Source organism: Apodemus sylvaticus, chromosome 1 (assembly GCF_947179515.1).
Source record: "Apodemus sylvaticus chromosome 1, mApoSyl1.1, whole genome shotgun sequence".
NCBI lineage: Eukaryota > Metazoa > Chordata > Mammalia > Rodentia > Muridae > Apodemus > Apodemus sylvaticus.
In genome coordinates, this window is record NC_067472.1 from 138,029,613 (window position 1) to 138,101,701 (window position 72,089).

Sequence of the window (72,089 nt, forward strand, 5' to 3'; positions counted from 1 at the left end):
TGATAAATGCGGCTCAGTAAACATAATAACGAATGAATGGAATCCAAAGCAGAGACAAGTTTTATCCCCTGAGTTACCAGAAGGCCTCTCTTTGAAGTTCCTTAAATTTTCCCAGAGTGAAAATAAAGAGTCCGGATTCTTCCTAAACCCAGAGGAATGAGGGAAAGAGTAAACTACCAGACATCTTCCTTTCCTAAAGCAGTGCTGGGGAGTGAGTCTGGGCCTCCCAAATGCTGGGCAGGTGTTCTCCAGCTGGGATCCTCTCCAGGCCCTTCGAAGGCTACAGGACCCAAATTTCAAGAACAAGTCCTTGTATTAGTTCACAGTGCTTCACTCTAGCCAACAGCATAAAAGTAAAACAGATGAAATAAAGACGGGAGGTCTCTGTGAAGTAATCGCTTATTATTTTTCTTAAACAAAAATTCACACAAGAATTGCCCACACAATGAACTACCCTCTGACAGAGACCAAAATCTTTCATAACAATCTCATAGCATTAATCTATAACTTCCCTTTAAAATACTTAATCAGGGCTGGAGAGATGGCTCAGAGGTGTGTTAAGAGTGAGGAGCAGAGTTCAGATCCCCCAAACACAAGTTGCTGGGGTGATCTACCTGTGACCCTCGATTTGAAAAATGAAGCCTGAGGCAAAACCACAGCAAGCTGGCTTGGGAGATAATCCATATTGGCAAACTTTTAGTTTGATGGACTGTGCCTCAGTGAGTCATGCGAGTAAAGAAACAGAAACCAAGCCACTTTCTGGGTAAGGACCAAATATCTGACTTCAAAGTTCTCTCCCCTTCCGTGGGTGGCTCGTGGAAATGAGTTGTTAGTAAACCCCTGCTTAAACTGCTGGTTTCAAGGCCTCTCCATATAATCCTAGGTCTTTGACCAGGTTCCAGGAACTTGTGTGTATGTTACTGACTCTTTGACTCTTTAGGGTTATTTGTCATACCAATGTCCAGATGACTCTCTCAGCCCCTCCACATCAAATCACATGAGTCTATGTCTCTTTTTCTTCTAAATGGTCCGTCTAGTTCTGACAGTTTGCCATTACCCTAACCCAGGACCAAGGAACCTCTACAGTCACCCAAGACTACCCATAGTACAAATATTTAAAAGCTGAAGTCATAGCTCAGAACCTTGAATTCACAGGAAAGGGATGCATGTAAGACAAACACTGGGCTGGGGAGGTGGAGCTAGCTTCTCTCAAAAGATATTCCTCAAAGCAATGTTCTCTCCCTTAATGCAATGCCAATGAAGATAAAGTTGCTTTAAAAAAAAAAAAGTGTGCTTCTGGGGGGGTTGGGGTAGGGGTGGAGCGTGGAGATGCTGGTCATGGCTGACATGTAGAGGTCCAAGGACAATCTTATGGAATTATTTCTCTCCTTCCACCTTTAAGTGGGTTCTTGGAATGAAACTCAGGTTGTCAGGTCCACAGAGAAAGCTGCTTTATCTGCTGAGCTTTCTTAAGGGCCCAGGCTGAAGTTTCTTAAAAATAAACATGACTTTTCAGAGAAAAATGTATTGAAATATTTTATTTTAAAATGTACTTGTAGCTGGGTGTGATGCTGTAGCTTTTAATCCCAGCTCTAAACAGGCAGAAGACAGCAGAGCTGTGTAAATTGAGAGGACAACCTGGGTCTACTTAGTGAGCCCCAGGCCAGGAGGCTGCATTCATAGTGAAACCCTGTGTCAAAAGACAAAACAAAGAAAACAGCAACGATAAATACAGAATATTCTCAACATTTGTTATACCATTTATATAAGATATGGATTTATATTCAAGGTGCATCTATGTGTGTCTGTATGTGTATCTTATAAATATATATATTCCTTATAAACATTTTGCAAGAGTAAAGTCTTTCAAACGGTGACTTGTCTGATGAATACAATTATTCTAGAACAAAGTTTTAAAAGAAATAATATTTTAAAATCAGATATTTTAGACTAACTTAATTACAAACAAAACAGTAGCCTGGTCACTCATGGGAAAAGTCTAAGAAAAAACCCTGACCATAAACATAATATGTCTACCATCGTACACAGACTTGCTAAAAGTTCCTAGCAAGTTTTGTGATCATTGAATTTATGATGAAAGAAAGAACAATTCGATATTCTTTAATCAAAAGTTCCGTTTTCTATGAAATCAAAAGTGAATCCACATCATCTTGTAAGTACTGAGTTATAGAATCTGTTCTTTCTTTCTTTCTTTCTTTCTTTCTTTCTTTCTTTCTTTCTTTCTTTCTTTCTTTCTTTCTTTCTTTCTTTCTCTCTCTCTTAATCAAGAAGATTAGTGGCCAAGAAAAATTAACTAATGAGGAATTTTGTTCATACGGAAGATTTTCTCCCTCCCTTCCTTCCATCTGAGTATGTGGCTCAGAGCAAAGTCCTCTCTTCTTCAGCTGGAGTCATAGCGGTTTCTGTTTCTAACCTGGGAAGAATGCGGTGGGGACTGAAAAGCCCCTGCCCCATTGTCCCACTCCCCCGCACTGATCCTTGCTTTTAACATCATAATGAAGGATGCTCTTTAGTGGATTATCTTGAGAAGGGATTAACTCCTTCAAGTCTTCTTAGGGGGAAAGGTGTTTTGAGCCTTAAATACACACCAATTGCCTGCTTAACTTTTCATCTTATTTTGAAAACTGCCCAGCTGGAATTCAAATTCTTTTCCATAGAGCTGAATTTTATTAGTAGCAAAGTTGGAGTTGGGCGCAGCAGATGCTAAATATAAGCGCTGTTCTTTTAATCTCGTGGGGCCAAATGTTTCAGATATTTCACCGAGACGGGGCCGTCAGGATAAGACTCAATCTAAACTCTGCAAGTGCTGAAATCCTCACCCATCTCCCAGGCACAGAATTTAAGCCTGCTGGAAGACCGTGCTTTTTACCCCAACTCTGCCTTTAAACTCCACTTGTCCAGATCGGCCCTGTGCTGGGGCTTTTAACATTATCAGCCCTGTTTTAAGTCACACTCAAAGTAGATCCCGATGTCTAATAAACACACACACTCGCTTGAAAGGTGAATAGTTGGCCTATAATTTATAATCAAGCACTTTCCTCCACCCCTGCCTCTTTCTTTATCTTAATAACAATTTATTTCTGTCTGCCTGTGTCACTAATAGCAAAATTTTGCCTTTGTTCCAGATTCACCAAACCCTTCCTCCAACATGATTTCTATTAACTACAGTGTTGTATTGGGTAACTTTTACAAGGGAACTAGATAGTTCTCGATTTGTACAAGCTCCACCTTTTCTTTTAACTCGAATTTCTTTTCCTGGTAGATTATAAATTTTGTTCAACAAAAAAAGCATTTTGGGGGGGGGGCAGAGGAAACAAGCCTGTTTAATGTAGAAAATTATACCTCCCTTACACAAACAAATACACACACACACACACACACACACACACACATACACCGAGAGAGAGAGAGAGAGAGAGAGAGAGAGAGAGAGAGAGAGAGAGAGAGAGAGAGAGAGAAATTTCTTAGACCTCTTTCAGGGTCATTCGTTTTAATCAAATAATAACACACATCATCTGCAGCTTTTTAATAGGAATAAAAATGTTATATGCTGAACACATGACTTAAAATCCAGATTCAAAAAAACTTCGATTAAAAAGATGTTCAAGACAATGAATTTTGGTGATCCTCTTGCACACTGAAAGTTTGCAGGTGCACTTTTCTTCTGAGCAACATGAAATAAAGGCTGGCTCTTTTGATATCTACACATCCCTGCACACACTAACTATCCTACAGTCTCCGCTTTAGTGCTAATAACCCTCCACATTCTTTCAGGGTAAACTCTTTAAGGAGTCATGAATTTTATTTATACTCTCTCTCTCTCTTTGAGAGTCTTTTGTTTATTTGCTGTTTCTTTCTTTGTGAAATAACACTCCCAGAGGAAAATCCCCCTCTCTGCTTAAGGAATTAGGCCAGAGACAAAAGCAGTGAATTCTTTAAGCCTTGTTTTGTGCTAAGAGAAATGTTTGACATTTCTGTGGAGAGGTGTTTAGTTTGGACTCATTAGGTCTTAGGGACACTCTTTTCTCTTTCTTGGCCTTTCAGTTTCTGCCACTGTTCCCCCACCCCACCCCACCCCAACCCACCCTATGTTTGGAAGACTGAAGAGAATTTACCAGAGTGTAGAGTGTAATTAGGATTCCTACGTGCCAAATGCAAAAATCCAGTTGTTTTAAATGAGGTAGACCTTGAATCCCCCTTGCACAGCAGGTCCAAAGCTGAGTCACACTTCCTGGTACCCATCTGGGCTGAAGAAGCAGAAGCTGAAACACAGAAGGCCGCTTGCTCTGATGGAGTTAAATAGTGTCCGTGGAAATCTTTTAAACAAAGTTGCTTGTCCAGTGCTCTAGCGAACTCACTGCCTAGCCAACACTTTCAGTTCCCCTACGCTTCCTCTAAGAACAAAATAAACTCGGATTTTACTTAAATTTTTATCACAAAGAAAGAATTTTAATTATTTTTGTTTTAGATGCATTGTCTAGCCACAATTTCTTCCCACAATCATTTAAAAGATATTTATGGCCTTGCCTGATTATCACAGCTCGAACATTTGGCTTCCACTAGTAATAAAGATGTCTCACTGACTTGTTAATTTCTTGCCTGGATTTTGACAAGTACAAATCTTTTGTAATTTCCCATGATCTCATTGGATGTGGTTAAATAAAACAAACAAACAAACAAACAAACAAACAAAAACCCGGAAAGAAGTAAGGTCGGAAAGAGGAGTCCTATTTTGACACCACGCCTCACAGAGTGAGGACATCAATAGGCTAGCAGGAGAGACTTATGGACCAGAGTGTTCCCAGACGACATCCTTACTGGGACACAAGCATGCAGCACATCTTTGTCCAGCCTGCAAGCCTTTCACAGATCTGGTTCTGAAAGGAACAATGAAAGGAGGTATAGAAGATGAGAAGGAGTAGAAAGAAAAAGGAGAGAAGAAAGAAGGGGGAATGGGAAGAAGTAAAACAGAAGGGGAAGCAGAAGGGGGAAAGGAGGGAGAAGACAAGGAAAGAGAAAGAAGAGAAGACAAACAATGAAGAGAGGCTGAGTGTCTGGAATTACAGGGAACACTCACAAACAGATCCTTCCACTCTTGGACTGTGCCGTGGTAAAGTATGCCCCCAGCTCTCCAAAGCACTCACTTGCCTTTTTTGAAATTGCAGAGAAGCCATGACCTTGTCCATCCAGTCAGATCACCAAAGATGAGAATGAAGACCTGGCTTCCTTGGGACTGCTGACTTTAGGAAGAAGTTTTGTTGTATACGCACAGGGAACTTCCTTCAGTCAGTGTTACAGTGCAATCTGCCAAACAGCCAAGTGGATGTTCCCTAAAGTTCCTTCTAAAGCCAGCAGACCTCAGTAGAGAAAAGTTGAGCTACTGTTTTCTCTCCTTCATTTACTCATTTATGTATTTACTTACTTGTTTAATACAGGGTCTTCCTAGGCAGGGTCTCACTATGGAGACCAGGATGGCCTTGTCCTCCTGGAGATCTGACCGCCTCTGCCTCCTGAATGCTGGAATTAAAGGCCTTCACAACTTTTCTGAGTTTCCTCCTCTTTCTAAAACCCTCAGCAGTAATTGTACTGTTGAGTTCTGTGAGAATCTGGGGGTGTACGTCACCAGGCACTCTTGGGCTCCATATTATTTAGAGGCCTTTAAAAGAAAGTATAAGAGTAAGGGGAGAGGAAAAAAATGGTTGAAACCACTGGTTTCTTAAGAACAGTAAAAGATAAATCCACCTGACTTTTTCACCGTAAATAGAAAAGGATAGTAGGCAAACCTCTGTGGAAATGTATGACTACTAAAACATATAATTACTTAAGTCACAAGAAAGATTGCTAACCTAATATTAATTTAATAAGCCCTAGGGTTGAATTTTTAGCTTTTAAAAAATTATTATTGAGAATTCCATACATAAATACCATGTTTACATCTTTTTTGCCTTTTTGAAATTTCAAAGTCATATTTTCTTTAATTATTTATTTATGCATATGAGTATTTTTCCCTGTGTATACCTATGCTCTCACCATGTGTATGCAATTCCTGCACAGGCCAAAAGAGGGTGTCATCAAAATCTCTGGAACTAGAGCTACAGTTGCTGTGAGCTACCACATGGGTGCAGAGAATCAAGCAAGTGTCCTATGGAAGGGAAGCAAGCAGCCAAGTGCCGAGTCATCTCTCCAGCCATACATTCTTCTCTTTAAAAAAAAAAAAGTCTCTAGTAGAAAAGGAGAACAGAAAGACAGATGGAACGGGAGAAATGTCATGAACTACGTACCAAGGTCAGCCAGATGAATCAATAATGGAACTGAGTTCTGATCAACTTATCAGGCCTGAGTTCCCAAGCGGGAGACCAAGGCCCCGAAGTAAAGGCAGTATCACGATGTTGAATCAGTTATGGAGACTCAGTTAGGTGCCTGTGTTTCTGTCTTTGCTCCCTGCACTGCTCCCAAAAGGATTCCAAAAGGACTATTAAAGGGTTTTCACGGCCTCTGCTAGGGCAGGGCCACTGGACGACAGAGCCACTGTCCGTCCTCACAGAAGTGCTACTCTGGGCAAGAGTGCCAATGAAGGAACTTTTGTGAGAAATCAATCTGGGATTCCATTATACAGAATATGTTTGGGTGGATTACAAAGATTTTTAAATAATATTTCTCTTTTTTTAAAAAAAATGGTTTTCTTTCATAATGAAACTCCAAGATAACAGAAGGAAACTCTTCTTAAAGACTCTGCCCCCCACCCCTCAAGAACACAGTTTACTTAAAATATGATTTGATGTGTTAATAATTCAGTGCCTGGTAGACTGGGCTGTTTGTCACTGGAGCACTGTTAAACAGAAGACCAACAGTAAGGACGTAACCATGATGGAGCTGGCTTTGCAACCATGCATCTATTCATACCATATAAAATCAATTACTGTAAGTCCCACAGGGCTGTTTTCTGTCAATCTACCAGACAGAATGGGTCCTAATGTGTGTAGACTGCTACAGAGAATGCTTTGCCTCTTAAGCCTGGAGCCCTTGACCCCACTCCTCAGTGTGAAGATTCGGGTCTTCATAAATTGCAATTATTTAGAACCAAGTGTGTTTCTGTGTTTTAAATCTTTGTGTAAACACACTTCCCGTATCCTAAACAAACAAAAAAAAAAGCACTCCCTTCCCTACGTAACATTTCTACAATTTGTTCATTACTATGCAGATTATAACTTTAAATAAACATGATCCCTAAACTTCTTAATAAAGACAAATTGCCTTCTTTGCTCATTATGGAGACATATTTTGAGATTACGCCGAGAAGACACGCAGTTCTGAGTCGCTATTTCTTCCCATCAGTGGTTCATGTGCATCTCACCCTCCCTTACCTCCTTGCAGAATGACTTGAAGTATTAAGGATGTGATTTGGTCCCTTATTCTCAGAAGATGCGCCTCTTGTGTTTTTGGGTGAGGTCTCAGTTGCTCGGGTCTGTATTAGAAGATAATGTGGTTGATTTCCAAAGGGAATCGTTTAGCAAGAGGAGATGGATGCATTTGTGGAGTCTTTGCTGGAAATAAGCAGGCATCCTCAGAAAATTGCTCGGAGGGCATTATTGTTCTTTGCTGGATGAATTTCATTTAGATCCCTCAGCATCTTGTGTTGTAGTTTAACGGGATTAGCATGAAGCTAACAGTGCCTTTCTAACAACTGCAAACAGGAAAGGGCTTTATCTGTAAAATTTTGCAAAGGTTTAAAAAATTTTTCTCCACAATTTCAGCAAAATATTTTAAAATGAATGCTTCTTTATCGGCCCTAACAGAAGGTTTTGGTGCAATACTAATGAAGCGGAACCTAATTCCGGACAATTTTCCATACATGACGTGGTTATTAAGAGTTCCGGGGCAGATGCCATTTCAAATGTGACGATCATGCTTCCTATACTTATTTTTATTTTTTTTTTATTTTTTCATTCATTTCCTCAAAATAAAGACTTTTCCAATAGATTCCCTGTCACTTTCAAAATGAAGTATGACGAATGATAACACATTTGCCTCGCTGTGCTTTCTGAAGCTCATGACAGATGATGCAGGAGTTGGACTTCAGAGAAGGTAAAAGAAAATATATATGGGGCCCCCTCTTCCTTAGCTCCTCTGTTTACCTCTGACGTCATCCTGAATTACTTGTTGCACAGACTGACCACTCTTTGAGGAAGAATTCCTGTATGCAGAATGCAAGGCATCTCTAGACTTCGGTGGTCAATTCTCAGAGCCTTTCCACACACTCAGCTCTGACTGCTTCTGCCTTGCATTGCTAAACTAGCCAAATAACCGCATGCTTCTATACTCACAGAGCTATGACGGGAGCCGTTAGTTTTAATTTTTCAGTGAGATAGAATTACAATAAAAGCTCCCAGTGAGAAAGCTCCGGTGTCATAAAACTAGTTCTCATACATACATTTAAAGAAATCTTACAGTGCTGTAGAACTGTGATATCTCGGAACCTTATTATTTTAAAGGAAAACTTCAAAGTTTGAAACTCATTTACACCAAATAAGTTTCCATTTAGGCTTAAAGTGTAAAAATGAAACATTGTTGAGAGCTTTGGACTCCAAATGACAGCCAACAAAAGTGTCACCTAACGTTCATTTTTGCTAATAAACCTTTCATTTCAGGCACTTGTGACTGATGAGGATTCACAGCATAGAACATGAAAGCACTCATATTAAAAAGACAACCAAATCTCGACATTAAGGAGACCACCACATTAACATGATTCTTAAAAACATTTTCTAGGTGACCAAGGAGTGAATCTGCACTCGTCTCCATGCTACCTTAAGTGGTGTCTGCACTCTTGCTCCTGTGATCCATTCACACACAGGAAAAAAAACTGTGCAAGAGAATAGTCTGTGTGTGTGTGTGTGTGTGTGTGTGTGTGTGTGTGTTCGCATGTGTTCAAGCTCACGGTGCACCCATGTGTGTGTAGAGCGATGCTTTCTGTATTTTCATCACAGATCTGTGACTTCCATTCCTGATGTATGGAGTCCAATGCCATTGCAATCCTTTCCTTTTTCTTTAGTTAAATCCAAGGTAAAGATGTTAGCTTAAGAGGGTGTATGCTAGAACATACGAGAAAGCAAGCAAGCTTTCAGATGCTTCCATGCCTGCCTCTTGGCTACCTAAGGACTTACTGATTATCATCATCATCACCACCACCACCACCATCATTATCATCATCATTACCATCATTTGGGTTTTTGTCATTATTGGTTTTTTGTTTGTTTTCGTTTTGTTTTTTGTTTTTTGTTTTTATTTTTGCAAAACTTTGCAGGTCTTTGACTCAAAGACCAGAATGGCATAAAATAACAGTAATGTTACCCATTCTAAAGCAGATTTTAACATTTATTACAAACACATCATATTGCTCATATAAAGTAACTTCTTCCTACTTGCTAGATGATTATTCCTGGAAGGTTATCTAACTCGATGACGTTTAAACAAACATGAGATTTGAAGAGAAATGTGGCTTACAACATTCTGTTCGGTTTTGACAAGCAACCAAACCCCATTCCACAAGAAATGCTACCACACTTAACCCTAAAACGGACCAGAGGTTCGGCAGCTTTTCTTGGGCTCCGGCCACTGCAGGCCCACATTGTAGGTATGAAATCGCCATTGGGCATTCTTTCCTCCGGTCTTGGCTCCACTTCCGGGAGCTAAGGGAAACATTGAACCTCACCTTTGACCTTCCTAAAATGGAAGGGTGAGGACAACACAGCAGGGACATCTCTCCTTTCTAGTCGGGATTACTGAAAAGAAGGACTGTATATTGACCTCTGTGTGGATTGCAGCACAGCTGGCGTTTTCTATCTTGAATGCAGGCGTAGTCAACAATGCTGTAGCTAAATCAACCATCTCCGGAGATACCAGCTGCAGATGGAAGCCGCGATTCCTCCAGTCGCATTTGTAAACTAGCTGCCCTGAGTATTCAAAAGCTGGATTACCCCGGAAGTGTGTTAGGCTCAGTGTATCTCACAACAGCAGAGGAAAAGATGAAAGATTCACCACCTGTGGGAGTCCCCATGGCTTCTTAGGTTTTAAGATGCAATTGTTGAATAAAAGAACAAAGAGACCAAGAGAACGGATACCAGAAGACTATTTAGAATTAGAAGCCAGCCAAGGGGTCACCAAGGGGGAGATAGCTCCAGATCAAAGCCGAGTCCCTGGAAAGCAAGCACGTGTGCCCATCCAGTCTCTGTCCACTTCACCTATGCAGATATTATGTCAACTCTTTACACAGACTTACCTTGCAACTAGATTACAAAGTCTCTGACATCAAGAGTATAACTTAATGTGCTTATGCCCAGAGATCCTTCCAAAATAAAAAAGACAAGCAGGAAGGAGCCGTTTACCCCAACCAATCAGTACTGGAGTGTTCCATTACACAGATCTGGTCCACTCTTTGGTTTTGCTGCCTATGGGACCAGTGTCTTTCTCCATGCAGACGAAGTTCATCTTGCCTCGTGGTGGTGGGGTGAAAGGGCAAACAAGGGACAATAAGAGATCCATTCGAATGTTCTGGAATCCAGGTCTCCCTACATAATACAGCAGTGGGGTAAAAACTGCTTCCCAAGACACAAACACCAGTCACCACACGTCTGGAAAAAAAAAAATCACAGAGCAGGGTAACTTTCTCCAATGGATGGAAAGGTGCTTTCAGCTGAGCCTTTCGTTCTGTAAAAGATTATTAGGAGTCCACATCTAAATCCTGATTGTCTTGTGGGTGTTTTTTTGTTTTTGGGTTTTTTTTTTTTTTGAGTCTCCAATAACTTCCTTCTTTTAGAAATATTGTAATCTGTGTGCCTAGGAGCAGACAAAGAAAAACAAAAATCCTCTCCAAAACTTAAAAAAAAAATTCTGTCTCAAGATATATAGCAAGAGAAGTTGTGTTTGATCATTTGGAATGATCTGGTAACATCACCTATTTTTGAAGGCATTATTCTTTAACTTAATTGAGGAAAATTTGTTTCTGAAATAAATACATAGCTTCCTTTGATTTCACCAAATACTGGGAAAGAATTAAAAAATTTCACGCCAATAGCATCATATGGTATTATACCCTCTCTGTTAAAAAAAAAAAGTAATAAATGTTTCCAATTTGGAAGGAGAACTTGTAAATTTTGTAAAGTTGAACACTGGTTGTACATCCAGATTCTCGCTGGGCACCTGGTACGCTTCCTTCGAGTGTGTCTCCCTTGGTGTATTGATTCAACTGTTTCTTAAAAAAAAAAATCCTCACTGAAACACAGAAGATGCATGCTGCTTCAAAGCTGGTGAAAGGTGATTCGCGGCTTGAAATAAAAAAAGCCGAGTTTCATTTTATACAACAAGGCCCTTCTCAGTCTGATGGAAGTACGTTGAGCCGGACAGAGAGACGATCTCCCATAATTGTCAGCAGATTGGCAATCCGACATGTCATTCTGGCAAACTTGAACTTAATTGCTAAAATATGACTTCATAGCGAGTACAAGTGTGCTCTGGCAATGTCAAGTTATCCCAAACCACATGACTTGACTTCTGCCTGAGAATTCAAATTGAAGATTTATCCCAGGTCGAAGCTGCGTCTTGCGCATTCTGTGAGAACTCAATAGACAGGGAAACGGGATATCGTTAAAGCATTGCTGTGCCCCAGGGGTCAATGTCAGATACAATCTAATTTAACATCTTTATTAAGGATCTCGAAGAGGGAGTAAGCCACATATTAATGAAATGTGCAAATGATATTAAGCTGGGAGCTGGTGTAACCACCAGTAAGGACAAAGAAATAATAGAAAAGCGCCAAAAGAGGTTAAAACTCCTTGCAGAAAATTATTGCATGAAAATCACCTTCCTGGGATGGATCATTGGGAAGATGAGCACTGGGAGTCTGAAATCTCAAAGTTTGCTGTGTTGCAGCCACCTGGGAACCTAGAGGAAGGAAAAGAGGGCAGCCCAGAGTCAGGATCTAATTTAGACACCAACACAAACATCGCACATTATGTAAATGCATTTAGCCTTTAAAAAAAAATAGAAAGAATGAAAATTTACATATGACCCAGCTCAGAATAGCAGCTTAGCCAGCCCAATCCAGGAAACTATTAAGAAGGACAGCTCCGTGGCTCCATCTCACTGTGGACCCACTAATACACACACTGCGAGGAAGTGAAATAAAAGGAAAGACAGACAGACAGACAGACAGATGTCTCACCTTAGAACCCTCTTCTCACTTGTATCCTAGTTCACGAAAGCAAATGGTGTGTTTAATAAGCAAACATGGAGAAATGATTTCGAGGCCCTGACTGTTTAACCTTTTCTGGTTTTCAACATCTCTTTTTCCTCCTCCCCTGCCCCCCTAGTCCCTCTCCCCCAACACCCAACCCCCAACTGTGACATCTATTCTGAAAACTGACTTTGCCAAAGCTGTTGGTAAAATTAAGGTGGTCAAAGGCCGCTCTTGGAGGCTGTAGACTCGAGGAGACTGTGGCTGCTTTTGAGAGCTTGAGATCCCACTCTATCACCTTTATTCCTGCTCCAAGGGCAACAACTGTGGCTGCCTTTGGATAACCTATAGTTTTAAGGAAATTTTCTAAAAAGATTTATTTATTTATTATATGTAAGTACACTGTAGCTGTCTTCAGACACTCAGAAGAGGGCATCAGATCTTGTTACAGATGATTGTGAGTCACCATGTGGTTGCTGGGATTTGAACTCAGGACCTTCAGAAGAGTAGTCAGTGCTCTTAATTACCAAGCCATCTCTCCAGCCCAGTTTTAAGGAATTTATTTGTTTATTTATTTGTTTGTTTGTTTGTTTTGGTTTTTTGGACTTTTTTTTTTTTGAGACAGGGTTTCTCTGTATACCCCTGGCTGTCCTGGAGCTCACTCTATAGACCAGGCTGGCCTCGAACTCAGAAATCCACCTGCCTCTACCTCTCAGAGTGCTGGGATTACAGGCATGAACCACCACCGCTGCCCAGCAGTTTTAAGGAATTTTAAGCGGGCTCTCTTGTATTTTAAGGCTTCTGACTTTGCCCCTTAGAGTTGCTTAGGAACTGCTGACAGGTAAACTATAGGAAGTGTTTCATACAAAGCCTATGCTTTGAGGCCAACCTAAGGGCTATATCTTTTCTATAATGACTGATGACTGACTAATAAAAAGTAACATCTATAAAGCTGGAGGGACTGATCAGCCATTAAGTACACTTGCTGTTCTTGCAGAGGAAATGGTTCTGGTCCCAGCCCCCATGTGGCAGTTTACAACCCTGTATAACTCCATTCCAGGGTTTCCAACACCCTCTTTTGACTTTTGTGGATACCAGGCAAATACATGGTGCACATACAGACATGTAGGCAAAACACTCATACACACAAAGAAAAAGAAAAAATAGAGTAGTTTTGAGTTGTATGTATGTTGTCTACTGATTCTTCTTGTAATCCTTTGCTTGTTTCCGATTGCAAGAGAGAAAGGAAACAAAGAACAATTCTCTGGTGCCTAGATGTGCCAAGAGAGAACACACTGACCTCTCACAGAGTCTATACAGCAAGACTTTAGCTGGGAACCATCTCAAATTCATATATATATATATATATGTATATATATATATATATACATATATATATATATATATATGAATTTTATATAGAAATATATTTAATTGTCATATATGTATATATATTAAAAATCTAATAACCTCAATTGACTATCACATATCTTGAGAATAACATTGACTATGTATCAAAAACATTTATATCATTGATGACATATAAGTTATGTGAGTGTGCAAGACTGGCCAGAAATGGAACAATGACCCTAGAGGGACTATTGTAGACACAAAAGTAAGGCATCTAACTGGTGCATATGCTGAACACTCTCAGACACACTTGCCAAAAAAGAAAAAGAGCTGCTTGAAATATACTAAAAGGAATGACTAGATATGTGGAGTTGAATTTAAAGAAAAAAAAAGGGCTAAATCTTAAAGGTTTGTTTTTAAAACCCATCAAGAGTTTCATAGGTTTAATACATCTAACTATGATTCAAATAATAATTCATTGGTGATTCTCAAGAAACACTGAGTTAGAACATGTTCTTCACAGAAAGATAGGGCTTCTGATAGTTGGTTAGCTGAACTCATTTGCAAAATGGAAACTCAATGTAGATCACCCACAACATCAAACAGAAGGAACTTCACTCCACCCTGACCAAGTTCTTGCCAAAATTTTTCTAAAAAGCTTTCCAAAGTGACACTTAATATTTTGCTTTTTCTTAATATACAATTTGGAAAATATACTGGAAGTCCAACTATGGAAAAATTTTAAAGAATTTTCTAAAGGATTAAAAATGGGATTTCCCCACTTCTCTTTGGAGAAGACTAAATTCAGATTTTCTAGCTCCTTTTATGAATGTGCATGATGTTAAAATTATTGAAGAAAGCAGGATGGCTTAGTAGGAAAAGGCACTGGACACCAAGGCTTATGATCTGAGTTTTAAACCCAGATTGTACATGATGGCAGGAGAGAACTGACCCCTTCACGTTGTCTTCTGATGTCCACACACATGCATACATGTGCACAATAACTAAAGATGGATGCCATAGAATGTGAAGATTTTAGAAGCATCTGTGTTATCCCTTCCATGTGAGAAAGGAGAAAGAAGAAAATCCAATCCTAGCTTTAAAAAATTTACAATTAGACAAAGGAAAACTAACCAACTAATAATTTCATATCACGGAGCATATCATATTAACAACACCAGTTTGACCTCCAACAACACTGCAGATAATAATTACTTGACTTTCAATATTAAGAGGCATCTTTTAGAAGTGGTAACAGTGTGAGTTTTTCTTAACGAAGAAAAAATATTAACTGTCTATGAGTACTATACTTTAAAGTCTCTGCTGATTGCCAACTTGTGGTCATGCACAAGGAGTGCAATTCCCACCTCCTTAAAACTGGAAATGAATATGTGACCTGCTTTGGTCAATGAAACGTTAAGAGATAGGAAGAGTCAGAATTTGGGAAAGCTTTCAGTCACCACCACTTGAATTTTCTTTCTCCATTTCAGCAAAGCAATTGCCGATGTGTATTACAATGCTGGAAAGGGAAACCTCATCTCTGTGCCCTCAACAATGCACTCTGCAAGGTCTCTCAGACGTGCCATGAGCTATGTGGGAGTTAGAATAAAACCGCTCCTACTAAAGATGCTGCTACCTAGAGATGTTCCACACTGCAGCATAACCTGACCTATCCTAGCTGACACACTTCACCATATGTAAGGACAAGCTTGGTATAGCTAGTGTTGCTCAGAAAGCATTCACTTTAAATAAGCTAATAGATGAATGGTCAAGCAGCTTTTCTCAAATACCAAAAGGTACAGAATGGTCTTGGGAGACTGTTAACTGTTAAAGTCCCCTGTTGTCTAGCCTGACAATCTGAGTTTACTCTCTGAGACTTATACAGGAGAGGGAGAGAACTAACTCATACAAGTTGCCCTCTGGCTAACACATACACATACATGCACACGCACATACACATACACATACACATACACATGCAGATACACATGCACATGCAGATGCACATACACAAACACACTCATAAATAAATAGATTGATTGATTGACTGACTGACTGATTGACTAAAACACAACCTTGTTTAAATGGTCACATGACAGGATTTCAATTTTGTAGACTAATTTGAATTAGTGCCTTTTCTAGCTCATTGCCTTCTCTGAATGGTGAAAGTCAATACAGGTCCAGAACAGCTATGGTTCCAGCTCCAACTGTGCCTTCTTCTTTTATTCCACAAGTAGGCTGGAGCTCTACACCCATTCATACCCCCCCCCAAAAAAAAGATTTTAGAGCCTCTAACACAGCAAAATGACTTTTCCAATTTTTCCTCACAGACATTTAAAAGATTTTGACAAGGAAAAAAGGAAAAGAAAAGAAAGAAAAGAGAAAAAGAAATACAAATACTCAGGAACCCATTCTTAAAACAGACTTCATGGTTGTAAGCATGAGTAAAAAAAAAAATAAATATGTCTAATCACAGAGTGTTTAATCATAGGAAATAAAAAAAAAACACTCATTTTCATTGACGATCATTCTCTTGCATCTAATTTGAAGAGATAAGAAACAAACCGCATGACAAAGGCATACTTTCTATTATAGTGAGTCATTTATGGAGGCCCAACCACTTTGCATGATGGATTTCAAAGTAGAAGAGTGGCAGTCACAGCACCATCACTGAAAAGCTGTGTTATAGATCATTTGATTTTAACAAGACAGTTCTGTGCTTCTTAAAATGAAGAAACACCGTAGCCATGAAAGAGCATTATTACAGCTGTTTTCTTGACATTCTCCTGTAGAATTTCAAAACAACACTGCGGCTCTGAGTCTTAAAACTACTTAGGACCTTCTGGCACAGGCCTATAATTCCAGCTCCATGGGAGGCAGAGGCAGGAGGATTGCATGTTCAAGACCTGTCTGGGCTACAGATTGAACTCAAGGCCAGACTACAAAATTTAGTGAGACTCTGTCTTAAAATAGGAAGCAGAAAAGAGAGGTGGGGTGAAGCTCACTGGAAGAACACTTGTCTAGCATGTTGAAGACCCTAGGATCTAATCACCACCACCACCACCACTAACAACAACAACAACAACAACAATAACACACACACACACATACAGAATAAATAATATGGAGGAGAATGGTCCAATGACTGGTTAGAATCTGTCAGGGATCTGTTTTTCTGACTTCTGGGTAGGTCCTTCTATATATAGACTTGTAATAATCAACTACCAGAAAACTGTATTTATAGGGAATATGCTATAAGGCCTATCCTCCGTTTGATGTCTGAAGCTAAGGAGAGTCATGGACTCTGTGCACTGTGTATGCTGTGGCAAATGTTTTTTTCTGAAGCAGGCATGACAAGAGATGAACAATAACAGCTACGATACTATAGTGAAGGTATACAATTCTGTCAACACACTTCACTGGATTTACCCTTCTAGTAATGATACTTGAAGGAAACATTGTATGGTTCTGTTTGATGATGAAAATGGCCAAGGCCACTACTCTGTGTTCAGGTAGTATATTAAATAAAATTAAATAAATAAAATACTTCAACACAAGTGTGATAATATCCTGATAGCTAATCTGATAATCAATATGGCCTCTAAGTGACAAATGGGCTGGTAGATTCTCTAGGCAAAGAAACAACATGAGTCCTTTGTGATACAACAGAAAGGTGCAAGATTGCCTCACACTCTTCAGAAAGCATGCAGCTTACCATTTACAAATTGCTTCTGTGTCCGGATCTTTCACTTGCTGTTTTCAGGATGCATTTGGCTCCAGGGAAGTTGCAACTGTTAACAGTCCAACTTCCGATAAGAGAACACTCCTTGTAAAGGTGACCGCATTCCTTCTCCTTGAGCAACCTCTGAGGCTGCTCAGTTACCTGGTGCATAAACTCATGTTGCTTAGGCTGCTTATCTACTCAAAAGCTCGCTCACTCGCTCTGCTCCCACAATGCCAGGTGCATCTCCAGCTCCAGATTCTTCTTCTTCGGCATGCTTTTTTTCCTGCTGGTGAGCTGGTAAACTCTTTCAAATAGTTGCTCATTCATTCATATGACGTCCTTTGCCAACCTGAGTTATTTATTTGATGGGATTTTTGTTTGTTTGTGTTTCCTTTTTTTGGACTATATTGGACTTATACTGGCTCTTATCATTGTCCTTTGTGATTGGATGTCTGTTATATTATTTATCTACTAACTCAAGGACTTGAGCTCCATCTCTTCAGTGATTGAGAATGCACGTTACTTAATTTCCCAAAATATTCTGTCTGCTCAATAGTTCCAGTGTCTGGCTTATAATTGTGGACAAATATTTGACCAATGAGTGAATCAATGGAGGCATGGACAGGGGCTGAATCCCACTGTTGATTTTACCAGTGACCTGCTAGGTCACTTTAGCCATGACACTTGGCTTCCAGTGCTGTGTTCCAGATTTCTGATATGAGAACAGGGGATAATAATCGCTCAAGGGATGCTGTGAGGATTAATGAAATGGTTTTTATCAAGCAGTCTGAGCTCCCTGGAAGAAAAGCACCAGGGAAGAACAATGGGTGAGTGTGATCGTCGTGGAGCACCTTTCATCTGAGAATCTCAAAGCCCTTCACCAAACATTAACTCGGTAATCTTCTCAACACGCCTGCGGAAGCACTCCGCTATCACCTTTTCAGAAAAAGGAAAACGACAGACAGCAAAAGGTTAAAGAAGCAGCCCAGGATGCCCTCCACTCTGAACGCCAAATCCAGCACACCCACCTCGAAGCACTTTGAACCTGGAGATACTTGCTACTTCTCTGACACTGCCTCACAGAGGAAGCCATTGAACCGCTCCAGCTAGCTGGCATAGAGCCCGTTGGAAGGAGGGCCGACATTAATACCTTGCACAGAAGAAGGGGTGGGATGGCTCAGCAAGGGGATGACCACAATCCTCCCCGCACTGTAACAGTAAGTCGAAAATGTAGGCAAACTTTGCCACCCATCACTCACCTTCCTCCCAAGGCTTTGGCTCAAATCAGGCTTAGATCTTTTCAGGGTCTCCTTTGAACTTGACACCTCACTGCGACAACTCTGTTCCTAGCCAGAAAAATGTCTCATCACCTTTGAATACAAAGGTAGCGGTTTCGCAACCAAAGAAATAATCCTAAAATACCACGTTCAGGGAGGTTTCCCTCCCTAATACTAGTTTTCCTGCTGAACCCCGTGAATGTTAGCCAAGACAGGTGGTGCTAATCTGCCCTCTAAGAGGGAAGGAAGAATGTCAGCTATTCTGCATAGAGTTGGGGGGTGGGGCAGTGTTCGGATCAAGCCAGGGAACCTAGTAAAAGAGAGACAATTCTATTTATACCTAACCCAGAAAAGCAACATTTGTGCATTTTTCACAAGTGTTAAGGTTATGATTCCTATCGGTTGTGGCCAAGAGGAAGGCCCTAACGATGGGGAAAAATTAGCAACAAACATCCAACATGTGTAGAAATAGCAAGGTTCTGTCCAGATCCCACAAGGAAGCAGCAAGAGTCACTTTAGCTCCTTCCTTCCCCAAAGGCCACAAACGTTCCAGTCTATCTTGGTTAAGCCTAGTAGAGCAGTGTGTGTTCACTGAGATCAGAGTCTTGATGCTAAAAACCTCTGGCTTTAAGTGGTTTGTCTGGTCCACAACTTCCTGCCTCTGTGACCTTTTGTCCACTTTGTCATTAGCCCTTTAGTCACTCAGGTGAAGCTCTTAAGCACCTGGCCAGCTCTTCCAGACCCCAGTCCTCACCGCCTTCCTAACTTCCTCATACCGCAGAAGCCACCTGGAATTAGGGGAAAGAGTGTGATTTCACACCAAACCTATGTGACAGTTGACCCTAACACCTGCCACCTTTTGTTCTGCGGCTCTAGAAATGTTCCCAGAGTCCACTAAGCCTCCTCCTGAGGCCTGTAAAATAAGAATTACAAGTCTACAGTAAAACTTTTTGAAAGGTTGTGCCTTCACACTGTGGTTTCCTGCAAAGATTGGGGTCCTTGACCCTCCGAGAAGAGGGTAGGCACACTTACTCTTCAAGTATGAGTAGAGACTTTAACTGTGTGAAGTGTGTGTGTGTGTGTGTGTGTGTGTGTGTGTGTATTTGTACATCCATACTAAAGAAAACCTTAGGTGTTGCCCCAGAAGTTCTGACCACCTCATTTGTTGATACAGGGTCTCTCGATGACCTGAAACTTGCCAAGTAGGTCTGGCTACCCAGGCAACAAGCTCCAGGGATCATCTTGTTGTTGCTTCCCAGAGCTTACAAGTGTACCATGAGGCCTCACTATTTTTCATGGATGCTGGCATCGAACTCAGATCCACAGGCTTGTGAGTAAAGTACTTCCGACGAAACTCTCCTTATAGCCCTAGACCACAGCTTTTAAAGCCATTGCTGGCTGTATTGCCCACTGGATCCAGTACACATTAAATAGTCAAATATGTGCCTCTTTCGTTTTAGATCTAGCCTCTCTTCCTCTCAGGGATTTACTTTACTTGTGAAGTCTTGCTTTTTAGTGAATTTTACCTAATGATCCAGGCCTGTGAACCAGTAAGAACTGTGTAAGCACATACGAAATGTATGGGTCTTCATGGGGCCGCCTCTTCTCAACACAGAAATTAGAATAAGCCCAGGTGAATCGGACCAAATCTATCCCTGGTCAGTTTGCCTACTGATAATAACCATCACTTTGGCACTAATCTTTATATAAGGCAATGGGGGGGGGGGGGAGCAGGCAATATAGTATGCTCCTGCCTCATCCTGCCCCAGGCAGTGGAGAGGTTAATCATATAGTGAAAGAGAGGCAGAGCTTGGCCCTCAGGATCAGTCTACCAGCTTCCCACATGGAGTTACCTCCATCCCACACATTACAAACCATCTCCAACAAGGGAATATTCAGTTCTTTCTGCCTCTTTTTGGCATATTTCCAAGGAGGGAAAGAAGTTAACCTCCTTACCTGGCCAGAAGAACCCCATGGAATGAAAACCACTTTGAATTTTCAAATCAGTACCTCAAACACTAAATTTTCCTCACTAGAATGAATGTGTCACAGTAGAAAAGTCTCTACCAGCCCAGATCTGCAGACTCAAAATGTCACTGAAAATTAAGCCGTTGCTCACCGAGGTGACTCTTATGTTAAGCTATGCCTGAACATGACCGCTGGAATTTCATAGCTGAGTGTAGGGAGATAAAAATGTAAATGAGTTTTGCCTGGAGGATGGTGGACTGCAGAGTTTTCTGGGGAGTGTGATAGGAAGTCGAACCAGCTATGGTTCTTCCCAAGGAAATTAACCTTATAGTAAGGGCCAAGCTTCTCATCAGTACACACACACACACACACACACACACACACACACACACCACATACACCACACAAGAAGAAGAAGGAGAAAAGGAAGAAGAGAAAGAAAAGAAAGAAAGCTTCCAGATGTTCCTGTGACTCAGCTCTTTTCCACAGAGCACTGCTGTGCCTTTGCATAAAGAGGGGAAAAGCCCTCTGGCCTCTGTAACATTCCCCTTTCACCAAACATCACTGGATAAATTATCATGTTTGCAATATTCTTTATAGAATAACAAATTTCACTTGAAAATTTGAGGAGAAAAAAACAATTATTTGATCATCCAGAGACTTTAGCGTTTTTGTACGCAACTCCTAATTGGCCTTTGAAATTCTCACCAGCACTTAAGATAACTTTAATCCTCTCCATCCCCCTGTCCTGCTTTTCAGAAAAAGGGGCAGGGGTCCAAATCCAAGGGTCCTTGAGAGCATGACCAGTAAGAAATGGAAGCTCAGCCACCCACCACATCGACATGTCAAAGTTTGGCGTTAAAGCATTAGGGGCTGGAGGAGGGTCTTAGTAGGTAAAGTGCTTGCCTAGCATGCGCAGTGAGTTTGAGCCTCACTACCACATAAAAGCAGACATGCTGGTGTATATCAGTGATCTAACACCAGTAATGTAGAGTCAGAAGAAAACAAAGTTCAATGTCACCTTCAGTAAGTTTGGGGGTAGCCTGTGTAGACTGCTACCATAGCCTTCTGTCATGGCTGACCTTGCTCTACAAGACTGGAATTATACAAAGGGGCAAGGGGACATGCCCCCCTCCCTTGAACAAATAAGGCATGAGCGCTCGAGTGCATGCTCAAGAGAGAGAAGGAGAGAGGGAGCAAGAGAGATGTCATCTGGGTGAGACCCTCAGCAGACATTGATTATGCACAAGACAGAGCCTAGAGATTCTGACCTTTGTATCTAAGACCATCAGGTATATGGTAATTACTTGTCTGTCTATATTTCCTGCAGAAATACAGCAAAGACAGAATGACAGAATGCATCAAGTCAGTCTTCCATCTGCAATACATAGCATAGTTGGTAGGACAAATTGAGTGTCATTATTATATGTTTTTAAACTGTTTGTGTATTTGTGTGTGTGTGTGTGTGTGTGTGTGTGTGTGTGTAAAGATCAGAGAACATATTTTTGAGAGTCCAGTGTAGCAATCCAGTGCTTGGATACACTATGCAAAGACAAAGCAGAGAATTGGCATGCCGTTCTCTTCACCACTCCTTCACAATGGGGGTCACTGATCCTCTCTAGTTCTTCATGAAACATGCAGCACAACTGTTGGGAGCCATAGACATCTGACTGCAGTGGAGTACAGGATCTCACTGCTATTGTCTCACTGTAGTTTGGCATCCTTTATCCAGAGCCTTGGCTTCCTTCCACCCATTCTACAAAGCAGTAACCTCTTTTAGAAGAAAACAGGTAAGACTTTCAGGTAAAGACACTATATCCTTATGTGATGCTTTTTAATGAGATCTGTTTCTTGGGCTAGAAAATAGCTCTAAGGGTAGTCACTAACAAGATCTCTTGTTTCTTGGGAAGTGGGATTCTGGTGTGTCTGGCAGTTTGCTGAGCTGTGCCCAAACAGTATTCATGGTTTCTTTGTCCTGGTGTCCTGGTGTCCTGGTGTCCTGGTGTTAAGATTGTTGCTGTTCCCAAGATATCCTCCTTATCCCTTCTCACACTTCTTCCAGGAATAGAAGCATTTCTGCCTATGACATTTTGAGAACCTCTATGGGAAAGACCACCTTTAATATCCAAGTAGGCCTAAGCCTTAAATATGTAGCATGAATTTGATGCTTCTACACTCATAAAATATATACCCACAAAAATCATTACCTACATTATTGGGTTCTAAGAGTGATTAACCATACATGTTTGGTGACACTCATTGCCTTACACCTGGCATGGGTGCACAGAGAGTTAGTTGGCTTGTGCAATCTGAAATGAAGACTTTTATGCCTGCCCTTTCCTTGTTCTACTTCTTATCTGTTTCTAATACATACTGGGAAGAGTGGTGTTCTGGTTCTTTGCAGGACAAATAGTGCATAGTAGCAGTTGCTGGTTTATGCAGGAAGGTGCTGGATGGAAAGGAAGTGGTTTAATGGAAGGTGACATTATAGGACTCAGAGAGTGGAGAATGGCTTGATACTCAGAGATTGACTGCAGGGTACAGTTTTATGCTGGACCAAAGCCCAGAACATTGGTTACCAGCTTAGTCCTCAGAAGCTGAGTGACTGTATCCTTCAGAATTTCAACCAGAGAGTACCTACAGTCATCCACTGGCCATCTCAGGTCTCCCAGCATAAGCAGCACACAAGTCTCTTCATTTCCTTAAGCTTACTGCTCATAAAACAAGAATGATGAAAGCAGCAATGTTGTGTACATCTCTGAAGATGCTAAAGTGTTTTAATTCCTTGGAGAACTTAGAAATGACACACCATGGGTGCATAAAATATCTTTTTTTTTTTTAAAAAAATAGATTTATTTATTTTATGAGTACACTGTAGCTGTCTCAGACACACCAGAAGAAGGCATCAGATTCCATTACAGATGGTTGTGAACCATCATGCAGTTGCTGGGAATTGAACTCAAGACTTTTGGAAGAGCAGTCAGTGCTCTTAACCTCTGAGCCATCTCTCCAGCCTGTAATATTTCATTTTACTGAAGTTCTCTGGGTCTGACAGTCCATTCTCACAGAAGCCTGTTTCAGACTTGTTCCATGGTATTGTATCCAAAGATATTTTGCATAATAGACAGGTACAAGGGACACAAAAAAAGAGAGAGTGATGAGACTGCATAGATAGAGAGATGGGTAGAATCTGGGAGGTCTTAGGGAAAGGGAAATATGATCAAAATATATTGTATGAAAGAAATTTAATAACAATGAAAAATTAAACAAAATCTGTGAAGGCAAAAAGCATCCAAAATCTACAGAAAGTATCCTAGACCAACATCTCAAGTTAGAATTAGAATGCTTTCTGGGACTAGTTAGCAATCCTTGAGCTATATCTCTAACTTTCTGAGTCAGAATATGCTGGGGTGGGAATTCAAACTCCAAATTCCCAACAAACACTCCAAATAAACTTGAAATGCACCAAAAAATCTTAAAGAGACACCCTGCCCTCAAAAGGAACACCCTACCCTCTGCAGAGACACCTCATCCTTAGGAGAGACACTCTGGCTTCAACAAAGAGTGCAACCTTCGTTGGCAGTATCCTGTTCTCAGTCCAAACATCCATCCTCCAGGTGTTCATCTTGTTCATATGAAGTATGAAATTTGAATGAAGTGTTCCACAAATTATCATCACTTACTGCTTTTGCCTTTTCTTTTAATCCACATCTTGAAAAGACATGTTTGTTTGAAGTAGCTAAAGTAGTATCCTTATTCTTTATATTCTAATTATAACTAAATACTTCTGTGCAGGTAAAATTGAAATGTAAAATGTTTGTGAATATGAATGCCCTTAGCATTATGCAATGGGTACTTAGCATTTAAGAGGTACCAATATAATGTGTCCATAACTAAGCACAGTCTTTTACGATGTATTAAGAGACCACCGACTTAGACATATCTATCTCTATCTCTATCTATTTATCTATTTAGATAGATAGAGATAGATAGATAGATAGATAGATAGATAGATAGATAGATAGATAAGTGAAATTATATTGTGTGAGTCATGGAATGGTGTTCAGTCCATGCTAGGGGTTGCTGGTTTGTGGAGGAAAGCTTATTATTTATGACAACATAGACAAACACTGTGGATATTGTGCTAAGAGAAATAAGCCAGCCACAGAAAGACAAATACTAAATGTCTAATCTGCAGAATCTACAAAAGTTGGGCTCATAGAAAAGGAGAATGGAAAAGTCCGTTTACCAGGAGCTTCTGGATAAGGAAATGGGGAGATGATGTCAGTCTAAGAGTCAAGAGGTTCATTCTTTTTTTTTTTTAAGTATATGCTATACTTTTTTATGTGTATTATCCAATTTAAACAATAAATAGAATGATTTAGCACAGGAATGAAATTTTCATATTGCTAAGTCCTCCCCTATCATATTTTCAAAATAAAGTTTTCTAAGTGGATTAATATGACAAACGCAGATAGTGATGAGTCATACTTAATTGATATTGCGTTGATTCTAAGACGATTCCCGAAAAAAAAAAAAAAAAAAAAAAAAAAAACAGCACAGAGAGCCTAAGAAGGTGGATAATAGTATTGCATCATCTCCTTGGACTTTGCTAAGAGAATCAATCAGAAGTGTCCTTACTACATATCAAGTGGGGAACTATTTGAACTGATAGATATGTTAATTAATTTGATGGCAGTAATCATTTTAACACATATATGCATATAAAGACGTCATGTTCTGGGCCTGGAGAGACAGCTCAGTGTTAAGAGGGCTTGTTTCACTTGCAGGGGACCAGGGCTCAGTGCGCAACCATCTGTACATCCAGTTCTGGGGAATCTGATATCCTCCTCTGTGCTCCATGGGTACCAGTCATACATGTGGTCCACATGTATAAATGTAGGCATACCACACACACACACACACACACACACACACACACACACACACACACGCACACACTCAGATACATACACTAAATATCTAAAATCACCACATTTTTACCTCTTAAACATATACAACCTTTGAAAATTTGTTTTGCTTCAATGTACCTAGGCCAAAGAAATTGAGATGAATATAAGGAAACATTATATATTTTCTAACTGTGAATGAAAAAAGAGAAGATACTTGGGCAGGAAGAAAAAGGAGAAAGACTTATCCTTAGCAAGTTCAGAGATGCTAAACACCTATTAGAGCCACCCAAACCTCTTAACTTCCCAAAGGTTCCTGTGGCACATTCTCTCTTGAGCTCATGAAAACATGGCTTCAGTCTGTCACTTCCAGACAGTTGCAAACTTAGCACCTGGAATACTCTGCTGTTTTCTCCCATTCTTCCTGAAGATGGAGCTCCCAAAACTTGACTTTAAAAAGTGACCCCAATAATAAGGCAGGATTCAAAGCAGGCTTGGGACCTCTACAGTGATCTCTAAGAGCCACGGCCAGGGAATGCCTTTCCTCACTGGCACCCTAGCCATCAACTGGGTTTACAATCAGGAAGGAAGGAAGGTGAGTTGTTGCCCTTGACCAACAGTTAACAGGAGGTATGACCTTGCCCGATGAAATGTTTTGAAGGCATGGGTCTCCGTCCAGGATGCTAGAATGTTAAAGCCAGATTCTAGGTGAAAGAAAACTGCTACTCACAAATATGACCAACATCTGACTTGCGGAAGAGTATTTCTTGACGTACTTCCTGAACGCTTGCTTCACACCAGGCCCTGATGTATTCTTTATAAACACTATTATTAGAAAATCTTACCATCCTCTGGTTAGTCAGACTCTAGCTTGCCAACCTTAGAGACCATGGAAGCAGGCCTCTGGTCTGGGTGACCACACTTGTGTTTGCAAAACCAGGAAGGGGAGAGTCTGGCACTGAGGCCTAACTTCCATTGTGTGCTTGAGTTCTTTGGTCGACGTAACTGCCCATTCACTGTGATCTTTCCGTTGCACCTTCTTTTTTATTCTTCTTTTTTTCCATTATTTTTCCATCATAATCTTATTAACAACCTTTCATGTGCTACCTCATCCTGCACTGTCTATCAATTTTAGTCCTTAAGGTGGTTCTTAACCTACTCAGTCCACCAGGACACATGAGCTACACTCATAAAAATCCATTGGAGGGGACTTTGGCTAGGGAGATGACTCAGTGTGTGAAATATTTTCTGTGTAAGGTAAAAGACCTGACTTTGGATCACTGTTAATATCTAATCATGGTGGCATGTGTTTGAACTCCCAGTGCTGGCTGGTGGGCATGGGGTGGAGGTGAGGTTGATGGGTGACAGGCAGATCCAAGGATTGCTACAGCCGCATAAAGTGAGTTTGCACCTCTAATTCTGAGAGGAAGTCCATTGCCCATTGCTTGTTGATTCTGGATACCAGCTTTGAGAATTGTAAATGATGTTCTGGCATTCTTAATGTGATTGTCTATTCCCCCATTTATCAATGCATTATCGGACAGTAGGCTGCCTGGATAGAGTAATTCAGTGACTTTTTGTAAAGGGAAAAAAATCGTTCATTAGTAATGCACTCATTTATTCCCTTCCAAAACACTTTTCATCATGTGGACATGGTCTCGGCACCTTGAATGTTAATTATCCACTTCAATGGTACTGGGTATTCCTGTGGGGAAAATATATTTGATGGGTAAGTCTGGGGAAAGAAATCTAGAAACATACCTTTCCAGTAGGATGTATGCAAGGTCAGTCTTGGAAGGTCATGTAAGATAGAAGTTCCCACTGAAATCCCAGACTTGGGATTCTAGTTCATTTTACAGGTTATGTGAGCTTACACTTCTCACTGGTTAAATGCTTTGTGGAATTAACTCTATGAGTCATGCCAATTAATATGATGACCTAAAACCAAGAATGTGATATAAAATATAGAAGGACACTCATCTTAAGTACTGTAGATCCAAGGTATTTTATTACTATGCTCATGCAGATGTCTGGTGGAAAGTAGTGTGGGAGAATTCTCTGGCTTGATTGCAAGGAGTGAAGTAATATGAAAGCCACAGTTTAAAGAGGTCAGGCCAGCTATTGAAACATCACTATGCCTCAGTGCTAAGTCAGAATATTAATGATTAGATAGGAAACACAAAGTCACATCTCTTCTGCTCAATAAGACAACTCCTTGTGCTAAATGGATTAACACTGATTCTTGTTTTTGCTTGTTCTTAGTCACAACTTGCATAGACACAGAATACAGTCAAACAGTATAAAGGAGGAAACAGTTCAATGGCAAAGAATTAGTCACCTAGAATTACTTGCCTCCTATAGGGACCAGGTATATTTGGGTTGGTCATTGCCCAATGTTTACTTTTGTACTGAATGTGCTGTGTGCATGTGTATTAAATTTCTAGGAAGCTGATGCTGAAAATGCTCATGGATTCCAAAATGCTGGACTTGAATCTGTGACTGGACAGAGAAATCTGTTTTTCTGTGTTTCGTGAGCTAAATGCCCAATACCTTCATGACTATCAGCATCATCAACTTTGGAATGTTGAGTGTGACCAGATTGGTAACAGGAAGGACCTGGAAAAGGCAAGGCTTTGCCTCCAAATCCTGCAGGATTAAATATTTTAAACAACCTGCTCAATCCAGAAATTTTAAGGTTGTAAATAAATCCCGTTTTCTAAAAGTCCTTGAAGTGTCACGGCTCATGCTGCTTCTGCTTCCCCTTGCTCTCAGTCACAGATTGATTTGGGAGAAGAGTAGAGGTGGAAACCAGAGGGGGGATAAAGCATTCTCGTTCCTCTCTTCCCATAATGCTTTAGCTCAGGTATTTTCTCTCCGTGATTACACTGGCAAAACCTCTTCTGTCTAGTCATGTAGCTCACTATATTCCAAACAGTAACATGAAAAACATTTTGTCCCTTGAGTCATATTTAAAAAATTGTGTGTGTATTACATATCACATGTATGTATGTACATATGTACACATAAATATGTACATATAATACTTATATAGAACTATACATATAAGAACATCTCTATAATTCTAACTTTATCACTACAATGAAATGGACTTTAAGAAAACTCTCTTCCATTTGTGAAGGTCCTACTGACAAGTGGACTTTCTTCCCCAGAATACAGACAGTGTCAACATTTGAAAGGAAAAAATACCCTTTCATTATTCACATAATATCATATCCTCTAGTTCCTTGCTCGATTCTGTGATCATAATGCACATGAGCTCCTCCAAATCAGCCTCTAGGTATCACCAAAGCTTTTCTACAGAGTTATACCACACCAGATAAATAGTCCCTGACCATCCATATCCACAGGCCTTGAAGATACCCTCTGGCCTCAGGTAAGAGATACAACAGGACCATACATGTTTGGGTAATTTACCTATTTAAAAAAACTTAAAGTATTTAGCTCTTCAACATCCAATCAGAGTAATCAAGTGACTTCTGACCCCGGCTTATCAAATAACAATGTCCGTGTTGTTGTGGCCCCATCACTGACAATGTGAGGAAGGTCACATTTTATAGTCCATTATAACAGTTTACGGTTCAGAGGCTGCTGTGCGTTTCTGCAAGGAGATGCAGAGTAACCAACATGGTTGATGGGGTTGGGAATCAGATGAGAAGCAATTGAAATAAGTCCTTATCTAATTAAAGATCATAGCTTTTGTTTGTAACCATCTTTAAGCTAAGAGGAAGAAAAAAAACAGAAAAAAGCATTTCCTGGTACATTTCCATGCATATCAATGGTGTTGGGGAGTGATTGCTTTAATTGTTTGAAATGCTAGTGAGGTACCAACTATATTACTATATGACCTAAACTATATGACCTAAACTCTATGTGTCCCTTGAGAAGGCAGTTTCTACTTGTTCCTAAAACAGCAAGTTGTGAGGGGTTTTTGTTTGCTTGTTGTTTGTTTTGTGACCCATAGTGTTTTAAGAGGGAAGGTTTTTACTTTGTTCCAGAAACAAAAGACAAGCTTAAGTATGTTGTTAGACTAGTTTTGTGGAGAAAGGGTGTGTGTGTGTGTGTGTGTGTGTGTGTGTGTGTGTGTGTGTGTGTGTGGTGTGCATGCACATACCAGCTCTCTGCTTCCTTTATCTAAATTGCAGGCAATAGCAACACAATATCCCCCAAGTAATTGCTTTCTGTCTGGAGTCAGTGAGTCTGCCATTAATGTTGGGAGAAAGCAAGTTCTTTGGTCACAAGAGTTTTCAAATGTTCTGGTTGCTGAAGAAAGGTATCTATAGAGCATTTAATTCCACACTTCTAGCATAATGCTAAAAGCTTGATTTAATTCTGATTTTTCTTTCATTTTCACAAACATGAGTGTGACCTCAAAAGCAAATTCAGTTGGTCTTCCCTTTCTTTCTGTTTTCCAATTGGATAACTTCCATTTTCCTTGAGACAATGAAATATTTTGGGCAACCAGGGTGGTAATAGTGTTAAGGAGATAATTGGGAAATATGCACCAGAGAAGATGAACTTGAAAATATTTAGGAATGATCTTTACCATTTAAACATGCATATATGCATGTGATCAAACATGTATAGTGTGTACACCATGCATAAAGCAATTCCTGTCCAGTCAGCCGGTCAGCACAGAGCAAACATATCAACTTCACTTTTTCCAAAATCAAAACCCCACTAGCTGACATGGAATTGGAGAAAAGAGTGTCCACCCTTAAACGTGCCCAGTCAGCCAGCTACACTACAGCATCTCTTACTGGCCTCAGTGTTTGTGAGTCTATATGAAGAAAACCTCCTATTTGGTCTCTTGCCATTAAAAAAGCCTAGAGATTGAGGGAATTGACTTGGAGTATTGTCACCGTAACTCTCACCCCTGCCTTGATCACCTCTGCCAAGTATGACAACTGTCCCTAGAGCCTATGATATGAATAACCCATAGGAAAATACTTCTTTGATGCAAAAGCTTTTTGTTAGAGTTGTTTTTCTACTTTTAGGTCAATAAGAGCAACTGTAGAATGGCTATCCAACGTGGATTTGTTTTTACACAGAAAGAATGGTAAATCAGTCGTGCTTGGATGAAACAAAAGAATTACTAGTTCAAACTTGGCCTGGGCTATGTATCAAGTCGAGAGAGACAGAAAGCAGGGGGTGGGGGAGCTAGTGGATATTAGATCTGAATATGATCATCATCACCGCATTCCTGTTGGGATCCACACTTATCAACCCTTACATGCCTCTTCTCTTAGAGCAAACTCTAGTTCTCAGAATAACTCTAATTGCCTCCTGTTCTCATTCTTTTCTCCCTCTTACAAACTTATCTTATGAGGGAGGGAGACCTTTTTTTTTTTTTTAACCATAGACATTCATAGACAACAGTTCAAAATAGAAATCAGAAACTTGATTGAGAGAATGACAAATTCTGTGAATAGTCCAATGGCTGCCACAATGGAGTCGTAGAAACAGGGAAGTCTTCTTAAATTAATAAAGCTACCCCAGGCTGGGGGTGGTAGACAGACAAAGAGACAGACAGAGAAAGACACAGAGAGAAAGACAGAGAGAGAAAGAGAGAGAGACAGAGACAGAGACACAGAGAGAACAGACCTTTCCTTTCTTTTCCTGATAATCTTTGAAGCAAAGCATCTCCAAATTTGAATATACACTAGATCACATAAACTCTTTGCCTGGAGCTCCATGTCCTTTGGGGTCTGTCTTCAGGTCATATAAATTACACATCTATAGTGTGATGGTCTCACTCTTACAGTAGGGATTTTTTTTTTTTCATGACAGAGTGAAAGTCATCCATGTCTTCAAAGACTCACACCTACTCTTTTAAGTCGATAATACTCTGGTTTTCAGAAACAGGTTTACCAAAGAGAGTATATGTCACTATTTCTAGGGAGACATGGACAAATATCCACCCACCCCAGATAAGGAACCAATAATAGAGCAAATAAGGAAACCACCAGGGAGCCCAGCTTGATGAACCAGTGAATTTTATTGGTGTTACTTATGGGAGTATGGGTGAAGGGTTGCCTATAGAATTAGAACAGGCTCAAAGATAGCTGCTTCACCAAAAGTCCACCCTAGCATGGATCACAGCTCAGTACATGACTTACTGACAGGTTAATTGATTGGGAAGTAGCTCTTCTAGGTATCTCAGCTGGTCTGGGAGTCCAGCCAACCTTACTGCTTATACATTCCTGGGCAATGAGGAACCTCAGGAATCTGGTCAGTTTTAGGGACTTCCTGAGTTTTGTTTTGTTTTGTTTGTCTTGTTTCTTTCCTGAATCTTGACTTGCCTCCCTTTAGAACACTTTGAGTTTTAATAAGTTTCCTTCCATGGTGGCATGTTCTATCTTAGAAGAAATTGTTGCACAAGAGCCCTAGGACAGAGGGAAAGGAGGAACATTTTCAAAACTGGCATTAATAGATTGAACTATGTTACCATGGGCCTCATAGTGTTCTAAGCAGTTTACATATATGAAGAAATTTATCCCTTGCAATGTCTTGAAAAGTAGGCATTGGTATTATTAATGTATAAGTAGTTAAGCTACTTTCCTGTAGTGTAAGCTGGAGTGAGACTAAAACTCAATATCCTTGCTCTAAAGTCTACACTGGGACCACATCATGGCAGTCTAAAAGGAAGTGGGATCATCCAAAAGAAACACAGAAGAAGAGATCCACTTCATTCGCTGATCATCTTTAACTTACCCCAATTGGTGTTTTAAGTTTTGAAGAAGGCCCTTGGCAATTGAGCAATTGTTCAGACGATGAGCACTGGCTGTTCCTCCAGAGGATGGGGATTTGATTTCCATCACCCATATGGTTGCTAACAAACATCTATAACTTCAGTTCCAGGGGGATCAAACACCCTCTTCTTGCCTCTGCTACCACTGTAACAACATGGTACAGAAACATACATGGAGGGAAAAATACCCGTACACATAAAAATAAGTAAATATTCAGGATTGAAAAGATGGCTCAGTGGAGAAGAACATTGACTACTCTTCCAGAGGTTTTACATTTAAAACTCCCAGAAATCATACAGAGGCCGATAACCATCAATAATGAATCCAATGTCCTCTTCAGGCATCTAGGCATACATACAGAGAGAGCACTCATATACATAAGATATATCAATAAATAAATCTTTAAAAAATATGGATTTTCATAACTGTGTCAGAGTGAGAGCCTCTCAGGTGAGCTACAAGTCAATATGAATTTGAGATTCAAAATACAAGGTACTTCTGTTCAAACTGATCCCTCCCCCACAAAAAAAATATGGTTTTCTCTAGATGTTGTTTTGTCCTTCACCACACACCAACATCTTCACAGACAAACGTTCTGTCAGAGAAGGATAGAATATGTCACTGGCTCTCACTCTATTCCCACCATAGTAAAGATGTCAAGGAACTGTAAAAATGATCAAAACTTCAGCTCTAACCACGTGTGCAATACTGAGAAGACTCAGCAGGTTATATTTAAATATTTATTCACATACATATAAATTCATTTGAATTAAGGAATAAGAGGCCATGTATTTGAGAGGGAGCAGGTGTTGGGACCTGGGAGGTTCTAGATGTAGAATAGAAATGGGGGGAAGTGATATAACTGTATTGCAATTAACAACTTGAAAAAAAGGTTTTAAATGTCAGCAGCAGAGGGAAGTCTGACCTTCGGCCTAGAAACTGCCATACCAAAAAGTGTCTTCTCTATTGCCAAGAGTTATCCATTGCCTTTTTTTAAAAAAAAAAAAAAAAAAAAAGCAAAACAATGGAAGGAAATGACACTCTGTAAGTTCAGTCTAATGACAAAGATTAAACATTTGACATTGCCATCCCTGCACTTCTTGCATGCCAACATAGGCATGCCACTGCAAACACACATTTGGGAGGGCTTTCTGTAATTAAGGGGAGCTCTGTCCTGAGGCTTTCTTCTTGTAACATGAGCCCTCTGTGTGTTCTAGGTACTTGAAAATGAATATTCTCCCATTGTGCAGATATTGTAATGATAAAAGTAATTAAGTAATTGCTAAGTTCATTTATTCATTCAGCAGATACTTATATATAATAATTATTAATTATTTTATTTATTTACATCCCAAATGTTGCCCTTCACCTTTGCCTCTGAGAGGGTACACCCATGGTGGAGGGACATCAGGTCTCTACAGGATACGCACACCCTCCCTCATTGAGGCCAGAAAAGGCAATCCTCCAGCAGATACTTTGGTTTTAATATCTTTTTTATTTTTCTTTCTTTGTTTCATACTGGGGGTTGAACTGAAGGCTTCATGCATGATAGGCAAATACTCTGCCACTGAGTTGCACCCTGGCATTTTTTTCTTTTGTTTTATTTGGTAGTTTTTGTTTGTTTGGTTTGGGATTGTTTGTTTGTTTTCTTTGTTTTTGTTGTTTTACTTTTTATTCTAAGATAGTGTCATTAAGCTGTGCCAGTAGGTCTAGAGTTTTCTCTGTAGCCCAGGATTTGCTCTTCTTCTGCATCAGTCTTCCCAGTAGCTAGGATTACAGGCTTGTGTCACCATGGTCAGTTAGTGCAAACTCATATGGTACAAGTTTGGAAGACATAAAAGATAAATAAGTTTCCTAGCAACTAACAAGCTTAAGTCATGGAATGGGGGAAATTAGAGTCCAAGATATCCATGATGTCAAGACTGGAATAATGAAATTGTTCTCCTTTAAAAATTACTTTATTTTAATGAACAACAACATGTTTTATTATCTAATTTTATTGGCAAGTTATATGCACATTCATGTTAGAGAATTAATGAAATCCCCAGGGCCAAAAAATATCCTAGATTTGACTCTAAGTACAGAAAGAGGGAAAGTCTATAATATAACTGTCTATACTGTCAAAATTTTTTCTTCAAGACAGGCACATATTTCCTAGCAATAACTGGAAATTATTTAACACCTATATAGATTTATCTCTTCTGGGCCAAAATTCTAATGGTAAAGGATCCAGAACCTTCACAAACCCATGTAATGTCCAATAGCTTTGTTAGCTGAGTTCATGTGAGAGAAATACTCTTAATATGATGAGTTTATCAAAAAGACAATATAACATAATGGAAATATATGGTGTTAGAGCTGAGGAGACAGGTCCATACATCAAGCACCTGCATGCAAGCACAGGGGAATAGGCTCAATCTAACACTTCCATAAGAACCCAGGGGTGGTAGCACATGTCTCCAGCCCTCAGTCCTAATGTTTGGGGATAGAGACAAGTAAAACTCTGGATGCTCACAGCTAGCCTAAGTAAACTGATGAGTTCTCAGATTCAGAAAGATAACACTGTCAAAAAAAAAAAGGTGGAGAAGAATTTGTGGAGTTGTCTGAGGTCAACTTCTGACTTCCAAATGCAGGTCTACTCATCTACAACATGGGTGCATACACACCTGAGTGTACACCACACAAAGACATACATACACATACCAAAAGTGATGTGGAGTGCTCATTGCAGGGTTAGAAGGAGAAAATGTGGTGACAAGATCTAGTTACATCATATCTTTAACATGTTGCAAAGCTGTTCAAATTTCTATTTCCTGTTAAGGGCCAGCTAATTGGTTAAATTTTACACTTCCCTTATAAAGCATTACCAAAAAGATTTAGGGCCAGTCTTTCTTAAATAAGAGTACTTCCTGGTTTAAGTTCTAGCTCAAATTACTCCCTTCCACAGCAAATGCAGTTTAAAATTTTTAGGAAAGTTCAAAAAGTTTAATACAATTTCTAAATCAGTGTATTCACCTAGTCAGGTATAAGGAGTATGCAGGTTGCTAGTATGTGTGGTCAAGCCAAATAAAACAGTCTTCTACAAGTCCTCCAGCCAAATCAAAGGCAATCCTATAAAACCCGAGAGGGTGAGGAGGGATGTCACTATTTCAGATTTCTTGTTTCCTCTATGTTGAAATCTATGAACTTGGTTTGATTTCCTTATTACAACTTGGATGTAAATATATACATACATACATATATATATATATTTGTGTATATATATATATATATATATATATATATATATATATATATATATATATATATATATATATATATATATTTTAGGAAAGGCTGTATGTCCCATACTGGACAACTATACATCCTCTCCATGTATGGGAGTATGCAGCAACTCTCTGCTTATTTTTAGAATGCAAGTATCTTCTCAATGAAACTTGATCATATCACAAATTATCTGTGGTTTTTTTCTCTGCTACCACCACTACCCCACCACCATGAGCAGCACCACTGTTGAGCTAAGTCTATAAACCACAGCTATTTTTAAAAGCTAAGCTCCAAAATACAGTGGAGAGAACTGATTCCAAGAGTTCTCTGAGTGGAAGCCATCATACAAATACGACACTTTTGTCAGGGTTTGTGCAAAGTACATTGTCCCTGTGAGGAGTTAAATTCAGCGAAGTGATGTTTAAGTTGCAACAAAACTGATTCTGCATGGGACCAAGGCCACACTTAGAATGGTGTATAAGGCCCTTCTGAGCAGCTATAAAAAGCTGGCCCTAATCGTCTTCTGTCGTAAGAACTTGTGAAGATTGGCTTATAAAGCTTGAAAAATAAGCAATCTCTCCTCCCCCCTCCTCCTCCCCTTCACCCCATCTCTCTGTGTATGTATGTGTGATAGATACTGTGCTATTGGTATTCCATTTCTTACATGAAAAATGAAAATACATGTTTAGGCAGTAAAGAATCTTTACCCCATATTGACAGATCCAGCAATTAATTCCAAATGCTGGTTTTGACTTTTGGTAAAAGAGTCTACTTTTTATATTTCATAAATATCAACTTTATAATTCACTTAGATATTGATTTTAGACCTTTTATGTCTTCAAAGATTTTTTCAAGTCACGTGCAATTTAGTAAAATGACAGCAGCAAGTCATTGGTGGAATTAGAGAGTCATTATACATAACTTGATTAGAATCTTTGTCATGCATGAAAACATTTTTGAATGAGACACCAAGGACAAAAGCATCAAGAGGCTCTGACACCAGAAAAGGGGGTGTTTAATGTTGTCCAACCATTACTGATGGAGCCTAGGCATCAGCTCAGTCAGTTTGTCCACACTCTGGCTACAGAGTTCAGAAGTTACATTTCTTCCAGAGGCCCAAGTTTTAAAAGCCTGGTCCTCAAAATGGCAGCACTGTGAGACAATGGGATCTTTAGACGTTGGCCTTTAGTGAGGAGAAGAATACAGTTAATGGAGGCAATTGTGGACTCTTCCTCTCTTCATACTAGTTCTTCTTAGACATGAGATAAACAATTTTCCTCAACTAAATGGTCCTCCCAAAGATCACTTCCCCATAGGCCCAAAACATCAGAGGCCAATGAATCATATGTTAGGGACTTTATAACTATGACAGAGAATAAAAGTTTTCCTTTGTTAAGTTAACTATCCTGGATACTTTGCTATATTAATAGAAGTATAAGCTGACTAGCACCCCTTTTGAAATATTTCTTTAAGACAGGCAGTGGTGGCACACACCTTTAATCCCAGCAATTGGGTGGCAGAGGCAGGCAGATTTCTGAGTTTGAGGCCAGCCTGGTCTACAGAGTGAGTTCCAGAACAGCCAGGGCTACATAGATAAACCCTGTCTCGGGGAAAAAAAACAAAACCAAAAACAAAAACAAAACAAAACAAAAAGCCAAAAAGAAATATTTCTGTAAAGTCCTAATGACTTAGATAATAGTGGTGACTTCTGAATTTCTGTCTCCCTACTTTTCAAATGCTAAATACTCACATCTCATCAAATGGGACCTCATAAAATTACAAAGTTTCTGTAAGTCAAAGGACACTGTCAAAAGGGCAAAACGTCAACCAACAGATAGGAAAAGGATCTTCACCAACCCTAAATCAGACAGAGGGCTAATATCTAATATATACAAAGAACTCAAGAAGGTAGACCCCAGAGAACCAAATAACCCTATTAAAAAGTGGGGTACAAGATGAAATCTCAGGGTTGTTTTGATTTGCATTTCCCTAATGACTAATGAAGTTGAGCATTTTTTAAGATGCTTCTCCGCCATCCGAAGTTCTTCAGGTGAGAATTCTTTGTTTAACTCTGTACCCCATTTTTTAATAGGGCTGTTTGGTTTTCTGGAGTCTAAGTTCTTGAGTTCTTTATATATATTGGATATTAGCCCTCTGTCTGATGTAGGATTGGTGAAGATCTTTTCCCAATTTGTTGGTTGCCGATTTGTCCTCTTGATGGTATCCTTTGCCTTACAGAAACTTTGTAATTTTATGAGGTCCCATTTGTCAATTCTTGATCTTAGAGCATATGCTATTGGTGTTCTGTTCAGAAACTTTCTCCCTGTACCGATGTCCTCCAGGGTCTTCCCCAGTTTCTTTTCTATTAGCTTTAGAGTGTCTGGCTTTATGTGGAGGTCCTTGATCCATTTGGATTTGAGCTTAGTACAAGGAGACAAGGATGGATCAATTCGCATTCTTCTGCATGCTGACCTCCAGTTGAACCAGCACCATTTGTTGAAAAGGCTATCTTTTTTCCATTGGATGTTTTCAGCCTCTTTGTCAAGGATCAAGTGGCCATAGGTGTGTGGGTTCATTTCTGGATCTTTAATCCTGTTCCATTGATCCTCCTGCCTGTCATTGTACCAATACCATGCAGTTTTTTACACTATTGCTCTGTAGTATTGCTTGAGGTCAGGGATACTGATTCCCCCAGATTTTCTTTTGTTGCTGAGAATAGTTTTAGCTATCCTGGGGTTTTTTTTTTGTTCCAGATGAATTTGATAATTGCTCTTTCTAACTCTGTGAAGAATTGAGTTGGGATTTTGATGGGTATTGCATTGAATCTGTATATTGCTTTTGGCAAAATGGCCATTTTAACTATATTGATTCTACCGATCCATGAGCATGGGAGGTTTTCCCATTTTTTGAGGTCTTCTTCCATTTCCTTCTTCAGAGTCTTGAAGTTCTTGTCATACAGATCTTTCACATGTTTGGTAAGAGTCACCCCAAGATACTTTATACTGTTTGTGGCTATTGTGAAGGGGGTCATTTCCCTAATTTCTTTCTCAGCCTGCTTATCCTTTGAGTATAGGAAGGCCACTGATTTGCTTGAGTTGATTTTATAACCTGCCACTTTGCTGAAGTTGTTTATCAGCTATAGGAGCGCTCTAGTGGAGTTTTTTGGGTCACTTAGGTAGACTATCATGCTCTTAACTACTGAGCCATCTATCCAGCCCCATACATACCATTTTTAACAAATAAATTAGTTTTACACTGAAGTAACTCCAGCCAAACCAGCATGTTAAACACTGTTTGAAAAGCTCTTTGACAGGGCTAGAAGGTGGCTGAATCAGGGAACCATTTGACTTACCAGCATAAGGACTAAGTCCAATCATCCAGAACCTATCTTTCAAAGGCCAGCCAGGCCTGTGGCTATATTCTTGTCAAACTGATACTGAGAAGGCAGAGAGCAGCAGATTCTTGGGACAGCCTAATCTACCTGCATGTTAGATATAGTTCCCTATGTCAAAAAGCAAAGTGAATAGTATTCCTGAGTAACAACTTCTGAGGTTACCCTTTGGTTTCCATACACATGGACAGCACCCTAATTACACAGGACGTGAACATGACCTTGAGTTGAGATGCCCCCCTCTTTGTCCTCCACGGATGGCACCATGCGTCTCATAAGACTTGACCTCTTTCCCTGGGAATCCTCTCTTGGTTCTCCTTCTTTGCATAGTTACAGAGAACACTGGTTCTTTGATTTCTTCTGCTGCTGGTCTGTCTTTTGTTTTGTTTGGATTTTTTGTTTTTGTTGTTTTGTTTTTTCCTTTTTCAGGACAAGGTTTCTCTGTGTAACCCTGGCTGGCCTAGAACTCACTCTGTAGATGAGGCTGGCCTTGAACAGAGATCTACTTGTCTCTGCCTCCCAAGCGCTGGGACTAAAGTCCTGTACCACCATTACCTGGCTATTGGTTATCTTTAGTAACCCAAGGACTCATTATCACTGATGTCTTGGCTAAACTGTTGCCATGACTTTAACACCACAGAGGTTATTGGCCTGGATTTTTATACTGAAGACTGTTTTCATTGCCTCTTACCCAAATATCCACCAAAATGTCTCTAGGAGGAAGGAAACAACAAAAGGACTGGCTATTCTACTGATATCAAACTACCTATTCACCACAACAACATGCCACCCTACCCTGAGCCCCTACCTCTACTTCTAGAGTTGCCAGCCCAACCCCCCACTCTGTGGGCCCTTCTTTCCTAATAAGGCTGAATGGTCCAAAGACAGCTTGGATTTTAAATGTAAAAATTTTTTACCGCACTGCACAGCCCACAAGTAAAATAAGCTCCTTTATCTATTTCATAAAACACATTCCATTTTAGCTTATTTTAATCTCAATTTTCTTTTGTTTCTATAGAAACAAAGAAATCAAATCCCAGCATTTAGTGTTCACACATGTGAGTTTCAATTTATAAGATGGTCTTTCTCTATTGTTTTAATGTCTAGCAAATTCAAAAGTGCTGTTGAAACTCAGTTATTTATCATAAAATCCATAATAAAAAAAATAACTCCAACCCCCCAAGAAAAGTAACAATAAAGAAAATTGAACTATGTTTTATAATGTTCCTGCAACTACTAAATGCTGCCGACTGACAAAGCAGTAGGAGATGACATTTTGCCTTAGCAACCTGGCTTTATACATTGTATTTTTTTTAATGCTAGCTCCTTTATAAAATAATTATTTTGATGTACCTGATTCCTTACTTTTCAAAGCCTCTTCAAATGAAATGGAAATTACTATTGCATTAATCTCAAAGGAAATGTTCTTTAGTCAAAAGTCCAGGAAAATGTTTTGAGATAAACTGTTGTAGCTGGCACACACACACACACACACACACACACACACACACACACACTAAAAAAAAACACAAAAACAAAAACCCTTTTCTTATAAAGGAAACTTGTAGAATACATAGGTAAAGATTAGTAGAAAGCACTTTCCAGGACATTTTGCAAGCATGATCCTGTTTGGCCTTGCAGAACAAAACTATAACAGAGTTAATGATGGCCCCAGCTCTTTGACCCGGAAGTGAAAACTCAGTGTGATCAAACATTAAGTGAGAAACATGGAATCCAAACGACTTTCTGCTTCTAAACAGCATACTTTAAAACTAGTCTTCCCTGCCACACCAGGGTAGAGGTTCCTACACTTGAGGTTCACTTTTCTTCATATTTTGGCAAGTGGTGTTTCTCAAATGTTTCAGTCTCATGTCAGCAGCAACAGACGCAAATCCCAGGAACTTATTAGGATGGCCTGCTCTTGGGCAGCTCTCTAGGAGCCTTGTGGTGGGAACACTTAAAGCAGTGTTCACAAACTCTCAGGTGGCTGTGACACAGGTTGTCACTCTGTAAAGAGGACAGGAGATGGCATGGCGTTTGGGGGCCGGGAGAGTCTAAACTCAGTAGAAACACAAGTAACCATGCAGTAAATGAAATTCTGGAGAACACAATAGAAGAGATGAGTAAATTACTTTGGGGATTAATTCAGGAAGAGCGAGATTAATTCAGAAAGAACATTCTGGGAAGGCAGGGCGGGGCAAGGAGAGGAATGTCATAAAGGTGATAGGTGATAGTTGCCCAAGTGCTGAACTATATAGAGAAGAGGAGGCCTGAGAGGCATCGGTTTGAAGATATAAGCTGCGACTTGGGGAGGCCTGGTCACTGTGTTCAGGGAGCAATTAGGAAAGCTTTAAGGGAGCTTCGGAGAGGAAACATAGGCAGCCGTGCAGAGGAAACTTGGTGAGGAATAGCCAGTCCGGGAATGGAGTAAAGCTGACCTCTGTGAACTTGACCTTGGGGTGTGCAAGTCAGAACTGTCCGTGGGAACAAAGACTGATGAGCAGTTCCTGGGTGTTCCATTACACGTTCTTGCTTTGTTTTCCTTTCAAGACTTCCCTTTCTATCCAGATTATGAGATTTGAGTTTCTAGATGCAGGTATTTATAAGCTATTGAGCATTCTAAAGATAACAAAAACCAGTGGCAAAGCCTTGGTAGCGTTTGAAGGTTGTTTTCTTGTCTAGGTCTCCACCACATTGGGAATTTTTTTCATGCAGTCAGAACTTGTTTAAAGATACAAATTCTGATGCCTGCAAACTGCTGTAGCCCTGGATACTCTATGTTTTATTTAATGGGCCTGGTGGTAGTCCTTCTTATGTCTTACCTACATTGTTTTATTTATGAGACAGGGTCTTTCGATAAACATGAGCTGGCCTCAAACTTATTGTAATCCTCCTGCTCCTGCCCCTGAACATTAGATATGCAACATCATACTTGAGACATAATCTAAAATTTTTAACCATCTCCACAAGGAAATTTTGTTGTTGCTTTGTCTTTTGTTTTACAAATTTTGGAATTCCTCTGCTAACAGCCCTGGCCATTCTGGAACTCACTCTTTAGACCAATTTGGCCTCAAATTCACCAAGATCTACCTGCAAGCTGAGTGGTAGTGGTGCATACCTTTAATCCCAGATGAGATTTAATTAAGAAAGCTGGGGCTAAAGGTATGTGCCACTATCACCCAGCTCACAAGCAGATTTTTTCAAATGTGCTTAGGGGCTATATATAAAAATATACCCTAATCTAATGTTATGATAGTAGGAAGTAAGAATGTTACACTAGTTTGCTCTAGAGTATGAATATATTGATCTTTGCATCACCTCAAAACCATCAGGCATTATTTATTGTAATGCATGCTTTTCATAACAACGTGTTATAGTTGGGCTGACACACCTTACTGCCTCCTCAGCATGGGTTGATAGTGCCATGGCGACATTTTCAGAATATAAGCAACCCTACAGAAGCTGTACGCTCTGATCTAGCTGCCCGTCTACGAGTACCAACACATGCTGTCAGTGGGTATCAATAAAGATACCTGACCTATGAGAAACTGTCGAGTGATGGATTTCAGAGACCAAAGGAAAAGCCCACAAGAGCCCACAGATGACAAATAAATCTGCTTTCTAGATCTACAGCAGAGTCATCTCTTAATTCATTCATTTTAGTAATCTGCAAGGTGATAAATTCGAAATAACATACATAAAGGGCTCCATTGATTATGAACAGAACATTGGGTGCCGACAAGCTTTTCTTAATGCATGAGAGGTTAAGAATGATCGCTTTTGATGTTAATTGGAAGAATTCTCTGTAGGGTACATGCACTCCTGACAAATGAGTTCTCAGTTAATTTCAGGGCATGGTGATTGTACGGTACACTCTTTAAGGCCAGTTTTTCTCTCATTTATCAGTCCTGTGACCCCATGTGTTATATTTTAACTTGTTTCACTTACAAGTACTTTCTTTTAAGGAATTAGATTCAATGGAGGTTAAGGATATAACTATTTTGTTTTTCATGCAGAATAGTTGGGAAACAAATTTTATCATCTAGATTTTAGCCTGGTAGACTCCTACTTACACACAGTTCTACTGACAACGTCTCCTCTCCAATGAAGTCTTCTCAGCCATCCCCTGGTGAATTTCGGGGCTTTTTCTCTGATTCTACAATTATCTTATCCATCCCTAGTGTGTAGCTTATTACATTGCACTGAGAGAAATTTGTGCTGTGTTGGGCTTCTCAACTCAACCAGTGAGTCCTTGAAGACAAAGGTCATGGTTACTTATTTACACTGAATAGTTGCATGATGACTATTCATATTTCTAGAGTACACTGTGCTAACTGGATGTGTGTTTGCTATGTGTAATGATCAGACTTAAGACAAAGGTCATAGTCATTCATCAATAGATGATGAAGCATGGTGTTCATTATCAATGCTTTTATCCTGAATAAGTGATTTTATGAACAGGACAAATAGTAGCAGCAGACCAAGGAACAGTTGTGCCTTTAAGTAAGAGGCCATATTGTTGTTGTTGATGAAGAGGAAGACAATGATGATAATGACAATGATAACAACAATAATTACAAATAATACAGTGATGATAATGATTGATGATGATGATGATGGTGTTGGTGGTGACAAACTCTTACTACCATGTTTAGTAGGAATTAATTTTAATTTTTAACTTACTTGCATTTACTTACTTTGTGTTCCTGCATGCATGTGTGTGGGCACATGCATGCTGTGGCACCTGGATGAACATCAAAGGCCAACTAGCCAGAGTGGATTCTCCTCTTCCATTCTGTGGGCCCCGAGGATTGACCTCAGGTCACCATCAGACTTAGTGGAAGATACTTTTACTTGCTGGGAAATATTGCTGGTCTTAGTAGGAATTCATCCTAAGCAAACATGGAAAAGAAAAAAGATGACCTCTGTGGATATTGTTAATTGTGTACCAGCTGTCTCTGTGTGTCATGGATTTTCTCCTGGTCACTAAAACGATTATATATTGGAGCAGCATCATGCTCAAATTCCTTTAACTGTGTTTCTCTGTCTCTGTGGTAGATCAGGACAGTTGCACAACACTGTGCTGGGCTCCTCTACTTATGCAAAGGTTTCTGGGTGGAGCGTTTTGGAAAGTTTCCCTGTAAAGAGTTGTGGACTCAATTGGCATTTGCCAACTGATCTTCTCCCTTCTTCTGATATCAGAACGCTTCCAGCAACTAACATGAAAACATAAGAATGAGCATCACAGAGGTACTGCAGACCCTCCCATCTGTCTGCCTAGCAGTAAGTGTAGGCAACATGCCCAGATAAAATTGATTGAGTTTACAATTAAACCCAGAAAGGCACAAGAGCTCAGACAAGATCACTGGATTAAGATAAGGCCAAAGTATAGACATTGTACCACCCAGAAAAATTTATACCATATACAAACAAAATGGCTTCGACAAAGAGGACAGGGCAGTGGCCTATAGAGACAGCTCTGAACTTTGACTCTTTGCTGAGCCTGAGGAAATCCAGGTGGAGATAGATAAGAGTTTAGGAGAGAAATTATGGTGGCCCAGACCTTCGGGTGGAGGAGATAAGTAAAATAACAAGAATGGATGGGTTTGCTTAAAGATAAAGTATCAAACAAAGAATGGTCGATAGAGGGAAGAATCCTGAGAGAGGAATTTCTGGCAAGAGAAAGGGTTCCTCAAGCTGGGAGGGAAGCAGTTAGGCAGAAAGCCAGTGAGGCTTCCAAGGTTAATGTGTAATGGCAAGGGATAAAGATAACAGAAAAGGCATCACTGGGTGAGTGTGGGGGCAGGGATGAGGACTCACTGATATCCAGAGACAATAGCATCAGGAACTCAAAATCTACAAGATTCTCTCAAGAACTTTGAATGTAAAGGGAAGAAATGAGAAGCCTCATTATAACCACCACCACAGAGAAACCATGGGCTAATCACCCCTACTGGGCAGAGACTCGGACATTTTCTTTTCTTTTGATTGTTTTTTTTTTTTAAAACTTCTTTGGAGGAAGGATATGACAATTTAACATTCTACCAAGTCCAATGACTATTAAGTTTTCTTATATTTAATGTATATGGGACTATAAAGTAAGATGCAAATCACATTTTGAGCCAGCTGGCATTTGCCAGTGACTGTGTATCTTTCAGACGACAGCATCCAACCTCTACCATAAGAATACATATCAGAAGCAATGTGCTACTACTTTGGGTATAAAAGGGCATGAGTTTAGTGTATTAATCCCACAGTGATTTTATTTTGGTCTTTGCAAATATTTACACCTTCCCACCTTCCTCTCTTTTACTGGTAAAAACTAGATGTTAGCACTTGCCAAGGCCAGCAGGACTTCCTACATGGCCTTAGCACAGCAAGGATTTCCTACCTCCCCTCCTTACATTTACACCTCAGTCCTCCTGGGATCTTTACTTTGAACTAAATGCATAGTCTAGATCCGGCCAAGTTAGCTTGGCATTGCTCCCACGTTAACCGAGAAGATTCTGAAGGTCACGTATTACTAAGTCTATAGAAGAACTGTTCTGAGGGCTCTCAAAGATTGCCTCTATTTTGACTATAAAATACACAACCTCATTATTACTATCGTCTTATAATGCATTAATAGCCGATGATTATTTTTTTGCACAGACTGTAGGTCAGACATTTTATAAGCTCACCTTCATTTGCTTCTTCCGTTAACTCTATCTATCCCATTATCACACATAATGAAATGACAGATAATAGAGTCTTCATGACACATACACATCAGAGCTAGAAAGGGTAGCAAAGATGGCAGTGCAGATGTATTTGATGGTAACAAACACCTACCAACTGAGAATCACTAGTTTCCATAGCATCATGGAAACTAATTTTTTAAAAAAAGTTATATATATATATATGTTTATGTACTTGCTTAACTACATGTGCACCATGTGTACATAGTATCCATGGACACAAGAAGAGGGCTTTTAGACCCCTTGGAACTGGAATTACAGGTAGTGGTGAGCTCTCTGGTATTGGTGCTAGGAACTAAACGCAGGTCATCTATAAGAACAGTAAGTGATCTTAACTGCAGAATCATCTCTCTGAACACGGGAAATACAAATTTTAAATTGTTTTTTTTTTAAATACTGCACTCTTTCTACGGATCCAGTTTGAGTACAGTTACATTTCACTTCTTCTGGCTCACCCATATAGGAGACTGAGCTTTGGAAATGTGTCCTAGTCATCCAACTTGGAATGGACTGAGCAGGTTATGCCACAGTGAATTTAAAGTCAGTATTTCAAATATGTCACATTGCAGTGTAAAGCATGCTTCCTGACTTCTGTACCTGTCTAGTGTCACCTTGGCTACTCACCCAACTCTACTTTTGTTCAAACCAAACTTTAGCTATTGTGACTGGCTGGATACCTATATTTTGATTATTTTGGCTGATTGTTTTCTTTGCTTCTATCTGTTTTTCAGAAATTGTTCTCCAAATATTTCTAAATTCTCATAGCTGTCACTAGAAATGGATCAAGGAGAACATTTGGAGCCAGGTTTGGGTGGGTTCTTTTTAGAACCAAAAAGAGAGCCAGTTTTGCATCCCTATTCTAAGGCTCTGAAATGCTCAGATACATTCGTTCCCTCTGGTCTGCAGCCAGGAAGGAGGCAGAAGGGCTCAAATACCAAATGAAAGGGTATTCTCACAAGGTTTCTAGCCAGGCCCACAGCAGAAATATCGGAAAGCTCACAAGCAAAGCTGTGCTGAGATTTTCAGACCAAACCCAAAAGCTAGCTCTCTCTCTCTCTCTCTCTCTCTCTCTCTCTCTCTCTCTCTCTCTCTCTCTCTGTGTGTGTGTGTGTGTGTGTATGTGTGTGTGTGTTTCCTAAACTAAGCCCAGGCTTCTTCACCCATCCAGTGTTACCTTAGCTACCACCCAACTCTCTGCAGGTACATTCTCTTCTGCTCAAACTAGACTGAATGGATGATTTTCTTACAAACCTGCCTCAATAAGAAATGAAGTTTTCCTTCCCCAGTAGGATTTTCTAGAAGGTAAGATCCCTTTTATTCTAAAATGACACTGTCCCAAATCAACATAATTGTGTTCTGATTCTCCCCCCCCCAAAGCTCTTAAACTGTTGACTTCAAAGCAATGATAAAATTCTCCAGCACCCACTTTTATTTATTTAATTTTTATTGTATCTATGTAAATTTCTGTCTATTTATTTTCACCTAGTGCATTAAATTAGCTCTAAGGATAATTTACTGTTCTAATTTTAATCTACCAGTTTCGGGGAGAGCTATGAACTCTCAAAATGTAATTGCCTTTCCTTTACCAACTATGAACCTATGAATTTCTACAGTTTAGTTATTAATTTCATCTACATTTATAGCTTAATTCCTTCCTAGACTGCTCATGGTCTACTGCCACATGATCAACCAGTTAAAACAGAAACTACACTCATTAAATAGAATTATCTACAATATAAGAGTCCATTTAAATTAGCAGTTCAGAAAGGAACGAATTTTCAAGGAGATCAGAAAGCCAGGCTCTTAGACCAAAACAAGTAGTAAAAACCCCAAGGAAGATTTTGGAATGATGCACCACTGAGTAAGTAATAATCAAGAGAAGTGTTTCCTAAAGTGTGTGATAGTGAATAGCAATTGTTAATCACACCCCAAAGAAAGATAATGCAGTAAATTTAGGAAACACTGAGTTCAATAGCTCAGCCAGTTTATTCTCTTTTAATCCTGTTAGGGACCTATGGTTCTAATAATTCCATTTAAGATCCAGGAAGGAAACATAATGTGAGTAGCCCATGTGGTCACTGGTCCTTAGAAAACCCTTTAGGGAGGCCTAGCCTAGAACAGCCAAGCCTCACTGGAATTAAAAACAAAAGAACAGAAACACAAATGACAAACAAATGATGCTCAGCTGAGCATTGCACCATTGCCTAGAGTTTGCCATTGTACTTAATCTTTACAGCACCCCTACATGCTGGATAGGAAATGTTACTCTCATTTTACAACTGAGGGCACTGGAGTACAGTGGCTTTCCAGTAGTTATTTACCTTGGCTACTTGTAAACAATATGAACCGATCTTTGACCCCTTGAAGCAGAACCCCAGGAGACTGGATACAAATAGGTAGATGTATGCATGCACAAGCTTGATAGATGATAATTTTGGAAGTTATGTTTGCGATCAAATGGAATGAGTTACTTATCCCCCGTGACCATGTGTGAGTACCTGCAAGTGTATATTCATGCTGTGTGTGTGCCCAGTGCCCTCAGAAGCCAGAAGGGGATTCAATCCCCTAGAACTGGAGTTGCAGACAGGTGTGAACCATCAGTATGCTTTCTGGGAACTGAACTCAAGTTCTTTACAAGAGTAGCAAGTGCTCTTGACTGCTGGGCTATCTCTTCAGCAGCCATGCATTCAAGAGCAAAGAATGAGTCCAATCTCACTACCAAATTCATGAGCTTTTTCTCCTGACCTATCACCTTAGAATGATGGCTCTGCTTCTGGGTGTTTCCAGTGGGAACTGGGAAGGTGTCCCAGTTGTTTGGCCATTATTTGGCACCATGATTCAAAGTAGCCCAATAACCACTAAGTAGTAGCCAGGTTAATGACACAACTCTTTATCAATAAAAGTCAATCTATCAAGTTGCATGTTGAGGTCCTACAAAATTACCTAGAGGTATATATGTTTTATAAGCACAACTTTGAATGATTTCCTTCCTGTTGACAAATGGAGGCATTGCTGATTTCTCCATAGAATTCTGACCTGTAAATGTTTGGTGAATTTTCCTTCAAAAATCTGAATTCCACTATGCTCCCAGAGATAAAAATAAGCCATTTTCTTTGGCCTTTCTAAAAATCCATGAAAACTTCCTTTCTCCCCCACACAGCAGTGAGCTCACCAGACCTGTCTGTCTGCCCTTTCATTCTAAGTGTGAATGACTGGTTCAGCTCCCATTTCTGCAATAAAACTGCTTGTTTAAAAAAAAAATAGGTAATTATTAACCCTTTCCCATCATCTCTCTCTGGTAACAGATAGCAAGTGGACACGTTCCCAATCTGAGCATGGAGTACCTCAAGCTTGAATTGATGATGGCAGGAGTAAGGGGGAGATGTTTTCTCGGGTAATTATTTCATCCTATAGACATGTCTATATTCTCCATGAATTGCTGTGGGCCTTCTTCACATTGCTTTGTGAATACCATGACTCTTGTAGGTCTTAACCAATAGAATCTTCCTCTCTTGGGCCATTCAACAAGAGACAAAGGCATGGCTCACTTCTGCCTTGAACTTTGGAACAGAGCAAATGAGTGCTTGAAACTTAGGGAAATGGATCCTTTTGCTCCAAAGTGCCCCAAGAAAATAACTTGGCAAAAGGAATGCAGAATTCAGAGAGAAACTGGCTTATCCCATTGTACACACAGGTCAAATGCCTATGTGGGGGTACGCTGTGCATATTTGGTAAAGCTCATAATGTTCACTGGGTTGAGCCTAATGGCTTTTTGAAAGCCATTAAGGGGCACTAAGTCAATATATTTCAGGGGGTATGTGTGCTAATTTAAAAACACATTGTTTTGCTTATAATACATTCTTTTACCCCAGAACCCTCAAGTCCAGAAGTGTTTAGATTGGGCAGTTTACCCAAAAGGGAAGTTTTGTGGATTTGTGTTATACCCAAGGAAACCTCTACGGAAGAGATGCTATCCTTTCCAAAGACATCTTTCAATGTCAGGAGAGTAAATGCTTTCAGCCTATTCCTGTCCCCTATGTGTGACAAGAAAGAGCCAAGATTCTTTTTTAAGACTTAAATACAAAACAATACAAAACAAAACAAAACAAAACAAAAAACCTTTACAGCATCCATTAGCAATTGCCTCAAAACTTAGGAAAAGAAAAACTTGTACAAGGTGAGTGCTTTTGGGGAGGCAATGCTGAGCATTGGAACCAGGTTTCTCCAAATGTGAGGAGAATGCACTACTACTGCCACATATACTCAACATGTATGGCATGATAGCTAAGAAACAAGATTATTAAATTTAAATTAGTTATTATTTGCCAAACTTCTTAAGAAATGGAAAATCTACAGACCTAGGATCACAAAGCTGTAAGCCCAGAGCTACCACACTGGATCAACTTTCTGTTATTGTGACAAAAACAAAATTCTGCAAGATCATCAAAGTAGAAAGAAGAAAGTTTTATTGGGGCTCACAACTTCAGAAGTTTCAGCCCATGATGACCTGTGTTATTGTCTTGGTGCACAGCATATCAGGGTGGGAGTGTAGGCTAGTGTGAAGTTCCCCACCTACCCCAGGGAGGCTGTGAAGATAGACAAGATGGGGTTAGGATTCCAGTATCTCTTTCAGAGCACAACTGCAGTTACCTGCGCCCCTTTCCCTAGGCCCCACTTTCTAAAATTCCATTGTCCACAGAAGTCATGAGCCAGGACATGGACTATGGGAAACATTGAACACTAAAAACTATAGCAGATAAGACAGTAAGACACAGTGTGAAAGCTGAGACATGTTGTACCATCCCCAAGATCTATCCACAGCATGCCTGAATCCTTCTACTTCTCTGCTGCCCACTAACCTGGATGCAGCCCTTAAAGCCCAATCCTGGGCTCCCAGCATCAACACCAGTCTTCTACTGTGCTTTACCACCCAACAGTTCTTCTCCAAGCAGATTTGTTGCATGAGCTTTTCAGTATCTACTCAGGACCATTGTGTTCTCATGCCTAAGGCTGAAGTAACGTGGCCCGAATAGGAAAACTTCCATGTTCTGGTTCCAACTGGCCTTCAGTAGTATCATTTTCATCAGTATTTGCAGCTAGTGAATAATGGGCATTCACATGTATACTACACATGAATGCACAATCATATTCACAAGCACAGACACACACACACATACACACACACACACACACACACACACACACACAGAGAGAGAGAGAGAGAGACTGTTGGAGGTTCATCTACCTATGGTTGTGATCTCTCTGCTCCTCTTCCTAAAATGTCACCCTACTCTAAGCTCTCCTTTATAGCCTACATTGATCATTTCTTCCCTTCTACTCTGACGCTTAACATGGATACAGATACTATGCCCTCACCCCCTCTTTTGGAAACTGTTCCCCTTTGTCTGTTCCACTCTAACCAATGAACTCCCTATTCTTAACTCCAGTGAGGGACTGCACCTGTATTCCAGCATATAATTCTCACCATGGGATCTTCATTGTCCACTCCAGCTCTTTGTAGTTCAAAATCACACCTAATTTAAGTTTGTGTTCTAAATACCTAGCCCACGCCATGGATTTACTAGGTGCTCATGATTTACCGACAGGGGTGGGGGATGGATACAGCATTTCAGAGCACAGGTGCTTCTCTTTCTGAAATGAACCATTAGGTGGATTCTCATTTTCACATAAGTCTGAGAATTTCAACTTTATTTTTTGTTTAGTCTCTGTAAGCACATGATGTGATTTGTACTTGATTGGCGCATACATATCAAAAGGCTTTGAGCTTCTTAAGTGGGACTCTTTGATAATCCTGTAATGGCTCCTAGTTGTGAGTATCTTGTCTGTTCCTAATTTGAAAGGCACCCAGGAGGGAGGATGGTGGTAAAGGAAAGACACTGTCACAGCTAAAGTACCTCCTACTCAGAAGGAACTCTGATCTCTGTTTCACACACTGATGAAGTTACTTGCCTAAGGTCATGGGGTTATAGGTAAGCAGCTGTCATCAGAGCTCAGCCTTATGCAGTAGAACCTACGTCCTTCCCATAGCACCAAACTGCCTCAAACAGGAACATCAACCATATTACACTTAGAGAGGAAGCATCTAGGCATACATCCGTGAAGAATATTAAAATGTCTCATATGTGCACGCATTTTCCAACTCTACTCATGAAGTACTATTATGAAGTAAGTTTCATATTTTACAAATGGCTTGTGCCTGATTTCTTTTAAGGAAAGAAACAAATAATCAACATAAAGATATAAAAACGCTTGGCTTTGAGCATTGCTCATCCCTTTAAAGGCTATGGACCATGGCCTATGGCTCAGAGAAAGCTCAGATGAATTCTGTTTTTCCATCTCCCGCATCCAGCACAGTCCAGCTTGGCAATCCTCCTTCCATTAACTGCCCATTGTTTCTTTTACCAATGCTATCTCATTTTAATGACATTTTTTATGAAGGGTAATGTTACATGCTAGAAACCGTAAAAAAAAAAAAAATGGCATGAAGAAAATGTATTATTTCAGTAGTTTTATTTTTTGCCCATTACACATTTACAGGTTTGCTTAAATGGATATGTTTTATAGATGGTTCTATGCAAATATTAGCTAACACTTCAGTCAATGGGAAATTGAAACCTACAGTCTACCTGGTTTTACCACAGGACAAACTCCAAGAGGCTGACTTGGATTCGAAGTTCTTATCCAGGATAGTGTAAAAAATAATATTAAAGGTTGAATGAATGTCATTAGCCTATTAATTTAGTTTCTAGAAATTGCACATAGCTCCCAGGTAAAACATTTATTCATTTTAATATCTTCTTCTGTTTATCACTGATTAAAGGCCCAGAATTGCAGATGCCACTAGGGCATTGTTTTCAAAATACATGTCCACTGTGAATACATATTCACTGGTGAATCTGGGTTCATTTATCTGTTGAAAACTCCTCTATGCTTTCTGCCTTTCCCCCCCCCAATCTCTCTCTCTTTCTCTTCTCTCTCTCTCTCTCTCTCTCTCTCTCTCTCTCTCTCTCTCTCTCTCGCGTGTGTGTGTGTGTGTGTGTGTGTGTGTGTGTGTGTGTGGTGTAGAATGGCTAGGCAGTAAGCTTCTGTGATCCTCCAGTCTCTACCTCTTTGGCACTGGTACCCAGTGCACACCCAGCTTCATGTGGGTGTTGGGAATTTAGTTTGTAGCCCTCCTGCATGCGTGAAAACTCTTTACCAACTGAGCCCAAGACCAATGGATTTGCATTTCTTATTGACTTCTTGGTCCTGCTACCTAGATTCTGACTAGGTGAAGCAGAAGGAAGAGGGAGATCATAGCAAGACTGGAGACCAGGTCAAAGAGCAAGGGTGCTGTGCAACTCTGTGATTGCAGGGTGGCTATGGGAACCAGAGAGTCTCCAGTCTTGGGGTAAAGACATTCAAACTGAGCATCCCCAGAAGATTGCTCACAAGAAAAACAAAAACAAACAAACAAAAAACAACAACAAAAACAGTTCAAGATAATTCCCACTGTTGCCTCTCTCCCCTCAAAATTCAGCTTCCTTGGAGTAAAGACCTCAAGGCACAGCTGAGCTACTAGCAGCAACTTAGAGAGTTTAGAGAGAAGACTCAACAAAGCACCTATATCATGTAGACTGAGGTTATCAATGTTGGGTCCTCAAAGGCCCATATGTGGCCAGCATCATGTGTCCCTCCCTGTGTATTCTTTGGTTGGTGGTCCAATCCCCAGGAGCTCTGAGGAGTCTGGCCTGTTGACACTGTTACCCCCCCTCAGCTTCTTCAGTCCCCTCTCCAACTCATCTATCAGGGATGCCCGGGTTCCATCCAATGGTGGACTGTGAGCTTCTGCCTCTGTATTTGTCAGTCTCTGGCAGAGTCTCTCAGGAAACAGCCAAGACAGACATGAGGCTTCCATGAGCAAGCCCTTCCCAGCATCTACCATAAAGTCCAGGTTTTGTGGTTGTATATGGGATGGATCCCCAGGTGGGACAGGGATGACATTCTTTTATTCTAACTGTAGGTCATGAGGTTTCAAGTATTATTTTTTAATCAAAAATAATCAGAAAAAAATAATAAAAAATAGAGTAGGACTAGAGTCATGGCTCAGCAGTCAAAAGCACCTTTGCTCTTGCAGAGGAGTTGGGTTCAGTTCCTAGCACCTATACCATACATTATAACCATATGCCAGTCCAGTTTTAAGAGATCAAAGGCCTTCTTCTGACTTTCTCAGGCACTAGGCATATACACGAGACACACATATACAAAGAAGTAAAACATTCATACATATAAAATAAAACAGATAAGCCTAAAAATATTTAAGATAGAAAGCATTTATATACATTATTTCTAACATACTTCCTTTCTCATTTTTCTTTCCAATTCCCATGAGCACTAAGTCAAGAAAGAAAGAAGGGAGAGGAGAGAGATATCAATAATAAATTAAATCAAAGAATAGACCCATAATAAAGGATCAGAGAAGTGGATTTGGAACAAGCAACCTTAAAATCATTATTTAATAACCGTAAGACAGTTATTAGCCATCCTCACAAATGAATAATGGTGTTAATTAGACCTTTGTTAAAAGCTTAGGCTCATAAAGAGAATCCAAATAGCAGGTCAGAGGATCGTGTACACATAAAAATGGGCAAATGGTTTAAGGGATATATAAGATGGCATTAAAGGCAAGCTGAAAAGCATTATGATATATACAGAATGCAGAAAGTATTTCTTACACAGTTCAAAACTTTATGGCATTTTCCCCTCAACAAACTCTTCTCACTCAACTTCCTTTGGCAAGTTCAAATGTCACCCATTTTAAGACCTTTCCTTCAAAATATTCTGCTATCTACTCAGCCAAGCCTTATTGCCCTTCACCTCTAAGCTTTGAACCTACAAGCATTGTTTAAGCTTACCTTATTGGCTGGGTTTTACTTGTAATAGTAACTGATTATATTTATACAGTGCTTCTCACATACCAAATGTGTGTGTACTTAAATATATTAATTAGTAGCTCAATAAGCAAAAATATTGTATTTTTATGAATTCTATTTTGATAAACATTGTAAGCATATTGTAAATATGATATTATTTTACAGATCACAAATATTTTTATGTCATCCCGATAACTCTTTAGTGTCAGACTTCTGGTTTTATTCAATTTGTCCATGAAATATTTGTCATTTGCTATTCCTGTAAAATTTAGGGCTACCAAGGTTAGCTAAATGTTTATTATGTTCACCTAGGCTTCAAAGAGTTAGAAAACTCCTGTGTAGAAGTGGGATAAAAAGAGCAGAGTTTGTTAAAGAATGGTTGAGAAGTTGGATGGGTGGGAGGATGGGCAGATAGGTGGGTTAAGACAGAGCTGTGACAGGAAATTGGCAGGCTGGAGGTTTCTCCTCAAAGAAAACTTGATTCATCCTGACTGACAGACACCCAGGAGCAAAATGACCAGCAGTTTTCCATGAAGACATCAAAGAGATGATGGACAACCAACCATCCATCAGAAATGGTTCACAGCCTACAAATGTACTTTGCTCAACTAGCCCCCCACTTAGGTACAAGCAGGTCACACAGAGGCAGAGCAATTTTGTTCCTGAGGCAAAGCATGCTTGCACAGACAGGCCACAGGAGCACATTTTCCTAATACTCACTATGCTCCCAGCCCCGTCTGGTTGTCTTGAAATCCTCAGCTTCTTCCTTCCTTGGGCACAAAGAAATAATAAAATATTCTTGAATATTATTCTAAACTTGCAGAAGCTTAGTGACTTTTCAAAACCATAAAATTTTAGGGTAGGGAGATGTTCTGAGGGGGAAAGTGTTTGCTTCACAAGCCTGAATCCCTAGAACTCATATAATCACCAGGTTCAGACACCATCCTTAATCCCAGTCTCCCATGGTGAGGTGAGAGGTGAAGGAGGAGATAGCTAGCCCTGTGTACTCACCAGATAACAATAAAGACCCTGTTGCAAACAAGGTGGAAAGAATAGACCCACACCTGAGACTATGCCCTGACCTCCATATATACATCGGAGCAAACGCCCACCTATACTCGGATCCCTAATGCACAAACACAGATTCTTTTGAAAAGATAAATTTAGCAGACATGACATAAAAGTCACTCTAGTATCTACCAGCTAGTAGCCACTGCCCTTCTGAGACCACCACTAGTCAGTCCTTGTCTTGGTGGTAGAACCCAGGATCCTCTCTGCCCTCGTAGTCATTCTGAGAAGGCCACAGGACTATGTGATATTTTACAAACCAATCCAATAAAGTCATCAAGACTTTGCTACAGATAATATACCAATTCCCTGACTTTTATGAAAATTCACTAAGTCATGTGTAATACCATTATGGTCTATGCCATCCAGATGTCTACCTCTGGCAGACTGGTAGTAGCCAGAAATCAAACAGTTAGCCAATTACTCTTGGCTTTCTTGCATTGGTGATTCTGATGGTGCATAACTTTGTATTTGGCAGAATGTCAAATTATGCCTCACTCTATGATTAGGTTTGTAGTCAAGGAATCTACTCCATAGATTTTGATGATACGACAAATTTACCCTTGAAAAGTCTCTTGAGTCATCAGTGGGATGTGTGCTTTGATGCAGTAGAGTGAGTAGAGCTACTGTGTTTATACATAAAACCACAACCTAGCTGGGGATACAGCTTCATTGTATTCCTAACATGTATGAGGTCCCTGGTTCAATCCTCAGCTCTATAAGATAAAACATATTAAAATAAGTGAAAATCCAGGTAGCCAAATATTCACACAAGGCCATGGAATAGTAAGAAAATGTTGCAGAGGGTAACTGAGGAGTTGTAAATCCACTCTTGCACATCAAGAGAAGCAACATTGAGTACAATAGAGACAGAAGAAGCTGTTCTAGTTACAGTTTTATATGTACATATTTTAACTGGAGGCTTAGGTAACTAAGATAACTGAATTTTCTGAATGAGGGAAACCATAAAGCTAATTCTAGTACCTCTATAGGCTCGTTTAATGGTACTTATCATAACACTTAAAAGTCTTCAGTCAAATGGTTAACTCTATTCATATTTGATGAAATGTAAATCCATTTTATAAGAAAGTGGTATAAATAACTAATTATCCTATGGAGGCATTGTCTGCTGGGACAGGCTTTATTGTTTATCTCTTGCTGTATCACCCTCAATGTGCCCAATCTTGTCTAGTAAATTTTATTCAAACATTACAATTTTCCAGTGCAAGTTTCTTATCCCCATAAAATCCAGTCAAAATGGAAAGTTATTAGAAACATAGAGTTGTTCCAAATCAAGTGAAGTATTAAGGTAGAATAAGAATCAGGAATGCAGTGGCAATCAGGGATGCCCATTACATACATTAAGGATTTTTTTTTTTTTTTTTTTTTTTTAGTAGACGTTTCTGGGTTGAGGGCTTAGCTAAGAAGCTAAGAAGTAGTGTTTGGTACTCAAGTACAAGGCCCCGAGTTTGTGCCTTACTCTTAAAATGTAAATAAAGTAGGATAAAGTAAAGATTTCATATTCTGATTGGCCAGCCCCATCTCTCTTAATAGAGAGTATCTCTCACTTAATATATGCTCAATAAATGTTTGCTACATCAAAACTGCATGGATTCAAAATAGTTTCCAAGTGTGCCTTCAGCTTCACTGCAACTTGAATGTTGAAGTCATCTTACAATCTAGATCTATTATTAACACATACAATGGAATTTTTGTTTCTAGAACTGATCAATGATAGGAAGTATCTCACATTAAAAACTTCATAGTTTAGCCTTCTTTAAGTTGAGCAAGAAATGCTATTGCTATTGAGGGAGCACACACACAAACTGAATTATTTGATGCTATATACCCTCTTACCACAATGACCTCCTACCTTTGCTCTGGCAATAGTGGTATTGTCACTCTTAGGTGACACCTGCTTTCCTGGGAACCAACAGCTTGGTATGTGCCATGTTGCAGCAGATGGCTTGAGGCATGACGTGTTAATGGCAGTGATTACTTTATGAATAGTGACAGCTGATCAGGGACATAATAAAACAATAGTGGCTGCCATCCTGGAAAAGGTGCTAAATAGGGGTGACATGCTTAGTGGGGGCTATGCTCCTGTCCTGAACCTCATTATCAAATCCAATGGGACTCACAGCCTAGCCAGGCAGTGGCAGGCTCAAACACAGAAGAAAAAACAATTCAGCTCAAAGATATACTTCAATGTTAATTGAGAAGGGGTGCAATCTGGGTTTTATTGCAGGAGGTATTTGGACAAATAGCTGTGAATAAGTCATACAGTTTTAGTCCTCCTGTATTATGCTTGAGCTTAAAGACCAATCCCCACACTGATTCTTTCCAATGTTCATGAATCACAGCTTCCAGCCAGGGTAGAGAGCACCATGAGGAAATCAACTCTTGCATGTACTGAATCTGAGGAGTAGCAATTTTCTGAAAAAAAAATCTAATTTAAAACTTTAAAAAGAAATAGCTGCAAAGGGGATTCCTGATAGGTCTCTCTTCAGAGAGATTCATCCAGGCCACTCACTGTATGTGGCATAGTAAGGCAAGCAGGAGTGGTTACCTGCAAGGTACATGATGGAGACATAACAATACAGCCACTCACAACCTAGAATGATGGACTATGACTGTTGTCTGTGTTGACCTTAAGATTGGATCAGGACTTGAGAAAACAATGACATCAATTTAATCATTTGAGTTATTAAAGTAAAATAGTCAATGTTCCAATGAGTTGAGCTTAACTCTCTGATTTACCTTGAGTTATCAACAAAGCTACTTAAAATAATGTTTTTAGCAACTCAAGGAAACATGAAGTCTGTTATTTTGAGGCATCTGGTATTTGGGGTTTTGTTTGTTTGTTTGTTTTTTGCTCTTGCGTGTAGTTTGTCTTCATCCTTCCATGAAAAACATAATATGTGCTGTATACAAAATATTCTTTTTTCCTTTGATGAGGAGTGGTTAAAAGGTAAATTCAAATAGCCTTCAAGAGTGATAACCATCCTCTGAGGACTAGGGGTTTTGCTCAGTGGTATAGTGATTGCTTAGCATGTATAAGGTCATGGGTTTCAGTTACAGTCATCTCATTCTGTCTCTGTCTCTCTGTGTCTCTGTTTCTGTTGCTCTGTTGTTCTGTCTCTGTTTATCTATCTGTCTCTGTGTCTCTGTGTCTGTCTCTTTGTCTCTTCTCTCTCTCTCTCTTATGTGTGTGTGTGTGTGTGTGTGTATGCACACCTCTCCTCCTCTGGCTCATATAAGCATATGCATATATGCAAACATAATATCTATATCCAAGTTCTGAGCAGAACAAATGAGTGTGCTACTGCCACCTGGGTTCCTCTGAGCTCATGACTCAAATGTCTGCCAAGGCCAGCTAGTGTCATGCAAAATTAATAGGCAGCTCTTCTGTGTTCTGTGATCTGCCACTGATATTCTCTTTATAACTCTCAGGACCAAAACTGAGTGAACAGATTATAACAAGTTCATCCCACCCATTACAGGATCTTCCCAGAGTGACTATTAGGGAATTACTGTACTATATCTGCCCTGAAGACAAGAGAAGGTCCTGATGTATTCCAGTGATTTTACTTAACCTGGTAATTAGTTTATGTGGTTTTATAGAGATTTTACTGCTCTGAAGATGACAGGTTTTCTTTGCAAAATTACTTCTGATAGCCAGTCATTTCATTTCATGGTTTACAAAAGAGCTGATATATTTGGTAAAGGTCTTCATTTAAGAATATAGAAATAGCCCTGCCTCTCAGTATGGGAGAGCTGTTTTTGTTCACTATAGCTTTTTTATCAAATATATTTTGAGCCCATGTGCAGAATGGAATTACTTACAAGACAAAGGCAATTTAGTTGTAGGGCTGAGTCTTAGTAAGAATAGGAATTTTGCATATAAAATGCATAGAATTGACTCAATAATTCCCAATGCCTTAAAACAGTTAACACTGGATGTGCAAATAACAACAAAAAATGCCACAGGCTTGTTAATTCCTTGAACAGAGTATTTGTTGATCATCTTCTATGTTCCTCACATGGTTCTAGGTTTTGAGAGACAGTAGCAAAAATAAAACCTAATGTCCTTCCTCCTGGAAAGCACATCTAAACAAGAGGAGAAGAAAGTTAAGAGTGGATTAAAACCAAATAGCTACAAATAGGAACAAAAATGGTGATTGGCAGTTGAAAAGACTTGACAAAAGAAATGGAAGAAAATATGTGAAAAGCAAAGGAAGATTGTTCTTGAGAAGGCAGAATTAGTATGAATGAGGGCACTGAAGAAACAAAAAGCAGAAAGTTCTTGATGTGTTACTAGCGTGGTGAACAGATAGCCCAGGATTGCATTAAGAATTGAATTTTACAAGACACAGAATAACTGACTGGATACATAAACAGGACCCTACATTTTGCTGCTTACAGGAAACACACCTAAGGGTCAAAGACAAACACTACCTTAGAGTAAAAGGCTGGAAGACAATTTTACAAGCAAATGGTCTCAGGAAACAAGCTGGAGTAGCCATTTTAATATCAGATAAAATTGACTTTCAACCCAAAGTCATCAAAAGAGACTCTGAGGGACACTTCTTGCTGGTCAAAGGAAAAATACAACAAGAAGAACTCTCAATCCTGAACATCTATGCTCCAAATGCAAGGGCACCCTCTTTCATAAAAGAAACTTTATTAAAACTCAAAGCACACATTGCACCTAACACAATAATTGTTGGTGACTTCAACACTGCACTTTCCTCAATGGACCGATCAGGAAAACAGAAACTAAACAAGGACACAATGAAACTAATTGAAGCTTTGGACCAATTAGATTTAACTGATATATATAGAACATTCTATCCTAAAACAAAAGAATATACCTTTTTTTCAGCACCTCATGGTACCTTCTCCAAAATCGACCATATAATTGGTCACAAGACAGACCTCAACAAATATAAAAAGATAGAACTAATCCCATGCCTCCTATCTGATCACTATGGAATAAAAGTGGTCTTCAATAGCAACAGAAACAACAGAAAACCCACAAACACGTGGAGATTGAACAATACTCTACTCAATGACACCTTGGTCAAGGAAGAAATAAAGAAAGAAATTAAAGACTTTTTAGAACACAATGAAAATGAAAACACAACATACCCAAATCTATGGGACACAATGAAAGCAGTGCTAAGAGGAAAACTCATAGCCCTGAGTGCCTCCAAAAAGAAAATGGAGAGAGCATACATTACCAACTTAATGACACACCTGAAAGCCCTAGAACAAAAAGAAGCTATTTCACCCAGGAGGAGTAGAAGGCAGGAAATCATCAAACTCAGGGCCGAAATCAATCAAGTAGAAACAAAGAGAACCATACAAAAAATCAACAAAACTAGGAGCTGGTTCTTTGAGAAAATCAACAAGATAGATAAACCCTTAGCCAGACTGACCAAAGGGCACAGAGAAAGTATCCAAATTAACAAACTTAGAAATGAAAAGGGAGACATAACAACGGAAACTGAGGAAATCCAAAAAATCATCAGATCCTACTACAAGAGCCTGTACTCAACACAACTGGAGAATCTGGAGGAAATGGACAATTTCCTTGACAGATACCAAATACCAAAATTAAATCAGGACCAACTAGACCATCTAAACAGTCCCATAAAGCCTAAAGAAATAGAAGGAGTCATAGAAAGTCTTCCAACCAAAAAAAGCACAGGACCAGATGGTTTCAGTGCAGAATTCTACCAGACCTTCAAAGAAGAGTTAACACCAATACTCTTCAAACTATTCCACAAAATAGAAACAGAAGGAACACTACCCAATTCCTTCTACGAAGCCACAATTACGCTGATACCAAAGCCACACAAAGATCCAACAAAGAAAAAGAACTTCAGACCAATTTCCCTTATGAACATCGATGCAAAAATACTCAACAAAATTCTTGCCAACCGAATCCAAGAACACATCAAAACGATCATCCACCATGATCAAGTAGGCTTTATCCCGGGAATGCAGGGTTGGTTCAATATACGGAAATCCATCAATACAATCCACTACATAAACAAACTCAAAGAACAAAATCATATGGTCATTTCATTGGATGCTGAAAAAGCATTTGACAAAATTCAGCATCCTTTCATGCTTAAAGTCTTGGAGAGAACAGGAATTCAAGGCCCATACCTAAACATAGTAAAAGCAATATACAGCAAACCGGTAGCCAGCATCAAACTAAACGGAGAGAAACTTGAAGCAATCCCACTGAAATCAGGGACCAGACAAGGCTGCCCCCTTTCTCCTTATCTTTTCAATATTGTACTTGAGGTACTAGCTCGGGCAATTCGACAACATAAGGAGGTCAAAGGGATACAAATTGGAAAGGAGGAAGTCAAACTATCATTATTTGCAGACGACATGATCGTCTACCTAAGTGACCCAAAGAACTCCACTAGAGAGCTCCTACAGCTGATAAACAACTTCAGCAAAGTGGCAGGTTACAAAATCAACTCAAGCAAATCAGTGGCCTTCCTATACTCAAAGGATAAGCAGGCTGAGAAAGAAATTAGGGAAATGACCCCCTTCACAATAGCCACAAACAGTATAAAGTATCTTGGGGTGACTCTTACCAAACATGCGAGAGATCTGTATGGCAAGAACTTCAAGACTCTGAAGAAGGAAATGGAAGAAGACCTCAAAAAATGGGAAAACCTCCCATGCTCATGGATCGGTAGAATCAATATAGTTAAAATGGCCATTTTGCCTAAAGCACTATACAGATTCAATGCAATACCCATCAAAATCCCAACTCAATTCTTCACAGAGTTAGAAAGAGCAATTATCAAATTCATCTGGAACAACAAAAAACCCAGGATAGCTAAAACTATTCTCAGCAACAAAAGAAAATCTGGGGGAATCAGTATCCCTGACCTCAAGCAATACTACAGAGCAATAGTGTTAAAAACTGCATGGTATTGGTACAGTGACAGGCAGGAGGATCAATGGAACAGGATTGAAGATCCAGAAATGAACCCACACACCTATGGCCACTTGATCCTCGACAAAGAGGCTGAAAACATCCAATGGAAAAAAGATAGCCTTTTCAACAAATGGTGCTGGTTCAACTGGAGGTCAGCATGCAGAAGAATGCGAATTGATCCATCCTTGTCTCCTTGTACTAAGCTCAAATCCAAATGGATCAAGGACCTCCACATAAAGCCAGACACTCTGAAGCTAATAGAAAAGAAACTGGGGAAGACCCTTGAGGACATCGGTACAGGGAGAAAGTTTCTGAACAGAACACCAATAGCGTATGCTCTAAGAGCAAGAATTGACAAATGGGACCTCATAAGGTTACAGAGTTTCTGTAAGGCAAAGGACACCGTCAAGAGGACAGATCGGCAACCAACAAATTGGGAAAAGATCTTCACCAATCCTACATCAGATAGAGGGCTAATATCCAATATATATAAAGAACTCAAGAAGTTAGACTCCAGAAAACCGAACAACCCTATTAAAAAATGGGGTACAGAGTTAAACAAAGAATTCTCACCTGAAGAACTTCGGATGGCGGAGAAGCATCTTAAAAAATGCTCCACTTCATTAGTCATTAGGGAAATGCAAATCAAAACAACCCTAAGATTTCATCTTACACCAGTCAGAATGGCTAAGATTAAAAATTCAGGAGACAGCAGGTGTTGGAGAGGGTGCGGAGAAAGAGGAACACTCCTCCACTGCTGGTGGGGTTGCAAATTGGTACAACCACTCTGGAAAGCAGTCTGGCGGTTCCTCCGAAAACTGGGCACCTCACTTCCAGAAGATCCTGCTATACCACTCCTGGGCATATACCCAGAGGATTCCCCACCATGTAATAAGGATACATGCTCTACTATGTTCATAGCAGCCCTATTTATAATTGCCAGATGCTGGAAAGAACCCAGGTATCCCTCAACAGAAGAGTGGATACAAAAAATGTGGTATATCTACACAATGGAGTACTATTCAGCCATTAGAAACAATGAATTCATGAAATTCTTAGGCAAATGGATGGAGCTAGAGAACATCATACTAAGTGAGGTAACCCAGACTCAAAAGGTGAATCATGGTATGCACTCACTAATAAGTGGTTATTAACCTAGAAAACTGGAATACCCAAAACATAATCCACACATCAAATGAGATACAAGAAGAAAGCAGGAGTGGTCCCTGGTTCTGGAAAGACTCAGTGAAACAGTATTTGGCAAAACCAGAACGGGGAACTGGGAAGGGGTGGGAGGGAGGACAGGGGAAGAGAAGGGGGCTTACGGGACTTTCGGGGAGTGGGGGGGGGGGGGCTAGAAAAGGGGAAATCATTTGAAATGTAAATAAATTATATCAAATAAAAAAAAAAGACAAAAAAAAAAAAAAAAAAAAGAATTGAATTTTACTGATTCAGTCGTGTGTTTAAAAGAGAGCAGTCTCACAGAGCTAGAAAGAGCAATTATCAAATTCATCTGGAACAACAAAAAACCCAGGATAGCTAAAACTATTCTCAGCAACAAAAGGAAATCTGGGGGAATCAGTATCCCTGACCTCAAGCAATACTACAGAGCAATAGTGTTAAAAACTGCATGGTATTGGTACAGTGACAGGCAGGAGGATCAATGGAACAGGATTGAAGATCCAGAAATGAACCCACACACCTATGGCCACTTGATCCTCGACAAAGAGGCTGAAAACATCCAATGGAAAAAAGATAGCCTTTTCAACAAATGGTGCTGGTTCAACTGGAGGTCAGCATGCAGAAGAATGCGAATTGATCCATCCTTGTCTCCTTGTACTAAGCTCAAATCCAAATGGATCAAGGACCTCCACATAAAGCCAGACACTCTGACGCTAATAGAAAAAAAACTGGGGAAGACCCTTGAGGACATCGGTACAGGGAGAAAGTTTCTGAACAGAACACCAATAGTGTATGCTCTAAGAGCAAGAATTGACAAATGGGACCTCATAAAATTACAAAGTTTCTGTAAGGCAAAGGACACCATCAAGAGGACAAATCGGCAACCAACAAATTGGGAAAAGATCTTCACCAATCCTACATCAGATAGAGGGCTAATATCCAATATATATAAAGAACTCAAGAAGTTAGACTCCAGAAAACCAAACAACCCTATTAAAAAATGGGGTACAGAGTTAAACAAAGAATTCTCACCTGAAGAACTTCGGATGGCGGAGAAGCATCTTAAAAAATGCTCAACTTCATTAGTCATTAGGGAAATGCAAATCAAAACAACCCTAAGATTTCATCTTACACCAGTCAGAATGGCTAAGATTAAAAATTCAGGAGACAGCAGGTGTTGGAGAGGGTGTGGAGAAAGAGGAACACTCCTCCACTGCTGGTGGGGTTGCAAATTGGTACAACCACTCTGGAAATCAGTCTGGCGGTTCCTCCGAAAACTGGGCACCTTACTTCCAGAAGATCCTGCTATACCACTCCTGGGCATATACCCAGAAGACTCCCCACCATGTAATAAGGATACATGTTCTACTATGTTCATAGCAGCCCTATTTGTAATTGCCAGATGCTGGAAAGAACCCAGGTATCCCTCAACAGAAGAGTGGATGCAAAAAATGTGGTATATCTACACAATGGAGTACTATTCAGCCATTAGAAACAATGAATTCATGAAATTCTTAGGCAAATGGATGGAGCTAGAGAATATCATACTAAGTGAGGTAACCCAGACTCAAAAGGTGAATCATGGTATGCACTCACTAATAAGTGGATATTAACCTAGAAAACTGGAATACCCAAAACATAATCCACACATCAAATGAGGTACAAGAAGAAAGGAGGAGTGGCCCCTGGTTCTGGAAAGACTCAGTGAAACAGTATTCAGCAAAACCAGAACGGGGAAGTGGGAAGGGGTGGGTGGGAGGACAGGGGAAGAGAAGGGGGCTTGCGGGACTTTCGGGGAGTGGGGGGGCTAGAAAAGGGGAAATCATTTGAAATGTAAATAAATTATATCGAATAATAAAAAAAAAAAAGAAAAAAAAAAAAGAAAGAAAAAAAAAAAAAAGAGAGAGCAGTCTCCAACTGAGTCACAGGTACAGAGGAGCTGTTGTGTCACTTCAGCTGGGTATAAAATTTCTGTGAAACAGCAAGGAAACATGCATGGTTAGAAAATCTTGTCTTACAACTGGAGAGATGGCTCAGGACTTAAGAGTACTTGCTGCTTTTGCAGAGACCCAGGGTTCCATCACCAGCACTCATATGCCAGCTTGCAGTCATCCATAACTCCAGTTTCAGGAGATTTGAGGTCTTCTGGTCACCACAAGCACTAGGGAAGCTCAGGGTGCACATATATTCTCCCAGGCAAAAGAATCATACATATGATATAACTCAAAGAAAAATTAAATATTTTAAAGAAAAATTTTAATATTTCTCAAACACAGATCATTCTATACACTAATTACCCCAGGATTCACAGTGTGTGTGATATAGTCAGATTGGAATGTAAGAACCAAGATGGGAAAGGTACCTTGTTATTCTATTTCAGGAGGTATATTCATCATCATTCACTTGGTCTATGTTTTTCAATTTGTTTCTAACTTTAGAAATAGATAATGACTATTCCCTACAATATCACAGACTACTAGAGATTGAAAATTCTCTTTGCCCTTCTTGGCTATTTTTTCTCTTCTCAGCTTGTTAGAGATAAAAGAATTTTAGATCTGTTGTATTCCTTAATGTACATGAAATGTTTATTTTTTTACATATATCCTGGACAACATAAAACCTTGTCTTTAAAAAAATCAAATGATATTATAATGTTTTTATTCCGAAAAATGATTATTTCCTCCTGTGTTTTGTGGCAGTAAGAGCCTGGCCCTGTTGTTATAAGTAGTGGAGACTCTTTAGTTCTCAGTGTTCCTCCAAGGATCACCAGATCACAATATATTTCTCCATTCCCTTGTAATCCTTGTAATAAATATTTACATTGTGTCCAGCTTCCTAGCACTGCCAAAACCAATTTCAATTATTATTATTAAACAGTTGTATATGGTTCCCTGTACATAGCAAACTAATTTCCTGGTGTATGCACCTAATGTATCACTTATTATGCTAGACTGCATATCACCTTGCCTTAGTATTTCCTTCATCAAGACAAAAAGAAACACAGCTGCAAGAACAATGTCTTGGCTTGCTAGCATCCCGTTTTCAACTCTGAGTTCAAGTTCAGTTACTAGTTAAGAGTCACTTGTTACCACATGCAAAACAATTCCAGAATGAGAAGGTATCTCCTCTCCACACTTTGATCTCCTCTCATGTTGTAGATGACTTTATAAGGGAACACAGTCCAAGTAATGTTTCTCAGGGAGCCAAGAGAAAGTTGGCCCTCAAGATACCTTGTGATAGGACTTGGTGAGCCATGAAGAGAGTAGGATGGTTTCCAAGGAAGCATGGAATTCAGAGTTGTAATAGAAAACAGTTATTTGGCTATAACCAATCATACTAACATATGTTAGCATGTGTTGCTAACATACTTCCTAATTAAGAACAACATAAAATCATAGGAAATCCTGTATCCTGTCTTCTTAGACTCTTCATGTTTCTTTAACTCCCTGGCTTTATTTCCAAAGTATAACTACAAAAAAATTTAAATAAATAAGAAGAAGAAGAAAAGAAGAAAGAAAAAAGAAAAAGAAAAAAAGGCTGATTCTAAAGTTCTGTTTTGCCAACCATGAACTGCAATGTCATTAACAAGATTAATGTACATTCCAGAAGACACCACCAAGCATTTTCCTCCTTAAACAAATGCTGCCATTAAAAACTAATTTTAAATGAAAAAAAAAAAACTAATAAGCGTCCTCCTCAAAAAATGTAAGGTCAATGCCATCTCATTGGTGAGGTAGTATCCATAACCAATATAAAACTGAAATAATTTGGGAACACTCTTCTCCCTGGCAATGCCTGGAATGTTGGCCACCTTTGTGTGTTTGTTCACACTACTCATAGATTTCAGGATGATTGACAGATGAGGCTTGAGTTTTTCTCTTAGGCTCTCCTTAAAGCCCTGCTAGTTCACCTGATATGTAGTCCTGACTCATGGTCCTCTCACAGAAGGACATTGCATAACTATTCCACAGATAAAGTCGTAGGTGAGACAATGAATTGAAACTAGAAGCTGCCAGGTGCAATTGTTTGGCCAGCTCCTTAGTTAGCTTTTCATTGCTGTGACAGACACCATGACCAAAAGCAACCTGGGGAAGAAGGAGTATATTTTTGGCTTTTACATCACAGTCCATCACTGAAAGAAGTTTGGGCAGAAACTCAAGTAGAGTAGGATCTGGAGACAAGAGGTGATACACAGGTCATGGAGGGATGCTGCTTACTGGCTTGCTCCTCATGTCTTGCTCACTTTGCCTTTTTATACAATTCAGGACCACCAGCCCAGAGATAGCACTGCAAATAATGAGCAGGCCCTTCCACATCAACTATCCATCAAAGAAATGCAGCATAGTCTTGCCAACATGCCAGTCTGGTAGGGGCATTTTTTGATTGACATTTCCTCTTCCAAAATGATGCCAGCATGTGCAAAGTTAGCATAAAAACTAGCCAGCACAGTGTTTAGAGACCAAATCTACCTGACTTCCAATTCTAGGCCCCACCTGGTAAAAGGAGAGAATGCATTTCCTGTGTTGCCCTCTGGACCTTCACTTCCTTGTCATACATGTGCCTTGACACCATCATATATGCACATACACACACACATGCACACACATTCACATATATACATACATGCACACACACTAAAAAAATTAGTCATGTTGAACCCCTAATGAGACCCTAACTTACTGTTTGGATGCAGTTTTCCAACTACAAAGTCAAACTGATCTCTTCCTTCTGACCACCAGACTGTATTGCATATGTTTGCTTTATTTTGTTGTAAAAAAGCAGAAGGCAGCCACTCAGAAATATATAACACATCATGTTTCTGCCTTGTGCTCCATTTGACTTTTATTAGCTCGTGCACTGAAACAGACTCTCTAATGACACAGGCTGGATTTGATGCCATCTTCAGACACATCTAGAGAACTTTCTGGTGGTTTGAATGCTCCTAATCTTAGTGTCCCTTTCCGAGCCCCGTTTTGCTTGCCTCTTCTTGGTCTCTCCTGCTTCCAGATCTATTTATTGCCTGTTGTTCTTGGCTCCATCTCACTTTCCATTTTTCACGATTAGTTCTTTATGATGGCGCATTTCCTTTTCTTTTCCCTGTGGTGGCTGCCAGCCCAGTTGTTCACTCTGGGCCCTGCCATTTCCCCTTTGCTAATGAAAATCCACATCCCTGCCTGGCTGGGGTTATCCAGCTGTTTCCGTTTTAAAACTGTAAACTCATCTTTATTCCGAGAGGTTCCTGGGTAAACCTACCTCATTGTCCCAAGGAGTTGATAAGAACGTCAATGATTAAGTTGTTTTCAAGAGAAAGACATATGTGAAAAGGTTGAAGTCAAGGAAGGATGATAAACAGAAAATAAAACATTATGAAAAAAATCAATGCCTCCTCGACCCCCAGCTTATTTCTCCTTTATGTCTTAAGGTTCCTTAGCAGGTGTGGGTGACAAGTTGTTCTGAAATGTTCTATCAAGGAGTCTAGCCAGGAGGTAGTGGCGCCACTCTTTAATCCCAGCACTTGGGATGCAGAGGCAGGTGGATCTCTGTGTGTACTGGCCTCTTCTATAAAGTAAGTTCTAGGACAGCCAGAATTACACAGAGAAACCCTGTCTAGAAAAAACAAACAAACAAAAAGTCTATCCTTCCTTACCACTTCTTTGGCTTCCTATTGTGCCTGCTGAACATTTGTCAGCTTCCATAACAATAGAACAGTTAGCATCACCTACCTGAATGGTCTATAACTGGGTGTGTAAAAGGTGCCAAGCCAAGGCAGGGCCTGCCCAGTCAAGTTCCCGTGATTCTTGGACTGTGCAAGCTATTGGCAATCCCTCTTTAATCTCCAGGTAATGTCAGCAGATGAACCCTTCTTAACTCAGAGGAGGTCCCTCAAACAAAACAACCTGTTTACCCTTAAGCTTGCAAATCCCCCAAATATTTCTGGGGGAAAATGAATATACCCCACACTCATCGTTTTATCAAAACAGAATGGCGAATTCTTTTTCAGGTATTATAACTGATAAAGCCACATGGGACTGAGGACTTATCTTCTACCCAAGCATTGTTTTAAAGATCTCGTTGATTAGACAAATGTTGACATTCTAGATCTTACAGCTCTGAGTTAAGTCTTAGAAGCCCTCCCTTTCTCCAAAAGCATTTTCCCCAATCATGGATCATTTCCAGCCAGGGTTCGGGATAGGGCTCACAGCTGCAGCCTCAAACTTTGGAAGTTCCAGTTCAAGCCTCATAAATAAGTAAATTAATAAACCAGCAACAATTACTTCTCATTATCGTTTACTAGCTCATATATGAGCTAATCAAATAAAGCAGTAAGAAACCAAAAAATAAATGTTTTAAGTATAAAGTGTCAGGTTAAAAAATATCACTTAGAAACAATTTTTAGGTAAGACAAAATTTACTATTTCCATTGGAAAGAAATGGTACAGGATGGGTGTCCACCATGAAAACACACATATGTACACATATGGCATGTTACATGAAGAAACAATGTATAATCTCACTTGCAATCCACAGGAGCTCATAAAGTAGAGACTCTTTGAAGATAAGATTTACATGTTCCGAGATGTACATATTTTCTTAGAGGTGAGCCAGCCCCTGGATTCTCATGCAGTTGAGCCTCCAGTTTGTGGAGACATTGCAGAGGATTCTCTAGTCTTAAGAAAAGGCAGAAAGTCTGAAGAAGAAGCTGATTTTGTCGATTCCATTGTATTCTCCAAACTTCTCTGAAAAATAATCTCAATGGCTAGCAAGATGGTTCAGTGGGTAAAGTCACTTGCCATCAAGAATAACAACTTTAAGTCAGATCTATGGAACCCACACAGTCAGAAGAGACTCCTGCAAGCTGTTCTCTGACCTGTATACATGTGCTGTGACATGTTTGTGAGCCCCTATATACACATGCAAACACACACACACACATACACACACACACACATGCACACGTACAAACCCACAAAGGGGAGGGGTAAATAAATAAACATATTAAAGCATTTTTAATATTAAATCATTTTAAGTAGTAATAATTTTAAACTCTTCACAGTAAGGAAAGCCACACCTATCTCTTATCTTTTTACAGATTTCTGAGCCAGTGTCTAGTAGACTGAGGGCAATCTTGAAGACTTAAGATCTAGCTAAACAAAGAAAATAGACACATCTTGGATCTCAAAGAAATTAAGTTGGTTGACGGGGCGAGATAATATTTTTATCTGCCCCACCCTGCCTACTGCCATCCTAGCCCTGAATTCTCTCGAGCCTGATTTCTGTGGCCTGTCTGACCTGTTTATGTCCCCTCTGCCTGTTGTTTGCCTCGTAGCTCTAACTTACAACACACCTGATTACAACCACTGAACTCTGAGACATTGTCCCTGAAGCAGATCATGACCTCTGTCTTCTGTTTGTCCCTCTGGTCCCTAAAGAAATAATAATCTGAGGTTTATCTTGGCCCTAACTGACTATACATTAGGCCAAAAATAGGTAAGACCCCGACCCCAGGGTTTGTGTAGTTTTTTGGTGGCTGTGCACGAAGATTAAACTGAGCCTAACCTCTGTCTCTACTCCACATTCTATTACCTGGTTCATCAGTGTAGCAAAACAAGACAGGAGCCCCATATCTGTGTCGCAAGATCTCCAACTAGGAACTGCAGTGGGAAAATATTGAATATAGAGGTATTTCTCAACCATCTCTGTTGTCAACAAAAATACTCAAATTTTCTGTGTGTCAGAACTATTCCTAGATGTTCTAGAGTATACTTAAGACTATATGCTTAAAAAGGGAAATGCTCCTTTTTATGGCTGCTTCAGACTCCTTTACTGCTAACAGCAAGACAACAGAGAGGTGTTTGTGCATGATGGATATGGAGTTCACGACACTTGATCTCCAGGACCTTTGTGCACACGCTCCTTCCTGCAGCCTCACCAGAGCCTACTAATTCTGTTTACACCACCTTTAATTTTGTTTTATTAAAAATAGCCCTCAGGCTCTAGGGTGATAGTTCGGTCTGAAACACAAACACGAGAACCTGAGTTTCAATGCCGGAAATCCAGGTAAAAAGTCAGATGCAGTCAGTTGTTAATGCTTGAACTCAGCATAGGAGAGAGTCTCTGGGGCTCCCTGGTCAGCCAGTCTAGCTAATGGGTAAGCTTCGGGCTCAGTGAGAGACTCTGCCTCAAAAGATAATGTGGAGAGTCATTGAGGAAGATACTGGATAGAACACACACACACAAACAAACACACACACAAACAAACAAACAAACAAACACACACACACACACACC